General features: G+C 43.3%; 1 protein-coding gene across 1 annotated transcript; it reads left to right on the forward strand.

The window, feature by feature from the left end:
* The first annotated feature begins 6,756 nt into the window (after positions 1-6,756).
* LOC139582670 (E3 ubiquitin-protein ligase pellino homolog 2-like) lies at positions 6,757-34,802 on the forward strand. The gene is made up of 7 exons (XM_071412873.1): positions 6,757-7,082; positions 23,194-23,323; positions 23,461-23,562; positions 24,351-24,548; positions 24,863-25,048; positions 27,767-27,972; positions 30,807-34,802. The coding sequence occupies exons 1-7, from the start codon at positions 7,006-7,008 to the stop codon at positions 31,204-31,206; spliced, it is 1,299 nt and encodes a 432-aa protein (XP_071268974.1). The 5' UTR covers positions 6,757-7,005; the 3' UTR covers positions 31,207-34,802.
* The last annotated feature ends 37,287 nt before the right edge of the window (positions 34,803-72,089 follow it).

The raw sequence follows: 72,089 nt of genomic DNA on the forward strand, positions 1-72,089 counted from the left end.
GGATGTGATGCGAGCTGCTAGAGTGGAATCGTGCCCTGTTCATTTTTTATGCATCCTTCCTTTCTAAATTACTTGGAGTCACTGATCACGATTGGTTAGGTGAAAGCAAGGCTTATCCAATCATGCTGATTGCTTAGTGATTACTTCCAGGGAAGGGAGGAAGAATGGATGTGTTTTTGAAAAGTGCTGTAACAGGTCCCAAATATAAAAGGAATTATGTGTTTTAAATTCCTCTATGCAGATTCCAATCTTGAGTCTCCTCCTTCCTGATGTCTGCAGTTGTTCCCTCAACCTATAGGATACAGTTTAAAGCATTGGCCCTATCCAATGCTAACGAGAGAATGAGTGAAAAAGGCTGCTGTGAGGTCCAGAAACAGATGGTTATACTCAGGCAGAGGAGGCTGGTGGGGGGAGCTATTGGAGGACGGACTCATTGTAATGGCTGGAATGGAATAAATGGAACAGTATCAAACATAGAAACCACACGTTTGACTCCATTCTATTCCAGCCAGTCCTCCTATAACTCCTCCCACCGGCCTAGTGGGATAATAACCCTTCTACTACAGCACACAGACATTCTCTAATCCACTTGAGTACATCCGAAAATAAAACAATCAAAGACACATTACTTGATTCTGATCCAAGATATCAATCCTGTTGTTTGTTTGTTAATTGGCAAAGCGACTGCAATTATCTGGATTGAGTTTAAGAGGAATTCTGCAAGGTCAGCAAGACCATGTGGAACGGCGTAATCAGCTGACTCATATCCTCCACACACACACACACACACACACACACACACACACACACACACACACACACACACACACACACACACACACGCCGCAGACAGACCCTCACATTAACACTGCATCCTTAAATAGCCTGCCACTTCACTCTCTCTCAACAAGACACGTTATCCTTAAATAACCTGCCTCCCAAGAGCTCAAACACCTGCTATGTACACCTGCTGGACACACACACACACACACACACACACACACACACACACACCTTCCAAGGACTCCAAGAGTGTTAAAAGCTGTCATCAAGGCAAAGTGTGGCTACTTTGAAGAATCTCAAATATAAAATATATTTTGGTTTGTTTAACACTTTTTTGGTTACTACATGATTCCATATGTGTTATTTCATAGTGTTGATGTCTTCACTATTATTCTACCATTTAGAAAATAGTAAAAATAAAGAAAAACCTTGGAATGAGTAGGTGTGTCCAAACTGTTGACTGGTACTGTAAGTATAACCCTCCATATAACATCAACTGAACTACTAACATAAATGTGGGGTGGCAGGTAGCCTAGTGGTTAGAGCATTGGACTACTAACTGAAAGGTTGCTAGATCGAATCCTTGAGCTGACAAGGTAAAAATCTGTTGTTCTGCCCCTGAACAAGGCAGTTAACCCACTGTTCCTAGGCTGTCATTGAAAGTAATAATTTGTTCTTAACTGACTTGCCTAGTTAAATAAATAAATAAAATGTAAATAAATATAATCCTCTATATCATATCAACAGAACTACTGACACATATAACCCTCTATATCATATCAACTGAACTACTGACACATATAACCCTCTATATCATATCTACTGACACATATAATCCTCTATATCATATCTACTGACACATATAACCCTCTATATCATATCAACAGAACTACTGACACACATATAATCCTCTATATCATATCTACTGACACATATAACCCTCTATATCATATCAACTGAACTACTGACACACATATAATCCTCTATATCATATCTACTGACACATATAACCCTCTATATCATATCAACTGAACTACTGACAAATATAACCCTCTATCATATCAACAGAACTACTGACACATATAACCAGTGCTTGACCCAGGCAGGAACTCACCAGAACTGAGTACCAGCACCTCAAATGGTTCTACTGCGTAAGTGTCTGCACCTCTTACAGAATATTAGCTCAAAAGTGTTGTGGAGTTCCTGCACCTAAATATAGAGAGTACCGGCACTCAAAATGATTATCCCCACCTATTTCAGTCAGTTAAGCACTGCCTAGCATATAACCCTCATATCATGTAAAGTGTGAAGGAACACACACCTTCACCTTTTTTACCTTAGACAATGCCAAAAGCATCCAAAGCTTTACTAGACTAGTGAGCCCTCAGAAACAGGAGGTTAGATCACTTCACTGTTAAATATCTTTGCTTTGTTGGCACTTGTCAGTGGTGACCACCTGACACCATCTATATGGCAGGAGAGAGGGAGGGGGTGTTGAGCATTAGACACTATAAATTGAGAGTGTTCTCCCATAGTCTGCCAAATTAAGTCCCATTCATCATTGAGCTCAGACTTAGCAGCCGATAACTTAACCACAACCAGGAAATGTCTTGATGCTGCATGTGGAGCATGATCCACAGCCAAAATACTTCACCTCTCTCTCCAGAGCCATGACATAATTACTGTGTGTGTGTGCGGGCCTGCGTGTGTGCGGAGAGGGAGAGAGAGTATGAAAGAAAGAATGTTTCAGTGAGAGTGAGAATGAGGGGAACGTGTGCTTATGGAACGTATGACTGGTAGTTCAAACATTTAGTAGTAGTGAGTGTATGCTTTGTGTATGTGCATGTATGTGTCTGTATATCTGTGTATATAAATGTGTGTGTTTCCAAAAACAAACTCTGTACTGGCTGTTCTATGCTCTTGTTCTAGCACTGAAATAAATCTGCATCAATGGCTGGCTGCATAGTGATAGCAGAGAGTAATGCATTCCGCACTATCACGATAATTAGGCACCCAGTCAGATCTCAAATCAGCACACCAAATATGGTTCCTAGACAGTCTCTCTCTGTGACAGCGACTTGTAGATAAATAAAGTCAACTGGTTGTTTTTGCTTTATATAAACTATCCAGCCACAAAGTGAAACCACAAGAACCTTTTCAGTGACTCCAGCCTTTTATTCGGCTTACTATAGACATGGTGTACTACTACTTCACTAAATGAGGATGTGGTTAGGGTTACATAGAGTCAAGTTCATTCATAAGTCATACTGCTTGTTCTCTAAGGTATGCTAGAGGTAAGCGTTGTTGAGATTAGCTAATCTTTCCATAATAACGACCAGTCAACCCCCAGTTGTTTAGAAGTTTAAGTGATTTGTAGATCAGATCATCTGACCAGCACCTTGACTCAGGCTGGCCCTTGTAAACCAGCAGATTTAGACGTTTCACTCTGAATAGGGTTTCCAAGTCTCCTGGAAATTACCTTTACCCCTTTACCTCCCAGGGAGCAGTGGAGCTATTCTGGGAGATTTTTTCTAACGCCAGACTGAAATGAATACTGTCAAATGTACACAGTGTTAAAGCCTGAAGGACTTTGATGACATACCAGAAGGAGTTTGATGACATACCAGAAGGAGTTTGATGACATACCAGAAGGAGTTTGATGACATACCAGAAGGAGTTTGATCCCAGTTGGCAACCCAACCTAACCCTAGCATAGCCACAGGTGATGCCTCAGCCTTAGAGCCAGTCTCTGACCTTGTGGAGGCCAAACATATACCCTTACAGACATAGTGGCACACCATGGCCCGGTTGGCTGGGTCTCATCCAAAACCTGCAGCACACGGCTCACTTTCTGCCTGTTCATAGAGCGAAAAACAACACACAAGGAGAGATGAAGGACAGCATGGCTCATTGCAGTGATTAGACCCTACTGGACCTGTGACTGAATGGGTATCGAAACCAGGTAGTCAATTTTTATTTGACCTTTATTTAACTAGGCAAGTCAGTTAAGAACAAATTCTTATTTTCAATGACGGCCTAGGAACAGTGGGTTAAATGCCTTGTTCAGGGGCAGAACGACAGATTATTACCTTGCCAGCTCAGATTATTACCTTGCCATTCAATCTTGCAACCTTTCGGGTTACAAGTCCAACGCTCTAACCACAGTGAGGTGTATAGTGATTGTCAACACAGTCATTTATGGTGATAAATAGATACCATTTTAATTTCCTCACTTGTATTTGAAAACTTTAGGAACTTTGTGAAAAGCACTGCCCTCCTGTGGCAGGAAGCAGACATTGCTCTACCGAAGGGGAACAGTCCCTGAGTTGAAGCTATCAGTGAATTTCAATGTCTCTCTCTCCCTCTCTGTCTTTCTGTCTCTCTCTCACGCAAGCACCTGCGCGCGCGCGCGTGCGTGCATATACACACACACACACACACACACACACACACAGAGCGAGGGCAAGAGGGAGGAAGTGTGTCTAAAGTGTAGTAGTTAGCAGTAGTCAGCTAAAGTAAACACAATTGTATTGACCCAATGTGACTAAGATTCAGACATTACAGAAATGAGTGAGCACTTACAAATATTTCACAAAAAGTAAAATGTAGATGGAACTGACCAACAAAATGTATTACTTCATTGATTACTTGAATTTTAAATCAGAAATCTATTACATGTCCAATGCATGCTGCCTCCCATCCTGAGTGAATTGGACCAATATGCTGGAAATGGCTTTAGATTACCTGTAATTAAAGAATGGCTGACTGGCCCGCATCCAAGATGACATCCTGCAACTAGTGAGGTCTGGCTGCCTGACAAGCTACCTGCTCAACCCCATTCCCTCCTCTCTTCTCCAGACCTCCAGACCTGGAGACCTTTTCCCACTCCTCACTTTCCTAATCAACTCATCCCTGACCACTGGCTGGGTCGCCTCCGACTTCAAAATGGCCCGAGTTGCTCCCCTCCTCAAGAAACCAACACTCGACTTATCTGACGTCAAAAACTATAGACCTGTATCCCTTCTTTCTTTTCTTTCCAAAACACTTGAGTGTACTGTCTCTGATCAACTTTCCCGTTATGTCTCTCAGAACGATCTTCTTGACCCTAACTAGTCAGGCTTCAAGATGGGTCACTCAACCGAGACTGCTCGTCTGTGTCGCAGAGGCTCTCGACACTGCCAAAGCTGACTCTCTCTCCTTTGTTCTCCTCCTCTTTAATCTATCCACTGCCTTTGACACTTATCAAAGGCACTTATCAAAGCCTTTGACAATTATCAGATCCTCCTTTCCACCCTCTCAGGGCTGGACATCTCAGGCTCTGCACCCTCTTGGTTGCATCCTACCTGGCAGGCCGCTCCTACCAGGGGATGTGGAGATGATCAGACTCTGCACCACGTACTCTCAGTACTGGTGTCCGTCAGGACTCAGTTCTAGGCTCTCTCCTCTTCTCTCTACACACCAAGTCACTCGGCTCTACATGGTCTCTCCTATCATTGCTATGCGGATGATACTACTTTTCTCCTTCCCCCCCTTCTGACACCCAGGTGGCGACACGTATCTCTGCGTGCCTGACAGATATATCAACTTGGATGTCGGCCAACCACCTCAAGCTCAACCTCGACAAGACGGAGCTGCTCTTTCCCCTGGGGAGTGCCTGCACATTCAAAGACCTCTCCATCACGGTTGACACCTCCACAGTGTCGCCCTCCCTGAGTGCAAAGAACCTTGGCGTAACCCTGGACTACACCCTGTCATTCTCTGCAAACATCAAAGCAGTGACTCGCTCCTGCAGGTTCATGCTGTACAACATCCATAGAGTACGACCCTACATTACACAGTAAGCGGTGCAGGTCCTAATCCAGGCACTTGTCCTCTCCTGTCTGGACTACTGCAACTCGCTGTTGGCTGGGCTCCCCGCCTGTGCCATCAAACCCCTGCAACTTATCTAGAATGATGCAGCCCGCCTGGTTTTCAACCTTCCCAAGTTCTCTCATGTCACCCCGCTCCTCTGCACACTCCACTGGCTTCCAGTCGAAGTTCGCATCCACTACAAAACCATGGTGCTTATTACCTACAGAGCAGCAAGAGGAACTGCCCCTCCCTACCTTCAGGCTATGCTCAAACCCTACATCCCAACCAGAGCACTCCATTCTGCCACATCAGGTCTCATGGCCCTCCCGTTTAGCCCAGTCCAAGCAATTCCTTGTCCTGGCACCCCAATGGTGGAATCAGCTTCCCCCTGAAGCTAGGACAGCAGTCCCTGCCAATTTTGTGAAAACATCTGAAACCATACCTCTTCAAACAGTATCTTAAATAATCCATCCTCCTCCTCGCCTCGACCCCCCCCAGCTACTTTATTGAGGCAAAATGTACTTTCTATGCCTGTGATATGTTGTTGTCCCACTTAGCTATTTTAAGATGAATACACTAACTCTAAGTCGCTCTGGATAAGAGCATCCGCTAAATGACTAAAATGTAAATGTAATCCCAACGATATCGAAATAGTATATTAGAGAAGCAGGCAAACTGTTTCATTACGTCGTACTTTATAATGACTGGCACCAGAGACGTTGAACAGTTCTTCACGCTTTTCTGTAAATTTAGAAAAATTTGAAATCAAGAATGTCCCATAGTGTAAATTGGCTTAGGCTACAAAGCGAGTGTTTTTCCTCCAGAATTTGAAACTGCCTTTTTATTTTACATAACAGTCAGTAGCAAGCCTCTCATCAAGACCTCATCACTCTGAATGGTTTCAAAGGGAGATTGTGGTCACTGAATAATGTTCATAAAACACAAAATTGTATTTCAGTATTATTCCCACACAGTATTTCTTATTTAGAATAATACATATGAAAAATAAAAAATTGTGTGGTCGTATAGGGACTGTATTATATATATATTTTAATATAGAGATGTTTATTGTCCTTCCCTGTAAAAAAAAATGGGTCAGTCGACTCCCTGCCGCGAGATGTTTTTGTACTCTCTGCTACAGAACAGATTCGTGTCGCGCGGGCCTTTAATCGATAGCTTTGCAACAATCTTTCCGAAAGATGGTAGCTCACGGAATTAAAACAATTAAACGAAGAACAAGAACAATTGCCTCTATTCAAACTCGGATATACTAACATTCAAGTAACTTCCTCATAGTTTGAAAGGTGTAGCCTATTTCTTTTTTTCACTATTGCTCTCGAAGGTTTACAAGAGCAAGCTCGCGCCAGTCTGATGAATTCGCCAAACCAGGACGAAGATGATGTGCCCGTTAAAGACCCGGTAAAATACGGAGAGTTGGTCATATTGGGGTGAGTAACGGTAGGCTATACGGATAAATTGTAGTTCATATCACTGGATCGAAACTGAGCTAATAGTCGTAGTAGGGCACTTAGGCTACCAGTCTACTATGTTAGCCTACTACGAAAAAATGGAAAGGATGACGTGTGAGGCAGTTGAGTTCGGTTGGTTTTGTTCTACACAGAAAAACGTTATCATTTACTGTGCTGTACAGAAAATGATAACTTATTGTTATTTTGTAACATATTTACCCCACACATTGTGGGAGAATTATTGTGAAGTTTCAGGAGAACGAGCGCTAAGGACACGTTACAGTAACTTTGTAACACTTTAGGACAGATTTGATACACTGGTGGGTACATCAACAACATATTGTTACTTTGTAACTAATAGACACTTTCGCCCAAAGGCGCTGAGCACAATAGCCTGGGGACGAGGTTACTTTGTAACAGCGCCTGAAGATAATTGTTATAATAAGTTTATAATAAGTAGCCTACTAACGTTACATTGTATCATCATAAGCCCATACTGAAATGAGTAAGGAGGATGTAGCCTTTTTTCTTCAATAGACGTCTGAGTGGGTGTAAAATCAGTACTCGATTGCTTAGGCTGAAAATCTCTGATGTCATACTATTCTGGATCTGTGAAGATCGCAGAATGTGGGACACTGGATGAAACCAAACCAACCGATAAAACTCAGCCTAACATATGCCACCACCATTGATGTGTGTGTATATATATAGCTCACTTTCGTGCTTCACATAGGGGAATTCAATCAACAGACACACATTGGCCTATTGGAACATTCACAAATGGCTCCTGCGTGTAGGCTGAAAACATATTATCCCAACACATACCAGACAGGATGTGCATAAGAGAGAGACAGACATTCAGCGTTTCCACCTCTGCCCAGTCTATAGTCCAGAGGATCAGTGGGTTAACTACTCTCTCATGCGCTCTCTTATACCCACACTTCCGTCCTGCTTCCTGTATACACGCCTGTGATGTGGTGTCCCCATAATGACCCTCTCTTCCCCTCTGCAGCCCTCCTGGACTAGACCATTGCCCAATCCAAAATCAACCCCTAGCCCTGACCCTGGCACAGATCTGAAAGGATTGGATAGGTATGAACAGTATGGTTAATACAGCTCACTCTCTGTGGGGTGGCAGAAAGCGGATGTTTCCGTTTCTCAGGGATACATTATTTTCAACCTAACTTCCGTTTCCCTTGAAAAATTAGTGTGGGGACTCCGTTCAGGCGTCTTTTTACACCTGCTACGTTAGATGAATATATCTAGCCTACCACTTGTCTTCTGATAGGCCAGGGTGGAACTTCTGGCATATTGCATGTACCTCTCCAATGCTCTCAGACCTACACAGATAACACAACATAAGGGTAGGGGCTAGGGGTTGATACAGTCTTGTGTTAACTAACGCTCCCGGCTGTAACCACATTATACTTTCCCCCTCCAGAGACCGGGGTTCAATCCTTGCATCCTCCCTTCTCACACTGGACTCTCTTTCCCTCTCGTTTCAGTACTGTCTCAAAAAAAGTGCAAAAAATATGTAAGGAGATGGCAGTTCCACTCATTTGAAAATAAAATAAACTGACTGACTACTAGCTCTAGTAATTGTAGATTGTCTAGTAATTTTAGATAGGTGTTATGATCAAATCTCCACCTAGCTCCTGTGACAATGCTATACATACATATGCTGCTGACCATCATGGGAACTTGAATAATGATTAACTGGATGTAGCTAAAGGACAGACAGTGACAGAGAGAAAACAGCCATGGCTGACACAATGTACTCAGTCTTCTGCAGAAATGCTATCGGAATACTCCTCTCTTTTGTAGTGAGAATTGGCCTGTAATTACTCTGTAATGATTTAGGGAGAGGGAAAGGGGATACCTAGTCAGTTGCAAAACTGAATGCATTTAACCCAACCCCTCTGAATCAGAGAGGTGTGAGGGGTTATTTTAATCGACATCCACGTCATCGCCGTCCAGGGAGCAGTTGTTGGGCTTTAACTACTTTGTTCAATGGCAGAACGGCAGATTTTTCCACCTTGCTTGCTCGGGGATATGATCCAGCGACTGTTTTGTTACTGACCCAACACTCTTACAATATTCATCACACACCCCAGACCCAATGATGTTCTATGAAATGCTGATTGTTCTTCTCTGTTTTCTATATTGGATAACTAGCTACAGTATAATCTTGAGAGAACCCTCTCCTCGTCGCTATCAGACATCATGTGTACATTTTCACTAGCCTAGGTGCGTCCGTTTCTCTCTCAAGCTGATAACAGAGAGACATCCATGCTTTTATTACAACCAAGCTTGACTACTGTAATGCTCTACTGTCTGGTCTACCCAAGAAAGCCATTGGTAAACTGCAAAACATACAGAATGCAACAGCACGGGTACTGACCAAAACCAGATGGAGATCACACATTACACTGGTTTTAAGATGTTAAGTAGTATTGTCTCGAGTCCGGTCTCAAGACCACATATTGAGTGTCTCGGTCTTGTCTCAGTGTCGACAAGATGGCTCCGGAGAACAAGGCTGGCGTTTTACGTATTCCTAACCAATTGTGTTTTTTGTTCGTTTCTTTGCGTTGTTTGTAACTTATTTTTTAAACTTATTTTGTACATAATGTAGCTGCTACCGTCTCTTATGACCGAAAATAACTTCTGGACATAAGAACTGCGATTATTCACCACGGACTGTCAGAATCCTCTTTTTCGCTCCTAGTAGCCGGGGACTTTAACGCAGGGAAACTTAAATCTGTCTTACCAAATTTCTATCAGCATGTTAAATGTGCAACCAGAGGGGGAAAAAACTCTGAACCACCTTTACTTCACACACTGAGATGCATACAAAGCTCTCCCTCGCCCTCCATTTGGCAAATCTGACCATAATTCTATCCTCCTGATTCCTGCTTACAAGCAAAAATTAAAGCAGGAAGCACCAGTGACTCGATCAATAAAAAAAGTGGTCAGATGAAGCAGATGCTAAGCTACAGGACTGTTTTGCTAGCACAGACTGGAATATGTTCCGGGATTCCTTCGATGGCATTGAGGAGTACACCACATCAGTCATTGGCTTCATCAATAAGTGTATCGACGACGTCGTCCCCACAGTGACGGTACGTACATACCCCAACCAGAAGCCATGGATTACAGGCAACATCCGCACTGAGCTAAAGGCTAGAGCTGCCGCTTTCAAGGAGCGGGGCTCTATCCCGGAAGCTTATAAGAAATTCCGCTATGCCCTCCGACGAACCATCAAACAGGCAAAGCGTCAATACAGGGCTAAGATCGAATCGTACTACACCGGCTCCGACGCTCGTTGGGTGTGTCAGGGCTTGCAAACCATTACAGACTACAAAGGGAAGGACAGCCGAGAGCTGCCCAGTGACACGAGCCTACCAGACGAGCTAAAGTACTCCTATGCTCGCTTCGAGGCAAATAACACTGAAACAAGCATGAGAGCACCAGTTGTTCCGGACGACTGTGTGATCACGCTCTCCGCAGCCGATGTGAGTTAGACCTTTAACTTTTTAGGGATAGGGGGCAGCATTTTCACTTTGGATGAATAGCGTGCCCAAATTGAACTGCCTCCTACTCTGTCCCAGATGCTAATATATGCATATTATTATTACTATTGGATAGAAAACACTCTGAAGTTTCTAAAACTGTTTGAATTATGTCTGTGAGTAGTAACAGAACTCATATGGCAGGCAAACTTCCAAACAGGAAGTGGAAATTCTGAGGCTGGTCGATATTCAACTCATCGCCTGTTCAAATCCCAGTAAGATATGGATCTGTTTGCACTTCCTACGCCTTCCACTAGATGTCAACAGTCTGTAGAACGTTGAATGAAGCTTATACTGTGATGTGGGGCCGGATGAGAGGGGAATGCGTCAGTGGTCTGGCAGATTGCCAGCCTTGCGTTCCATTACTTCTACAGACACGAAGGAATTCTCCGGTTGGAACGTTATTGGATATACAGTGGGGAGAACAAGTATTTGATACACTGACAATTTTGCAGGTTTTCCTACTTACAAAGCATGTAGAGGTCTGTAATTTTTATCATAGGTACACTTCAACTGTGAGAGAAGGAATCTAAAACAAAAATCCAGAAAATCACATTGTATGATTTTTAAGTAATTAATTTGCATTTTATTGCATGACATAAGTATTTGATACATCAGAAAAGCAGAACTGAATATTTGGTACAGAAACCTTAGTTTGCAATTACAGAGATCATACGTTTCCTGTAGTTCTTGACCAGGTTTGCACACACTGCAGCAGGGATTTTGGCCCACTCCTCCATACAGACCTTCTCCAGATCCTTCAGGTTTCGGGGCTGTCGCTGGGCAATACGGACTTTCGGCTCCCTCCAAAGATTTTCTATTGGGTTCAGGTCTGGAGACTGGCTAGGCCACTCCAGGACCTTGAGATGCTTCTTACGGAGCCACTCCTTAGTTGCCCTGGCTGTGTGTTTCGGGTCGTTGTCATGCTGGAAGACCCAGCCACGACCCATCTTCAATGCTCTTACTGAGGGAAAGAGGTTGTTGGTCAAGATCTCGCGATACATGGCCCCATCCATCCTCCCCTCAATACGGTGCAGTCGTCCTGTCCCCTTTGCAGAAAAGCATCCCCAAAGAATGATGTTTCCACCTCCATGCTTCACGGTTGGGATGGTGTTCTTGGGGTTGTACTCATCCTTCTATTCCTCCAAACACGGCGAGTGGAGTTTAGAGCAAAAAGCTCTATTTTTGTCTCATCAGACCACATGACCTTCTCCCATTCCTCCTCTGGATCATCCAGATGGTCATTGGCAAACTTCAGACGGGCCTGGACATGCGCTGGCTTGAGCAGGGGGACCTTGCGTGCGCTGCAGGATTTTAATCCATGACGGCGTAGTGTGTTACTAATGGTTTTCTTTGAGACTGTGGTCCCAGCTCTCTTCAGGTCATTGACCAGGTCCTGCCGTGTAGTTCTGGGCTGATCCCTCACATTCCTCATGATCATTGATGCCCCACGAGGTGAGATCTTGCATGGAGCCCCAGACCGAGGGTGATTGACCGTCATCTTGAACTTCTTCCATTTTCTAATAATTGTGCCAACAGTTGTTGCCTTCTCACCAAGCTGCTTGGCTATTGTCCTGTAGCCCATCCCAGCCTTGTACAGGTCTACAATTTATCCCTGATGTCCTTACACAGCTCTCTGGTCTTGGCCATTGTGGAGAGGTTGGAGTCTGTTTGATTGAGTGTGTGGACAGGTGTCTTTTATACAGGTAACGAGTTCAAACAGGTGCAGTTAATACAGGTAATGAGTGGAGAACAGGAGGGCTTCTTAAAGGAAAACTAACAGGTCTGTGAGAGCCGGAATTCTTACTGGTTGGTAGGTGATCAAATACTTATGTCATGCAATAAAATGCAAATGAATTACTTAAAAATCATACAATGTGATTTTCTGGATTTTTGTTTTAGATTCCGTCTCTCACAGTTGAAGTGTACCTATGATAAAAATTACAGACCTCTACATGCTTTGTAAGTAGGAAAACCTGCAAAATCGGCAGTGTATCAAATACTTGTTCTCCCCACTGTATATAGCCCTTCTTACATCAGCTGATATATCAAAGTGGTGTACAGAAACCCAGCCTACAACACCAAACAGCAAGCAATGCAGGTGTAGAAGCACGGTGGCTAGGAAAAACTCCATAGAAAGGCCAAAACCTAGGAAGAAACCTAGAGAGGAACCAGGCTATGAGGGGTGGCCAGTCCTCTTCTGGCTGTGCCGGGTGGAGATTATAACAGAACATGGCCAAGATGTTCAAATGTTCATATATGACCAGCATGGTCAAATAATAATAATCACAGTAGTTGTCGAGGGTGCTACAAGTCAGCACCTCAGGAGTAAATGTCAGTTGGCTTTTCATAGCCGATCATTGAGAGCATCTCTACCGCTCCTGCTGTCTCTAGAGAATTGAAAACAGCAGGTCTTGGACAGGTAGCACGTCCGGTGAACAGGTCAGGGTTCCATAGTTGACAGTTGAAACTGGAGCAGCAGCACGGCTCGGTGAACTGGGGACAGCAAGGAGTCATCATGCCAGGTAGTCCTGAGGCATGGTCCTAGGGCTCAGGTCCTCCGAGAGAGAGAAAGAAAGAATTAGAGAGAGCATACTTAAATTCACACAGGACACCGGATAAGACAGGAGAAATACTCCAGATATAACAGACTGACCCTAGCCCCCCAACACACAAACTACTGCAGCATAAATACTTGAGTCTGAGACAGGAGGGGTCAGGAGACACTGTGGCCCCATCCGATGATACCCCCAGACAGGGCCAAACAGGCAGAATATAACCACACCCACTTTGCCAAAGCACAGCCCCCACACTACTAGAGGGCTATTTTCAACCACCAACTTACCATCCTGAGACAAGGCCGAGTATAGCCCACAAAGATCTCTGCCACGGCACAACCCAAGGGGGGGCGCCAACCCAGACAGGAAGGCCACATCAGTGACTCAACCCACTCAAGTGACACACCCCTCCCAGGGACGGCATGGAAGAGCACCAGTAAGCCAGTGACTCAGCCCCTGTAATAGGGTTAGGTAACCTGTCTAAATGACGACGACCCATAGCACTCATGTCAGTAGCCATGAAGTGCTTTGAAACGCTGGTCATAGCTCATATCAACACCATTATCCCAGAAACCCTAGACCCACTCCAATTTGCATACCGCCCCAACAGATCCACAGATGATGCAATCTCTATTGCACTCCACACTGCCCTTTCCCACCTGGACAAAAGGAACATCTATGTGACAATGCTGTTCATTGACTACAGCTCAGCGTTCAACACTTTAGTGCCCTCAAAGCTCATCAATAAGCTAAGGACCCTGGGACTAAACACCTCCCTCTGCAACTGGATCCTGAACTTCCTGACGGGCCGCCCCCAGGTGGTAAGGGTAGGTAACAACACATCCGCCACGCTGATCCTCAACACAGGGGCCGCTCAGGGGTGCGTGCTCAGTCCCTCCTGTACTCCCTGTTCACTCATGACTGCACGGGCAGGCACGACTCCAACACCATCATTAAGTTTGCCGATGACACAACAGTGGTAGGCCTGATCACCGACAACGACGAGACAGCCTATAGGGAGGAGGTCAAAGACCTGGCTGTGTGGTGCCAGGACAACAACCTCACCCTCAACGTGATCAAGACAAAGGAGATGATTGTGAAATACAGGAAAAAGAGGACAGAGCACGCCTCCATTTTCATCGACGGAGCTGTAGTGGAGCAGGTTCAAGTTCCTTGGTGTCATCACCAACAAACTAACATGGTCCAAGCACACCAAGACAGTCCTGAAGATGGCATGACAAAACCTATTCCCCCTCTAGAGACTGAAAAGATTTGGCATGGGTCCTCAGATCCTCAAAAGGTTCTACAGCTGCACCGTTGAAAGCATCCTGACTGGTTGCATCAATGCCTGGTATGGCAACTGCTCGGCCTCCGACCACAAGGCACTACAGAGGGTAGTGCGTACGGCCCAGAGCATCACTGGGGCCAAGCTTCCTGCCATCCAGGACCTCTATACCAGGGGGTGTCAGAGGAAGGCCCTAAAAATGATCAAGGACTCAAGCCACCCTAGTCATAGACTGTTCTCTCTGCTACCACGGCAAGCGGTACCGGAGTGCCAAGTCTAGGTCCAAAAGGCTTCTAAACAGCTTCTACCCCCAAGCCATAAGACTCCTGAACATCTACTCAAATGGCCACCCAGACTATTTGCATTGCCCCCTCCCCCCTATTTTACACCGCTGCTACTCTGTTGTTATCATCTATGCATAGTCACTTTAATAACTCTACCTACATGTACATATTACCTCAACTAACTGGTGCCCCCGCACATTGACTCTGTTCCGGTACCCCCCTGTATATAGTCTCGCTATTGTTTTACTGCTGCTCTTTAATTACTTGTTGCTTTTATTTCTTATTCATATATTTTTTAACTGCATTGTTGGTTAGGGACTCGTAAGTAATCATTTCACTGTATGGTCTACACCTCGGCGCATGTGACTAATAAAATTAGATATGATTTGAATTAGAGGTCGACCGATTATGATTTTTCAATACCGATACCGATTATTGGAGGACCCAAAAAAGTCGATGCCGATTAATTGGCCGATTAAAAAATAAAAAATAATGTATTTGTAATAATGACAATTACAACAATACTGAACGAACACTTATTTTAACTTAATATAATACATCAATAAAAACAACTTAGCCTCAAATAAATAATGAAACATGTTCAATTTGGTTTAAATAATGCAAAAACAAAGTGTTGGAGAAGAAAGTAAAAGTGCAATATGTGCCATGTAAAAAAGCTAACGTTTAAGTTCCTTGCTCAGAACATGAGAACATATGAAAGCTTGTGGTTCCTTTTAACATGAGTCTTCAATATTCCCAGGTAAGAAGTTTTAGGTTGTAGTTCTTATAGGAATTATAGGACTATTTCTCTCTATACCATTTGTATTTCATATACAGTAGTAGAGTACACCCCTCACATTTTTGTAAATATTTGAGTATATCTTTTCATGTGACAACACTGAAGAAATGATACTTTGCTACAATGTAAAGTAGTCAGTGTACAGCTTGTATAACAGTGTAAATTGCTGTCCCCTCAAAATAACTCAACACACAGCCATTAATGTCTAAACTGCTGGCAACAAAAGTGAAAATGTCCAAATTGGGCCCAAAGTGTCTATTTTGTGTGGCCACCATCATTTTCCAGCACTGCCTTAACCCTTTTGGGCATGGAGTTCACCAGAGCTTCACAGGTTGCCACTGGAGTCCTCTTCCACTCCTCCATGACGACATCACAGAGCTGGTGGATGTTAGAGACCTTGCACTCCTCCACCTTCTGTTTGAGGATGCCCCACAGATGCTCAATAGGGTTTAGGTCTGGAGACATGCTTGGCCAGTCCATCACCTTTACCCTCAGCTTCTTTAGCAAACGAGCCTGCTGCTGCCTACCATCGCTCAGTCAGACTGCTCTATCAAATATCAAATCATGGACTTAATTATAACACAATAACACACAGAAATACGAGCCTTTGGTCATTAATATGGTCGAATCCGGAAACGATCATTTCGAAAACAAAACGTTTATTCTTTCAGTGAAATACGGAACCGTTCCGTATTTTATCTAACGGGTGCCATCCATAAGTCTAAATATTCCTGTTACTTTGCACAACCTTCAATGTTATGTCATAATTACGTAAAATTCTGGCAAGTTAGTTTGCAACGAGCCAGGCGGCCCAAACTGTTGCATATACACTGACTCTGCGTGCAATGAACGCAAAAGAAGTGACACAATTTCACCTGGTTAATATTGCCTGCTAACCTGGATTTCTTTTAGCTAAATATGCAGGTTTAAAAATATATACTTCTGTGTATTGATTTTAAGAAAGGCATTGATGTTTATGGTTAGGTACAGTCGTGCAACGATTGTGCTTTTTTCTCAAATGCACTTTTGTTAAATCATCCCCTGTTTGGCGAAGTTGGCTGTCTTTGTTAGGAAGAAATAGTCTACACACAGTTCGCAACGAGCCAGGCGTCCCAAACTGCGGCATATAGCCTGACTCTGTTGCAAGAGAAGTGACACAATTACCCTAGTTAAAATAAATTAATGTTAGCAGGCAATATTAACTAAATATGCAGGTTTAAAAATATATACTTGTGTATTGATTTTAAGAAAGGCATTGGTGTTTATGGTTAGGTACACGTTGGAGCAACGACAGTCCTTTTTCGCGAATGCGCACCGCATCAATTATATGCAACGCAGGACACGCTAGATAAACTAGTAATATCGTCAACCATGTGTAGTCAACTAGTGATTATGATTGATTGATTTGTTTTTTATAAGATAAGTTTAATGCTAGCTAGCAACTTACCTTGGCTTCTTACTGCATTCGCGTAACAGGCAGGCTCCTCGTGGAGTGCAATGTAAGGCAAGTGGTTAGAGCGTTGGACTAGTTAACCGTAAGGTTGCAAGATTGAATCCCCGAGCTGACAAGGTAAAAATCTGTCGTTCTGCCCCTGAACAAGGCAGTTAACCCACCGTTCCTAGGCCATCATTGAAAATAAGAATGTGTTCTTAGTTAAATAAAGGTGTAAAAAATGGTATAATAAAATGAAAACTTGAAATCGGCCCTAATTAATCGGCCATTCTGATTAATCGGTCAACCTCATTTGAATACATTTGTACTAATTTCTTCCCGAGACCAGCAGACTAGAAATACTATCAGCTTCCGTTCTGTTAACGCATAAAACCGTGTCGCCAGGCCAAATATATACACTCCTTTCTTGAAACATTAATACAGTCTCTTAACAGCCTTAATATCTATTATAGACATGTTTGCTCAGTGGCAAACCTAATAGGCCTTCAGTGTGTGACAGGTTGGTGATTCTGAAAGGACAGCAACCATAATACCAGCGCACTCATGTAGGAGAGTGCACTTTTTGTAAAACACAAAGGGCCTGTGGTGTAGTGGAGCCTTATACCCACTTTTGTTTTCAATGGACATTGTGTATACTCACTTCTTAATCCCTACTGATGCGTAACAAAGTAGTGTAGTGGAGGTATACGACTTATCAAGTATGTAGTACAGTAGAGAAGTCATGCCCAACGTAGTTGTCACGATCGTTAGTATAGACGGATGAAGGCGCAGCGAATGTAGAGTTCCACATGCTTTATTAACAGTGAAACTTAACAATAAACGAACAAACCGTGACTACAGAGGTGCAAAGTGCACTAACTCCAAACAATATCCCATAACACACAGGTGGAAAAAAATGCTACTTAAGTATGATCCCCAATCAGAGACAATGATAGCCAGCTGCCTCTAATTGGGAATCATACTAAAACACCAACAAAGAAAAACAAACAAGAACCCCACATACAAAATATAAACTAGACTAAATCCCTAGTCACGCCCTGACCTACTCTACCATAGGAAAAAAAGGCTTTCTATGGTCAGGACGTGACAGTAGTCTACACAATCGCAAAGCATGTGAAATATATTCACATGCACGCCGCACACAGCCTAGTTTCAGCAGAATATCATCTGCAGGCAGCAAGAAAGTGCAGCGCTCAGCTGGTTTTGGCATGGAGCAACTCACAGAAGAATGACATTGGTAGCTGGTGGGGTCGGAAAGACGTTTAAAATTTAAGATATCTAACAGTAAATGTTAACTAAGGCAACAATGGGTATGTAAACCAGGTATTTAAGAAGTTTAGTCCAAAGTGTTGGTTAGTAGGCTATTTGTGATGTTCAATTGTCATCATGCACTGTTTGCATCAGGGGCGTAGACATGGATGGGCCTGGGTGGACAGAGGCCCATCCACTGGGGAGCCAGGCCCTAACAGGCCCACCAAATCAGATTGATGTGATTTAAGCATTGTTGTGGACTTAGACCATCGAATTTTTGCATTAAAAAAAATTTATCTGGAAAAACTCATATTAAAACATAAGAAAATATAGGATTTTCACACAGGGTGCCTTTCCTTCGCTGGGCGGGCCATTTGGGAACTTTTTGGCAAAATCTGAGTATACCCACTTCTCCAGCCTGGCAGGTAGGAGCGTTGGGAATGACAAGGTAAAAAATCTGTCATTCTTCCCCTGAGCAAGGCAAAGGCAGCCCCCCGCGCCTCTGATTCAGAGGGGTTGGGTTAAATGCGGAAGACACATTGCAGTTGAATGCATTCAGTTGTACAACTGACTAGGTATCCCCCTTTCCCTACACCACTGCATAGGGCCAATGGAAAGACAGCAGTAACATACAGCATGATGTTAAAGGATAAGCGGTCCATAAGCTCGGACATAATAAGCCACTAGGTGCCAATCATAAGAATGCAAAAACACAACCATTGAGCATTTCCCAAACGAAATGTACAACTATTACTTCCCATTACAAAAAAAGTAACCGGTGACCTAAAGTTTAAAGTGGAAGTGACAGCATTTTAACTAATTTACAGATATGAAACAAACAGACAATCATATCAGTAAAAAATATACAATTCCCAGTTTATGCTACAAAACCAACTTTATAAGAGGTTTTAAATAGATGGATGCAAAATAGATGGATGCAGTTCAATGCATGATTAATATAATTCACCAATACATTTCTTGGTAGTCCCAAAAATATTGCTATGAGGTTGTAAATCACAGCTGGGCTGGTACATTGTTTGCTGCCTCCATTCAGGTTGCACTTACTCAAAATTCTGGACAAAAACGGATGAATGTAACTAAGGCTGAGAATGTCAATATAATCAAACTAGCAAGGGCAATGATCATAAGTCAGTCATAACGTGGCTAATAGGCTAGGGTATCTATTTATGTAGCAACATAAAAACACAGAGCATAACGTTAGCTAGCTAGCTGCTAGGAGGATGTCATGCCATTGGAGGAGTGGGTTAGTGACTGACTTTTTCCCCTCATATCGTTTTTCGGTAGCTATACACAGCTAGAGATGCAGGTGTCATCTGGTTAGCTAGCAGGAACTTAAATGATTGTTATCCAGTTAGCCAGAGTGAATTTGCAAATGCAAAAGATATGCTATCTACTCTGATTCAGGGCACTCTCATCTGAGTGTGCCAGTGCGCAGAACAACTGATGAATTTACGAATGTGCAACACCCGCTGAATGTGACCGGTGTAAACGTAGACAAAAAAAAGTAATAGTGAGTCAGGAATGCTCTAGAAAACATGTTAACAGGCTAACCAGCTCTGCTACGGCGAGTAAAGTAAGGTGTTCTCTCATTTGTGTCTGGAAGTAGCTAGCTAACTTTAGCCAGTTGGCATGCATTGGCAGGCAAGTTGCAGAAGAAGTTTCAAAATGTAAGAGGACTCCCGTGGTGTTTACATATTTGCAGAAATTCATTCAGGTGGCTTTTGGTGAATACGTTCTAATGATCTAAAGTTGCGCTGTTGCAACTTCCTGTAAAGACCAGTTCAAAGTGAATGATGGCAGACCCATGTGGCAAATGGCTTGTTTGTATAAAGGCCTACTGTTGCTCTGATTGGCAATAGCGCACCAGTCTGTGTAGACTCCGGTCCTGGACAAGACAGATGTTTTTATTCTGATTTATTTACTGCAGTGTCTATTAATTGTCCAAACGCACGGACGCTTTCCCACTATATATTGTTAAAGAATTTTAACAAACATTCTAAGAATTTATGAATTCGTGAAAATGACCATATCTAAGTGGTTTTAAATCAATCCATGAATGTGCACCCCAATAAATGTCAGACATGCTATTAGGTTATGTACCCAATAGGTCCCTCCAGGTCCTACTCACTGGCCTTTTAACTATCCCATAGCCTAGGACCAAGAGGCATGGAGAGGCAGCCTTTAGTTATTATGTCCCCAGGCTCTGGAATTGCCTGCCCGAGAAGCGGAGGGGGGCTGAAACTGTGGACACATTTTCTTAGCTATGCTTTTCCTTAGTGTGCTTTTTAGTTGTTTATTTTTTTTTAAATTATATTATATTATATTATGTTTGCTCTGTAGTAAATATTTCAGCTTTTCTTTTCGTTGTTTTTTTGTTTTTTTCCTGTAAAGCACATTGCGTTGTATTCCATGTTTGAAATGTGCTGTATAAATAAAGATTGATTTGATTATATCCTGCTGCGATGGCATGATTTGCCAGGTCCACCTTAAGGATCACATGCTCTGCAGTCTCTGCCTGTCTATCTCAGTGCAGGGCATGTGAGGTGATGTGATGTCTGTTCTGCAGTGAGTCCCTGTCTGTCTGCTATCTCTCCTTCATTACCTTAGTTACACTGAGCTGAGTGGGCTCTGTGTGCTAGCCTGTGTTTTCTCTTTCTCTCTCACACTTAACGGTTAGGGTCTCACTGACGTCCCTTCTGGATGGTTAAGCATTGCACCTGTACTACCATTACTGTACCTCAATCTCATCTCATAAAGTTAACATTTTCTTCTCATTTAACTTCTCAAAGTATTACCATACAAGACTTTGCTGCTGTCGCTTGCCTTTCTCTCAGCAGAGGGAGTGAATATTTCACATTGTGTACAATGTGCTGCCGAGGTGCATATGCGTGAAGCTGTCGGACCAGAACTGGCCAGGTCAAATGTATCACATCGCATCTCGACCCTCTCATCTTTTTGGCTGCGGTCCAAACACTTAAAAGACACCCTATCCCTTCAGCCCTCAAATTAAGTGGACACTTCTGATGACGTATCATTACATTTGTCGAGTTTACATTTGCAGGGCGAGGGAGGAAGGAATGATTTTTAAATTGACCACCCTTAGCCGGAAATTTGTCACTGGTTCATCCCGTGATGATTGTGTTTTCAGCCACCAGTAGCTTGTGGGTGCTTTATATGCACAACAGTCAATTATGAGTGCATGTCTACTTATATTAAATATGTAATTATTAATATACGCCAACTGTATGATAGCTAGCAAATTAATTAGCTAACTGACGTTAGCCTGCCTAGCTGGAACATCTGAAGAAGGAAAATGTTTTATTTCCACATTTTCCAAACAATAACCTAACAAAAACATATTTACTTTTTCCAAGACGTGTTTGTGCAGTCATGTGCATTTAGTAGCACCATTTCTAACTTATTTACATTCGTTTTTACTTACACTCATATGTTGACTTCTCCATTCATGTTGTTTTTAAGTTTTCACTGACTTAGCGGATGTACAATCGTCGCAAAATGAATTATGGGGAGTTTCAGGCCCCGGAGTGAACATAATTGTACACTCGCAAAGCCGACTAAAAACGAGGACTGAGGGGCTTACGTTCAAAACTTCCCTTGCTTGGCTAGTCATTTGGACCGCCTTCCAAGATGGCGACGGGGATTCCCCCAAGGGCATAAGGCGAAAGTAAGTGGACGAGGGTGTGTCTTTTTAAGTGTTTGGACCGCAGTCTTTCTGTATCCCTCTTCATGACCTTTGCCCTGCTCTCCTCCTGCCCCCCCTCTCTCTCCCTCATGTCCACCCCCTTTCTCTCTGCCCTCTGTCCCTGTATTTCTCTGCCCTCTCTTCCCGCTCTGTCTCTTTCTGTTCTATTTCTCCTCTTTCTGCCCTCTCCCTGCCCTCTTCCTCCTCTCCCTTCTCCCTCAGCTCTGTCCTAATGTGACACAGGGTAATTGTACAGGTAGCAGTGTGTTCCCTTCAGCTTTCCTCTCCTCAGATCTCATGACAGGGCCTGTGTCTATTCCATGACAGGGCCTGTGTCTATAACACTGGGAAATGGAAAGATATTGGTTTGTCTGGTCTGGGCTAACACTGTTGAAGGGAAAGATCTTGGCTTGTCTGGTCTAACACTGGGAAAGGGAACGATCTTGGCTTTTCTAGTCAGGTCTGGTTTAGAACTTAAATTATTCTAATCATCCAGGAAGAGCAGCTACAGCTTAGGGATGGAGGGAGAGAGAGCGGGAGAGTTGATTTGGAAGCAGAGTTGATGTCCCCCCACAAAGGGCTTTGTGCCCACTGGGCATTATCCGAATAGTCTTTAATAGGTACAATACCGCTGATTAGCTGAAAGCTAAAACCAGCATGCGGCCCTGTCTGTGAACTCCTAGCATGACAGCGCAGCTCCACTCTGTTGCCCAGGAAGCTAGAGACGAGACACAAAAGAGTTTAGGTTTGAACAATCAGCAGAGATGACAGCACTGTTCCACTTAGGCTAACGCTTACTCATCCGCTCTTTCTCGTTCCATCTCTTGCTCACACACACACACACACACACACACACACACACACACACACACACACACACACACACACACACACACACACACACACACACACACACACATACACTCTCTGAATACAGTTTAATTGGTATTTCAGTGTAAAGAGGGTTCACACAGTAAGCACACTATTCTAAGCGGCCTGTCAGTGAATTGGGCTCATGTGGTACTTACCCTTTGGATGAGCAGGGCCAAATGATCAGTATTGATTTGCGATATCAACTGTCTTCAATGATCACATGAGATGAATGGGATACATGGGGTATTCCCTTTCGCTAATAATGTAGTGTGTTTGTTTTTGTGTTCTCTGTAGGTACAATGGTTCTCTGCCCAGTGGAGACCGGGGGAGGAGGAAGAGCCGCTTCGCTCTGTACCGGAGGACCAAGGCCAACGGAGTCAAACCCAGCACTGTTCACATCCTCAACACACCACACGACAGCAAGGTGTGTGTGTGATAGTCCATAGTGATAGTACCATAGTCTTCCTATGGTGGGAAATTCTGTCCTCATGGTAACCTACAGTAAGAGTGGACAGGGTAAAAGGATTATTGCTGTGTGTCTGTGTCCGTGTGTGATTGCAGGCAGTCCACAGCAGAGGGCAGCACAGCATCTCCTTCACGCTGTCCCGCAACCAGACAGTGGTGGTGGAGTACTGCCATGACAACGACACTGACATGTTCCAGGTAAACACCACAACAAGGGTTTTATTTAGGCTAAATACCAGAATGATGCCAGCTTATCAAGAGAACACTGAGTTATTTGTCTTCCATACCCAGGAAGAACAGAAAGAGGTGTTGCTACCACTTTCCCTTTTTGAATAGACCAAGGACTTGGTTATTATTTATTGCTTCTGCTATGTGTATACCACGTCCTCCAGAGTTTGTGTATTGGATGCTTAATTGACTCGGATGCTGGGTATACTCTGAACCATCAATGGGCTTGGCACGGGTGCTTGAGACACTGAAATACAGAATTAATTAATCAGCCAATCCCACACCAAACCCCTTACTGTACTGAAAGAACCACATTACAAGATTCAGTTCTGAAAAGATGTCTGTTGGTGGCCAGCTGAGAACAGGGACCCAGATACATTCAAAACATGGAGAGGGGTGTAGAACTATAAATACATGTACTTGTATCTTAAGTGTTTTAACACAGGTGGTTTATTTAATATGAGTAACTACACACAGCTTGAAAATAAATGGTGCTGGATGTTATTGCTATTTTTGTGTGAAAGATAAAGTATTGGTAAGTCATAAGCACAACAGGATCCTTCAAGTCCTGGCCTAATTAACAAGCTAAAGAAAAGCTCAAATCATCAATAAAACCAAAATCATGACTTGACATAAAATATTACTTTTAGCTACTAGTAGAGCATAGGGCCTTAAAATTGCTTTCCAATCAAACCCTGTTCAGAACACAATAAAGATCCCATGTAATGTTTCTCTCCGTCTCACTCGTTTCCCTGCAGATTGGGCGCTCCACAGAAAGTCCAATAGACTTTGTTGTGACGGATACTTCAGGAGAGGGGAAGGAGGGCGAGGACCCCTCGGTGGCCCCCAGCACCATCTCCCGCTTCGCCTGCAGGGTGGTGTGTGAACGCAACCCCCCCTACACTGCACGCATCTACGCCGCTGGCTTCGACTCCTCCAAAAACATCTTCCTAGGGGTTAGTGTGTAGCACAGGCTCGGTAGAGAGACCAAATGGAGAGATGTATGGGTACAAACCCACCATCGCTGGACCAGACAGTTGAATGTCAGTTGGATGTCAGTTGAAAATGAGTTGGAGAAGAATCACACTTCGTTATGGCCACATTCAATAGGCACAAACGAGTGTGTTCCTATTGGACAGGTGCCGGCAGTACCTACCTACGTTTTCTCCCTCTGGGTGCCTACTGAATGCAATAGATACAAATAACCAAGCTTCTGTTCTCTCTCGGTTTTCTTCCTTTTCTTCTTCTTCATCATCTCCTCCTCCTTCAGGAGAAAGCCACTAAGTGGAAGAACCCGGACGGCCACATGGATGGTTTGACCACCAACGGGGTGCTGGTGATGCACCCTGAGGGCTTCCCTGAGGACAGCAGACAGGGTCTATGGAGGGAGATCTCTGTATGTGGGGACGTCTATGCCCTCCGAGAGACACGCTCCGGACCCAGCCGAGGAAAACTGGTCAGTACTTAAGCTACAAGAGGCACAACCAGAACTCTGCCCCAAATGGCACCCTATTCCATATATGTGACCCACCGGCTCGATTCGGTCTCATGTAGCAACATTTGAAATTGTGTTTTTTACATTGGATAAAAGTTTAGAGCTACAAAATGGTATATCATACACTACAGTTGAGAAACAATGGGAAAGTCATTCTGCTTTGAAAGTTGATAAACTTGTAACATCACTTTTGAGAAAATGGCCCTTGAGTATTTTTGGTACCTACTGGCGAGCTCTTCTTTGTCTACACCCATTTAGCATCGTTAACACACTCTTAAGCTTTAGCCCCACCCATCTCTGACCATTTTACTCGCCCTAGCAGAGCTGGTTAAGCTGTTTTTATGTTATCCAGAGTGTTGGTGACTGCAACTGTGCTGCTGGCAACAATTTACTTACGCTTTTTTTGCCACCGTTTACTGACACCGGCCATATTCAATGGGTGTTGAGCGTTCGTAAATTCATCAATTATTCTGCACTCTGGCACACTCAGACGAGAGTGCTCTGAAATCGGAGTAGATGGCCAGAACGAATTTACCAGCTACGTCTATCGACAATTGTCGCAGTGACATCATAAACATTCTATTGAAATAGTTACTTGCATAGTGGAGTCTTTAGACATGTAGCTAGATAGCTAAACAATGGACCATAATTCCAACTCGTGACGTCACTACCCGACATGAATCTGCAGGTAGCTAACCAACCAGGTTCGACTTTCTGACTAAATTTGAAAGTTGTAATATCTGAAAAGGTAGCTAGCTAGACTCTTTAAAAAAAAAAGTAACCTTTAATTAACTAGGCAAGTCAGTTAAGAACAAATTCTTATTTACAATGATGGCCTAGCAAAAGGCAAAAGGCCTCCTGTGTGGACGTGGGCCTGGGATAAAAAAAATAAAAAATACAATATAAATATAGGACAAAACACACATCACGACAAGAGAGACAACACTACATAAAGAGAGACCTAAGACGACAACATAGCAAGGCAGCAACACATGACAACACAGCATGGTAGCCACACAACATAACAACAACATGGTAGCAACACAACATGGTAGCAGCATAAAACATGGTACAAACATTATTGGGCACAGACAATAGCACAAAGGGCAAGAAGGTAGAGACAACAATAGAACTGTCAGTAAGAGTGTCCATGATTGAGTCTTTGAATGAAGAGATTGAGACAATACTGTCCAGTTTGAGTGTTTGTTGCAGCTCGTTCCAGTTGCTAGCTGCAGCGAACTGAAAAGAGGAGCGACCCAGGGATGTGTGTGCTTTTGGGACCTTTAACAGAATGTGACTGGCAGAACGGGTGTTGTATGTGGAGGATGAGGGCTGCAGTAGATATTTCAGATGGGGGGAGTGAGGCCTAAGAGGGTTTTATAAATAAGCATCAACCAGTAGGTCTTGCGACGGGTATACAGAGATGACCAGTTTACAGAGAAGTATAGAGTGCAGTGATGTGTCCTATAAGGAGCATTGGTGGCAAGTCTGATGGCCGAATGGTTTAGAACATCTAGCCACTCGAGAGCACCCTTACCTGCCGATCTATAAATTATGTATCCGTAATCTAGCATAGGTAGAATGGTCATCTGAATCACAGTTAGTTTGGCAGCTGGGGTGAAAGAGGAGCGATTACGATAGAGGAAACCAAGTCTCGATTTAACTTAATCCTGCAGCTTTGATATGTGCTGAGAGAAGGACAGTGTACTGTCTAGCCATACTCCCAGGTACTTGTATGAGGTGACTACCGCAAGCTCTAAACCCTCAGAGGTAGTAATAACACCTGTGGGAAGAGGGGCATTCTTCTTTACCAAACCACATGACCTTTGTTTTGGATGTGTTCAGAACAAGGTTAAGGATAGAGAAAGCTTGTTGGATGCTAAGAAAGCTTTGTTGTAGAGCATTTAACACAAAATATCTTACCCTTATACATGGATGGACGCTTCTCCCTCTGTCACAGATGCCATGGTTGCCCTTAGTTTGAAGATGTAATCCAGAGACAGGTGTTCTCTTTTCAAATGGCAGAATTTTCTCCATCTCCTTAGCTAACGTACTCTAATTTCACTGATTTCATAACTCGGTCCTCCAGAAAGTGTAGAGCAACACTTATGCAGTTCTACTACATGATAGCTGTCCAAAAAGCCGTGTTAGAAAGGATTACCTACACATACTGACAAGCTCATGTTATAGACAGAAGGGTGCTACATGGCAGACCAATCCGAACTCATCTCTTAGCATGTCCAGCCCACTCATTATCTCAGCCAATCATGGCTAAAAAAGAAGGTTGCTGTCTTTTTCTGTGGCTAAACCAACTAGGCTCATAATTTAACAATTTTATTAGTCTTTACAGATGGCATACACGTTTGTTATTAAAGCACATGAAAGTTCACATGTTCCAGAAGGCATTTCTGCCCCAAAAAACGCATTTTGATAAAATAAAAAAAGTTTATGTTCAAATGGTGCTCCTGTGAACTAGTGAAGCGCGACATACGCCCAGTTTCCTGAAACAAGACACATATAGTGGTCTACTAGCCCTATAGGCCCTTGTCAAAAGTAGTGCACTATGTAGGGAATAGACGCCTGTATCTGTGAACGTGTCATTTTCTATGATTCTTATATGTTCTAGTGTGTATTAGTAGTAATCATATGTTCTCCCTGTGTGTGTCTGCTGGCCCTCAGGCGGAGGGAGAAAGCAGTGCCCTTCGTGATGGTTCTCTGGTGGACCTGTGTGGAGCCACTCTGCTGTGGCGTACTGGAGAGGGCCTGCTCCGCGCTCCCACCCTCCGCCACCTGGAGGCACTGCGACAGGAGCTCAACGCTGCCCGGCCACAGTGTCCTGTAGGCCTCAGTACCCTGGCCTTCCCCAGCTTGCCACGCAGCCATAGGTTAGTACAGTGATGTAGTGGAGGTTAAATGGAGTTCAAACACCTTTTTTTTGTCGCGGTGGTTTACCCACCATTTGTGGGAAAATACATTGAAAGTATAGGGAGTGTTTATTTATTTCAATTTAGGGGGTAGATTCCCCCATATATTTTCTTTTGTATATAGAGTACCAGTAAAAAGTTTGGACACACCTACTCGTTCAAGGGTTTTTCTTTCTTTTTACTATTTTCTACATTGTAGAATAATAGTGAAGACATCAAAACTTTGAAATAACACATATGGAATCATGTAGTAACCAAGAAAGTTTTAAACAATTCAAAATATATTTTAGATTACTCAAAGTAGCCACCCTTTGCCTAGATGACAGCTTTGCACACTCTTGGCATTCTCTCAGCCAGCTTCATGAGGTGGAATCACCTGGAATCCATTTAAATTAATACGTGTGCCTAGTTAAAAGTTAATTTGTGGAATTTCTTTCCTTAATGTGTTTGAGCCAATCAGTTATGTTGTGACAAGGTGGTATAGAGAAGATAGCCCTATTTGGTTAAATACCAAGTCCATACCATCATTACTTTAAAACATGAAGGTCAGTCAAATAAAAGCTTCACAGAGTTCAAGTAACAGACACATCAACATCAACTGTTCAGAGGAGACTGCGTGAATCAGGCCTTCAGTCCATCATTTCTTTAAGACATGAAGGTCAGTCAATCTGGAAAATTTCAAGAACTTTGAAAGTTTCTTCGAGTGCAGTCGCAAAAACCATCAAGTGCTATGAGGAAACTGGCTCTCATGAGGACCGCCACAGAAAAGCAAGACCCAGGGCTATCTCTGCTGCAGAGGATAAGTTCATTGGAGTTAACTGCACCTCAGATTTCAGCCCAAATAAATGCTTCACAGAGTTCAAGTAACAGACACATCTCAACATCAACTGTTCAGAGGAGACTGTGTGAATCAGGCCTTCGTGGTCCAATTTGCTGCAAAGAAACCACTACTAAAGGACACCAATAATAAGAAGAGACTTGCTTGGGCCAAGAAACACGAGCAATGGACATTAGACCGGTGGAAATCTGTCCTTTGGTCTGATGAGTCCAAATGTGAGATTTTTGGTTCCAACCACCGTGTCTTTGTGAGACACAGAGTAGGTGAACGGATGATCTCTGCATGTGTGGTTCCCACCGTGAAGCATGGAGGAGGAGGTGTGGGGGTGCTTTGCTGGTGACGCTGTCAGTGATATATTTAGAATTCACTTAACCGGCATGGCTACCGCAGCATTCTGCAGCGATACGCCATCCCATCTTAGTGGGACTGTAATTTGTTTTTCAACAGGACAATGACCCAAAATACACCTCCAGGCTGTGTAAGGCCTATTTGACCAAGAAGGAGAGTAATTGAGTGGTGCATCAGATGATCTGGCCTCCACAATCACCTGACCTCAACCCAATTGAGATGCTCTGTGATGAGTTGGATTGCAGAATGAAGGAAAAGCAGCCAACAAGTGCTCAGCATATATGGGAACTCCTTCAAGACAGTTGGAAAAGCATTCCTCATGAAGCTGGTTGAGAGAATGCCAAGAGTGTGCAAAGCTGTCATCAAGGCAAGGGTGGCTACTTTGAAGAATCTCAAATATAAAATATATTTTGATTTGTTTAACACTTTTGGTTACCACATGATTCCATATGTTATTTCATAGTTTTGATGTCTTCACTATTATTCTACAATGTAGAAAATTGTAAAAAATAAAGAAAAACCCTTGAATGAGTAAGTGTGTCAACTTTTGACTGGTACTGTAGGTCAGGATATTTAAGCCTCCATATATCCACTAGTTCCAACATATCCATGGTATTTTGTGATTTCCTTAAGTACATGAGGGTAATCATTTGTAGTGTGATTTCCTTTACAGCCCATTAAAGTATTTAAAACCGTATTATAGTCTCCCACCATAATAACAGACGCTTGTATTGCATGTAGGCTTGATAAATACATTTTTAAGAAGCTTCGATCATCATTATTTGGACTGTATAGATTAATGAGCCAAATCTGTTTATGGTCCAATAACATATTTAAAAGAATCCTTCTACCTTTTGGATCTGTTTTGTACAGTTTGCTCAATCGGATCAAAATGATTGTTAATTAATATCATCACCAAGTATAGGGAGTGTTAGTTGATTCACCCTGTACGGTGATCAGAGTTAACCCACCTACTTTTTTTTTTACCACTACATTACAACACCAACACACACACACAGTGGTTATAGCCTAGCGGTCAAAGTGTTGGGTCTGTAACCGAAAGGTTTGAATCCCTGAGCCGACAAGGTGAAAAATCTGTGTATGTGCCCTTGAGCAAGGCACTTAACCCTATTTGCGCCATGGTGTCCGTTGATAATGGCAGATACCCCACTCCAAGGGGATATGCAAAAATAATAATTAAAAATATATATATCTAAGTCACACATGCGTATTAATAAACACTTGTACTTGTGTGAAATAGGACAAATATAAGCACCCACAATTATTATTATTATTACTACACACTGCTACACTAGGAGCTCAACACTTCCTGGCCAGTAGGCCTCAGTAAGCAGACACAGATGGGTAGCTACTAAACAGTGGTACACTAGGAGCTATACCTATTCATAAGTTGCCCTATCTACTGTTACAGTGATCAGGGGCAAATTCAACCTTGAGCACGACACAACCCGATTCCAAATCTGTTTTTATCCCATGTAATCTATTTATAGCTATTTTACAATATAATATAACTACTACCAAAAACAAATAAAAATGATGCTTTGAGTTTGATGAAAGCTAAAACCAAGTCGTTTTCATTTCCCCCCAGTCTGGAGGAGCGCCAGCCCTGGGTCTACCTCACCTGTGGACATGTGCATGGCCACCATGACTGGGGCCAGCGTCCGGAGCGCCGGGAGGAGGGAGGAGGAGAGGGGGAGGAAGGGATCACAATGGTCCGCCGGGAGTGCCCTCTATGCAGGAGCGTAGGGCCCTACGTGCCCCTGTGGCTGGGGTGTGAGCCCGCCGTGTACGTGGATGCTGGAGCTCCCACATATGCGTTTGTACCCTGCGGCCACGTGTGTTCGGAGAGGACAGCCAAGTACTGGGCGGATACCCCACTGCCTCATGGGACACACGCCTTCCGGCCCACCTGTCCCTTCTGCTCTGCTCCTCTCAGCAGCACCCCACAGGGCTGGACACGCCTCATCTTCCAGGGCCCTATCGACTAGCTCGGGCCCCCGGGAATCGAGACCACAACTACTACGCAAACGTGGAACCAACCACGTCACTAAGCCAAGGGCCCAATCCTAACTTGAGAGAATAGTGCGGAACTAATATTTCTTCCATTTACACTGCATCCTTGATGTATGATTTTAGACAAATGCGTGTAACTCAAACATCTTTGTAAATCATGCGTCGATGTCAGTTTAGGATCTGTGTGGAAGTTTAAATTAGACGCATGTTTCTCTCAAGGTAAGATTTTGTCCATAACAGAACCTCACTTCAAAAGCAATAAGAACTCCACTATAGCAAAGCATTACACTCATAGATAAGCTAGTTGTTCCGTTAGTCATCCATGTTTCCAGTTGTTTCTTCAGACATGGCTGAATGTTATCTGCAGCTCAAGGGCTAAACCTGGGGTATGTTGAAGTCACTGGATGTTCATATTTAATGGTTTCCTGAAAATAATGGTTAATGGTTTCCCTCTCAGCCTAATTTTGAACCAATAATGTAATGATGCTTCCAAAGTTCTTGATTGAATATTCCATTTGACAAAATATGAATTTTTCAGAAAACAAAACTTTGTAATATTGCGAAGCGGTTCACCTCGAAATTACCAATAACTTACTCTATAGTAGCAAAGATAAGTGATGTTTGTGAACATTCTGCAGTTTGACCACACCTCAGGTTGGGAACCAATCAGACAGACAAGGTCTTTGTCATGTGACAATATAGCAGAAAGGTCAAAGGGCGTGACAGGTAACCTCATAAGACAACAGATTTTCAATTAAAATGTAACTATTTTATTAAAAATGGGGATGTTTGGGGTGGGATGGGTTAGGATTTTATTTAGATGTTAAGATACAACTATTTTTTTATCTTGAGTATTGTTTTTAGTTAAATGTGATTTGTCAATGTAAGCGTTTTGTGTATGAATATTATTATTATTATGTGTGTTCGATGAAACTGGGAGAGCTTGTGAGTGTGAGAAAATTGCCAACACTGTGTCACACAACCATAAAAAATTGCCCAGACAATGAATGTAGCCAAATACTCAGGCTATACTAGCTTAGCCTTCCAATGTGCTCGTATTGAATTGTTCTATATTATGCTACTATTTTTTTATCTAAACGTTGTGATATAGCTGGAACATTTCAAATTGCTTCAAGAAGATGAACCCGTTAAATAACATACCTACACTACTTCTCGTTTATCTTGCATGAACACACACACACACACACATCTTGCACTGTGGATTGCCAAATCTTGCATTTATGCTAAATTGTACACAGTGTTACATGTTAATTATACACAGTACTAAATGCCTCAAGTGAAAAGAAATGCTGGTGAAGTGAGCAGTCCAACAGAAATCTATAATTTAAACATGTTCTTTCCCATATAAGAAATGTACACGCCTACTCAGCTGCTATTCAGGGACAGAGAACATGCAGCAGAACCGACATGATGCTGTTATGTAGAATAGAGATAATCGTGTCAGCTCTATATTACCTTTCTATGATGTATTAACTGTTTCAGGTTTACAGCCGTCAGTCCTCCGCACACTACCATGCTGTATTTGACATACACTATATATACAAAAGTATGTGGACACACCTTGAAATTAGTGGATTTGGGGGCCGCTGAGTGCTGAAGCGCGTAAAAATCGCCTGTCCTCGGTTGGAACACTCAATACCGATTGCCAAACTGCCTCTGGAAGCAATGTCAGCACAAGAACTGTCTTCGTCTGGAGCTTCATGAAATGGGTTTCCATGGCCAAGCAGCCGCACACAAGCCTAAGATCACCATGAGCAATGCCAAGCGTTGGCTGGAGTGGTGTAAAGCTTGCCACCATTGGACTCTGGAGCAGTGGAAACGCGTTCTCTGGAGCATCTGGCAGTCTGATGGACGAATCTGCGTTTGGCGGATGCCAGGAAAACGCTACCTGCCCGAATGCATCGTGCCAACTGTAAAGTTTGGTGGAGGAGGAATAATATTCTGGGGCTGTTTTTCATGCTTTGGGCTAGGCCCCTTAGTTCCAGTGAAGGGGAATTTGAACGCTACCGCATACAATGACATTCTAGATGAATATGTGCTTCCAACCTTGTTGCAATAGTTTGGGAAGGCCCTTTCCTGTTTCAGCATGAAAAAGAGAGGTCCATACAGAAATGGTTTGTTGAGATAGGTGTGGAAGAACTTGACTGGCCTGCACAGAGCCCTGACCTCAACCCCATCGAACACCTTTGTGATGAATTGGAACACCGACTGCGAGCCTGAACACCGACTGCGAGCCTGATCAGTGCCTGACCTCACTAATGCTCTTGTGGCTGAATGGAATTCCCTGCAGCAATGTTCCAACATCTTGTGGAAAGCCTTCCCAGAAGAGTGGAGGCTGTTATAGCCGCAAAGGAGGGACCAACTCCATATTAATGCCCATGTTTGTTTTTAGGATGAGTTGTTCGATGAGCAGGTGTCCACATACTTTTGGTAGTGTAGTGTGTAATGGGTAATATTACCAATGGGTAAAGAAGCACTTCAGGATGTTACAACCAATCAGGACGTCTTCCGAGTTCAGTTGTTAAAAGAACAATCTTCTCTTCCTCAGTGCCAGTGTTTTCACCAAACCGATTGTCTATTAACTCAGGTTTAGAATACCCAGAGTTTGCCCCCGGGGCAGCACAGGACACTCGGCTACAGTAAGCTAGTAGTAGACAAGATTTTGGATGGTCATTTATTTTATGGCCACATTGAAAGAGTTGCAACGTTAGAGAACATTCCGATAAGAATACATTGTTTAGAAATACATGAATAGTGAGTCATGCCAGTCGGTAAAGTCCATTTCTGTTTGCAACATTCGGTAAAACATTATTACCTTTTTTAATAGGCCCCAGTTACTGCACCTTTCAATATTTCTCAAGTCCTCAGTAGTCTGATGACTTCCATATCCGGGTCATAATACAGTTACCCAGTCCCTCAGGGGTTGTGGTGGAACTAGTCAGGTTGAAACACAGTACAGGTTGTTTTTAAAAAAAAATGTCAGTTACATTTCTGTTACCTACCCCATTAAAATATCCTAAATATCCATTTGCCCCAGTCCACGGGATATTCTGCTATTGAACGTGCCAATTCTTAAATGTAGGCCTATTATAATGATATAGCAGGTGAATGAAATAATGTTTGCCCAGCCTTTTGTCTTATTTTATTGTTTTATATCCTTTTTGTTCTGGGTTATTTTATCCATTTGTTTTTTCTCCTCTGATTTATTCTCCCATTGCGCCCCAGAGTCTGTATAAGTCACTCCTAACGACGGGTCCATGGTCAGATATTGTTTCAGTCCCTCTAATGCTTCATTCTGGAATTGGGGTGAGCATAATCTGATCCTAGATCTGTTAAGAGGAACTTCTACTACATTAAACCATTTTTCTTTCCGTTTATCCCCACCTCGCAGATGACCTTTGACTTGTAAGGTCCTGATAACCTCACAACTATTACTCTGGAGCGACCAAAACTCTAAATGCTTATGAAGTGCTTTGCCTCTTACTTTACTGTAATCCTGGGGTGCACAGACAATCACTGTACACACGTCAATAAACCTGTTTTAAAACTAGACTGTCTGTCTGTTTACTGGCTGGAAGAGGATGAGATTAAGGTTTGGGGGGTCATGAATGTCAAAAGGAATAGCTGTTATCCCCTTAACATCAGAAGCCTCCTCCCTAAGTTTGTTTTACTCATTGTTTTAGCACACTCCGCCAACCCTGATGTCCTTGCTGTGTCTGAATCCTGGTTTAGGAAAGCCACCAAAAATTCTGAGATTTCCATACCCAACTACAACATTTCCCGTCAAGATAGAACTGCCAAAGGGGGAGGAGTTGCAATCTACTGCAGAGATAGCCTGCAAAGTTCTGTCATACTTTCAAGGTCTATGCCCAAACAGTTCGAACTTCTAATTTTAAAAATGAATCTCTCCAGAAATAAGTCTCTCACTGACCAACTTGCCCTCCATATCCTCTGCTATCGACCCCCCCCCCCCCCCCCCCGCTCCGAGCTGTGCCCTGGACACCATATGTGAATTGATCGCCCCCATCTAGCTTCAGAGTTTGTTCTGTTAGGTGACCTAAACTGGGATATGCTTAACACCCCGGCAGTTCTACAATCTAAGCTAGATGCCCTCAATCTCACACAAGTCATCAAGGAACCCACCAGGTACAAACCTAAATCTGTAAACATGGGCACCCTCATAGACATTATCCTGACCAACTTGCCCTCCATATACACCTCTGCTGTTTTCAATCAGGATCTCAGCGATCACTGCCTCATTGCCTGTATCCGCTATGGGTCCGTGGTCAAACAACCACCCCTCATCACTGTCAAACGCTCCCTAGAACACTTCTGCGAGCAGGCCTTTCTAATCGACCTAGCCTGAGTATCCTGGAAGGATATTGACCTCATCCCGTCAGTCGAGGATGCCTGGTCGTTCTTTAAAAGGAATTTCCTCACCATCTTAGATAAGCATGCCCCTTTCAAAAAATGCAGAACTAAGAACAGATATAGCCCTTGGTTCACTCCAGACTTGACTGCCCTTGACCAGCACAAAAACATCCTGTCGCGGACTGCAATAGCATTGAATAGTCCCCGCGATATGCAACTGTTCAGGGAAGTCAGGAACCAATAAACGCAGTCAGACAGGAAAGCAAAGGATAGCTTTTTCAAGCAGAAATTTGCATCTTGTAGCTCTAACTCCAAAAACTTTTGGAACACTGTAAAGTCCATGGAGAACAAGAGCACCTCCTCCCAGCTGCCCACTGCACTGAGGCTAGGTAACACGGTCACCACCGATAAATCCATGATAATCGAAAATTTCAATAAGCATTTCTCTACGGCTGGCCATGCCTTCCTACTGGCTACTCCAACCCCGGGTAACAGCTCCGCCCCCCCTCCCGCAGCTACTCGCCCGAGCCTCCCCAGCTTCTCCTTCACCCAAATCCAGATAGCAGATGTTCTGAAAGAGCTGCAAAACCTGGACCCGTACAAATCAGCTGGGCTAGACAATCTGGACCCTCTCTTTCTAAAACTATCCGCCGCCATTGTTGCAACTCCTATTACCAGCCTGTTCAACCTCTCTTTCGTATCGTCCGAGATCCCTAAAGATTGGAAAGCTGCCGCGGTTATCCCCCTCTTCAAAGAGGGTGACACTGTAGACCCAAACTGCTATAGACCTATATCTATCCTACCCTGCCTTTCTAAGGTCTTCGAAAGGCAAGTTAATAAACAGATCACTGACCATTTCGAATCCCACCGTACCTTCTCCGCTGTGCAATCCGGTTTCCGAGCCGGTCACGGGTGCACCTCAGCCACGCTCAAGGTCCTAAACGATATCATAACCGCCATCGATAAAAGACAGTACTGTGCAGCCGTCTTCATCGACCTGGCCAAGGCTTTCGACTCTGTCAATCACCGTATTCTTATCGGCAGACTCAATAGCCTTGGTTTCTCTAATGACTGCCTCGCCTGGTTCACCAACTACTTTGCAGACAGAGTTCAGTGTGTCAAATCGGAGGGCAGTTGTCCGGACCTCTGGCAGTCTCTATGGGGGTACCACAGGGTTCAATTATCGGGCGACTCTTTTCTCTGTATATATCAATGATGTCGCTCTTGCTGCGGGTGATTCCCTGATCCACCTCTACGCAGACGACACCATTCTGTATACTTCTGGCCCTTCCTTGGACACTGTGCTAACTAACCTCCAAACGAGCTTCAATGCCATACAACACTCCTTCCGTGGCCTCCAACTGCTCTTAAACGCTAGTAAATCCAAATGCATGCTTTTCAACCGTTTGCTGCCCGCACCCGCCCGCCCGACTAGCATCACCACCCTGGACGGTTCTGACCTAGAATATGTGGACACCTTTAAATACCTAGGTGTCTGGCTAGACTGTAAACTCTCCTTCCAGACTCATATTAAACATCTCCAATCCAAAATCAAATCTAGAATCTGTTTTCTATTTCTCAACAAAGCCTCCTTCACTCACGCCGCCAAACTTACCCTAGTAAAACTGACTATCCTACCGATCCTCGACTTCGGCGATGTCATCTTCAAAATAGCTTCCAATACTCTACTCACTGCAGTCTATCACAGTGCCATCCGTTTTGTTACCAAATCACCTTATACCAACCACCACTGCGACCTGTATGCTCTAGTCAGCTGGCCCTATCTACATATTCGTCGCCAGACCCACTGGCTCCAGGTCATCTATAAGTCTATGCTAGGTAAAGCTCCGCCTTATCTTAGCTCACTGGTCACGATAACAACACCCACCCGTAGCACAAGTTCCTGCAGGTATATCTCACTGATCATCCCCAAAGCCAACACCTCATTTTGCTGCCTTTCCTTCCAGTTCTCTGCTGCCAGTGACTGGAACAAATTGCAAGAATCGCTGAAGCTGGAGACTTATATTTCCCTCACCAACTTTAAATATCAGCTATCTGAGCAACTAACCGATCGCTGCAGCTGAACACAGTCCATCTGTAAATAGCCCAGCCAATCTACCTACCTCATCCCCATACTGTTTTTATTGACGTTTCTGCTCTTTTGCACACCAGTATCTCTACTTGCACATCATCATCTGCTCATTTATCACTTCAGTGTTAATCTGATAAATTGTAATTCTTCACTACTATGGCCTATTTATTGGCTACCTCCTCATGCCTTTTGCACACACTGTATATACACTTTCTTTTTTTCTACTGTGTCATTGACTTGTTTATTGTATTATTGGCTTGTTTATTGTTTATTCCATGTTATTCCATGTGTAACTCTCTGTTGTTGTCTGTGTCACACTGCTTTGCTTTATCTTGGCCAGGGTGCAGTTGTAAATGAGAACTTGTTCTCAACTAGCCTACCTGGTTAAATAAAGGTGAAATAAAAAAATAAAAAAATAATTTGAATATTATTATTTTACTCTTCTATCACGTGGAGTAGAGCTCCCAGATTCTGGTGAGCGAGACTGTCTTTGTCTGCACTAATTATATTGATAGTGGAAATGGGATGATATCTAGAGAATATTCCTATATGAGTTGACTATTAAGAAAATATTTGAGGATGACTTGACTGAAGTTTGTGCCTGAGACATCAAATGGTGACCCTAGATGTGTTTTCCACCCAGACCACCAGGGGGCAGCCTCTGCTAACTCCGACTGAGGCCATCAGCTCATCGGTTGGGTTCATCTGCTTAGCGGTTGTATGCATCAACCAATGGCTGCATGCGTGTCATCGACTGACAAATTGCTATAACATATGATGTGGTTAGCTGATATGTAAAATACCTATCCAGGCGTTGTAAGATCTGACAGGCGTCAGCAACGCTTGGGTAGAGGAATGCATCCACAATCTCCATCATATAAGGGTTGCTCTTGCGTTGCATCACCTCTTCAACTCATCTCACTGATTAGAATGAGTCATTCTGACTGCCTTAAGTATACAACCCTAACCCAGATAAGACACTATGCTACTTTACTCGTAATAATAGAACTACCTCGATATGAAGATAAAGGTTTAGGAAGAGTTGAAACAGTTTGTTCTCTGGATGTCTGTAAACTCAGAAAGAAAAGCTGCTGACTGTTACGTAAAACTTTGTTCAGAAATTATTTCACTCTTCAACTGAAGAGGAGAGACAGTTTTTTTCCCCTTAAAAAGATTATGTAGCCTATTTAATGGGTATCTTAGTGACACAGAGTATTTCACCTCATCCGCCGGAGAGAGAGAAAGAGAGAGGAGGGAGATAAGAGGAGAGTGATGAGAGGAGGGAGAGGAGATGGAGAGAGAGAAAGAGAGAGGAGGGAGAGGAGATGGAGAGAGGGAGAGGAGAGAGAGAAAGAGAGAGGAGGGAGAGGAGATGGAGAGAGGGAGAGGAGAGAGAGAAAGAGAGAGGAGGGAGAGGAGATGGAGAGAGGGAGAGGAGATGGAGAGAGGGAGAGGAGATTGAGAGAGGGAGAGGAGAGAGAGAAAGAGAGAGGAGGGAGAGGAGAGAGAAAGAGAGTTTCTGTGAGAACCGAAGAGCTAGCTGTTCAGAGTTTGTTGGTGGGTCATTTCCTGGGAAGCAGCTTGAGTACCCATTCATATTGACTATAGCCTATTTTGGTGTGGTGGGGGGGGGGGGGCGCAAACTCATTATTAGGAAGGTGTTCTAAATGTTTTATACACTCAGTATATATTACAAATATGAACTGGTTTGCCAAAATTCTCCAGGAGAGGGCCCTCTTCTCTTGTCACTGTGTCAGCAAACTTTTTTCATTAGAACTGATCTGAGAGAGCACAAACCTTAATACTGTTCTATAATACAGTGCAGATACAAGCTGAACTCAATTATTTTATTGTATAACAGTAACATATATAACTGCACAGTAATTACCTTTATTTTCATGTACAATACTGATGGCCAGACTGTGTGTGTGTGACTGGGTATGTGTGTGTGTGTGTGTGTGTGTGTGTGTGTGTGTGTGTGTGTGTGTGTGTGTGTGTGTGTGTGTGTGTGTGTGTGTGTGTGTGTGTGTGTGTGTGTGTGTGTGTGTGTGTGTGTGTGTCTCATCCACCACAATTTAGGCTACTTTACTTGCCCACGGGCCAAGATTTTCTCCACTTGTGTTGAATATTTAAACTCTTCTCTTTAACTCTCCTTGTGTGTGTCAGAAAATCAGGGGTGATGGAGATGATGGAGGCAGGGTTTAGTGACACAGTTTCAACTCTATGAGGAGGGATTTACAGGTTTTGATCCTGGCTAATTAACTTGGAGCCCTCGATGGCACAACTGGGTATTTGTGACAGGGAAGTTTGAAGGGTGTGTGTCTCAGTGGTAATCACTGGGTTCTATAATCATCTCTTCCTCTCTGTGTGCCCCTATGGAGCGATGATCAGAGCAGCAGAGGCCATCTTCTCTATTGTTCAATCAATTCACTCATTAACGCACTACAACTTTAATTAAGCATGGGGCCTGCCGCAATTAATTCACTTTAAGACTTGACTTCCTCTTTTCTTTCCTTTACACTTTGCTAAGTCAGGGATGCTACAGAATGCACCAATTTAGCCACACAATTTACAAATCCAATTAAAGTCAATAGTAAGGCTTCACAAGCTGTCCCGTGCATAGTCTTAGCTATAATAATATCCTATTATGTGGGTAGAACAACCAGTGTGTGTATGTGTAAGCCGGAGAATAATGTATTAAATAGGGTTAGCAGTTATAAGTTTGGTTATTGAAAGGAGTTTATTATGCTGTGTTATCCTATTAGGGAGGTGGTGTTGTGGTAATCCTGAGTGTCTCCCATCGCTCTGAGTGGTCTCTTTAAAAACCCAGCCTGTTGCCGGTGTCTGTCTGCTTTTCCTTTTACAGGTCCAATGAAGCCTGTCAAATACCTTATTGTGATATTTTTCCATTAAAATGGTCAAAAAGAAACACAAATACCTTCTTAGCAAAGAGCAATTTCCCATGCAAGAATTTTGCCAGGACGGTATGGGAGTGGTCTAAGTGGGGAAGGAAAAACTGAAAACTAGCAGCTATTGGCAGAGAGGTTTGGAACTCTCTTTCTTATTGGCCCGTTAACTAATTTGCCACCTGGTGATGTCACTCCATCCCACCTAAACAGGCTGAAATTTCAGGTGGTCTTTTCAAACAGCTCTTACACTAAAAGGACATTACCATAATTTTCACAATTTCAAAGTATTATTCCAACCTTAGAGTGTGGAAATATATGTATAAAACATAGGGAAATCACAATTTTGACTGCCCTTGGTGTCACGATCATCTTTCGGTGAGAGAGTGGACCAAGGCGCAGCGTGAAGTGAATACATCTTCTTTTATTTTAACGAAGACGAAACGAAGAACACTGACAAACTATACAAAACAACAAATGACCGTGAAGCTACAAAACGAAACTGCAGACACAAGCTACTAACGTTTAGACATAGACAATTACCCACAATAGCCTAATGCCTATGGCTGCCTTAAATATGGCTCCCAATCAGAGACAACAATAAACAGCTGTCTCTGATTGAGAACCAAACCAGGCAACCATAGACTTTCCTAAACATCTATACTGAACACAACCCCATACACTCTACAAAACCCCCTATACAATACAACCACCCAAGACGAGACAAATACACACAAACATCCCCCATGTCACACCCTGACCTAACTAAAATAATACAGAAAACAAAGATAACTAAGGCCAGGGCGTGACACTTGGCCTTTAAGAAAATATCTGTGTCCTGTCCTCTGTAGACCTAACTGACTCTAGGCATATGTGACTGTTCAGACCAGACTGTTTATGTCTAACTGTTTTTGTTGATTTTCATACCATGACGAAAGTAGGACTAAACAGTTGTCCACATATTACTTTCAATAATACAGAATTGAGTATCGACATAACCACTTGAACACCGCTCTCTCAAGCTTGGTAACAATTATAAGACTATGTGAGATTATACTCAAAATAGAGGACAAATGAAGATGGCGGATACAAGCATAAGATACAGCCCTCAGGGACCACACCATAATACACTGTAAATGATGCCTAATGAACATGTTTTATTTCCTCATTACAGTGTGTGTGTGTGTGTGTTTGTGTGTGTGTGTGTGTGTGTGTGTGTGTGTGTGTGTGTGTGTGTGTGTGTGTGTGTGTGTGTGTGTGTGTGTGTGTGTGTGTGTGTGTGTGTGTGTGTGTGTGTGTGTGTGTGTGTGTGTGTGTGTGTGTGTGTGTGTGTGTGTGTGTGTGTGTGTGTGCCTCATCCACCACAATTTAGGCTACTTTACTTGCCCACGGGCCAAGATTTTCTCCACTTGTGTTGAATATTTAAACTCTTCTCTTTAACTCTCCTTCCTTGTTGATCCTGGCTCCAGAACAGTGTGTAATATAGTGGAGTCCCCAGAGTAGACATTGGCACTCTTGATATGAAGTAGCCAGCAGTGAGGTTGGGCATCAGTTACAGGCTCAATTAGCCTATTAAACAGGTCGGCGTCCTATGCCTATGAGTCATTTGAAAACATTTCTCATTACTCCTTATCGTAGCAGCACTGGAGGGCTACAAGATGGAAATGAGGGTGTGTTCAAGAGACAGAAGGGAGGAGAGACATCAAAGTGGTGGTCTATTTAAATTGAGTGATCTTGTGTGAAAGAGCTACCTACATAAAAGATGACCCCCCCCCACCTCCATACCTAATATCGCATACCGCATACCCTGGGATTACGTGTCAAGGGTTAATAACTATAAGGATGAGTATATTGGGGAGGAGGGGGGGTTCAAGTGGTGTGTGTGAGAGAGAGAGTGAGAGGGAGAGAGATAGAGAGGAGAGACTCCCAACCTCTTGACTAACACATTACAAGTCCCCTGACAAGAGGATTGAAAGAAATAAGAGACAAATGGAGTGTGTGTGTGAGAGAGAAAGAGTTGATCTCTTCCCTCTTTTCCTCAGTTTCATCACTATTTCCTTCATATGGCATTTGTTCTCAACATTTTCTCTCCATTAATGTCTCAGTCTCAACACGGCTCCTTTTGTCTCAACAAGAGCGGGAAACGCGAGGTTGTTCGATTTCGTTGTGTGCGTTCTTCCATCCCACCCGCCAGATTAATGAGGTCGTCGGTTACAACTCGAGCGCTCTCTTTCCTTCTCTGATAACCGGCCTCTTGCGCTGCCGCCTGCCTGCTCCTCACACTCAATTTCAGATAGCGCTAATGGAATCTGTCCCGCGCGATTGTAATACGAGCGAGACTCATTTGCCACGGAGCTTGGAGCTGTCAGCTTGGTGGGCTGTGGGGGGCGAGGAGAGGAAAGGGAGAAGGAAAGAAAGCGAGGAGATGGGGGGAGGAGATGAGGACTGAGGAAGAGAGGGAGAGGGGTTGAAGTAAGAAGAAGATGACAGGAGGGAGAGGAAGAAGAGGAGAAGGAAAGAAAGGGAAGGTGAAGAGCAGGAGTGAAATTCAGGAGATGGGGGAGGAGATGGTGGCTGAGGAGGAGATGGAGAGGGGTTGAAGAGAGGAGTGTATTGTGGGGTCATGAGGGAGCTGGCACAAGTGTTGTTTTGGCCCATAGTGTGTATCAGTAGTGTGTGAATAGAGCAGGCCTTCTCTCCTCCTTGTCTGTCAGTGAACTGATAGTCTGCAGAGAGCTCTCTAAGCTGCATCACACAATAGAGAAAGAGAGTTCTCTGCCTTGGCACACACAGCATAGACAGTTACAATGTTCAAACACACACTCACACACACTGCACGCAGCCACGCAAAACAAAAAACAAAGGCTTTGGGAAACTCACCCTGTGTGTGACATGAAAAGACTAAATAAGGGAACAGGATCATACTTTAGTGTTGTTAAGATGATATACTCTTGAGGTCAATTTGGACCAACCCTGTAGGCCATATACCAGTGTCCTGCAGAGGGCAGTATCTGCTTGGAGAACTCTCCACTGCACCCAGAGGACCCCACTGAACCAAGACAACCACACTACCTACCACACAGGGATTACAGTTTGGGGTGCATGCATGTGGGGGTGAATATGTCCTGGGGGGGTTGAGGGGTTAGTTGAGAATGAACATGGGAATTAAATGGAAAGTAACAGAGTAACCCAAGGCATTTGAGCTGAGTTGAGAACACATCTCGTCGCTCTCTCTCTTTCTGACTAATCCCCCTCTACCCCTCTTTATTTTTGTCTATATATCTGCATGTCTGTTTCTTTGATTTTCCTCTCTCTCTTTCTTTCTTTCTTTCTGTCTCTCTCTGTCTCTCTCTCTCTCTCTCTCTCTCCCTCCTCTCTCTCTTTCTCTCCGAGGGTAAAGGAAAGCTTATATTTTGGCTGAGGGACAGGCCAGGGATTACAGTGGTGCTAGTATTTAATCTGGCACAGACTGTCCCGGTCTGTGTGTATCTGCACTTAAAAACAGCCCCACTGACTACCCCCTGTGTGTGTGGTGTGTGTGTCTGTTGTGTGTGTGTTTGTTGGGTGTGTGTGCCTTGCCCCAGCCTAGTCCTGTTAGTGCACTAAACACTGCTAGGGCTGATCAGGCTTTTTTAAACTGGGGGCTTTATGGTCAGCCAGACACCCCATTAACACCACTCTACCCCCTGGTGAGTGTTCGGCCTGCACACTGTACCCTCTTAGGGTATAGCCAAAACCCTAGGCCAATCACGTGATGTGGCACACTGCATCATATCTAGCTATCTGTTTCTGGATGGTGATAGCCAAATACAGTTGGCCACATTGGGATGCTTGGACAGGTAATCATGCAGACAGACAGTTGAACAAACACTGGCCTGGCAGAGCAGCTTGACTTCACTGTCACATACACAGCAGTAAAAGTACAGTCGAAACAAATGGCTCATATTTACACACTTACAAGCACACACGCACACACAAAAAAAGAGAGAGAGAGAGAGAAAGAGAGAGAAAGAGAGGGAGAGAGAGAGAGAGAGAGAGATAAATCTAGTGCATGTGCTTAATCACCACTGGAGTCTCCCAGGAACTCAAAAAGCCTCTGTGGATTAAAACCCTCAGAGCAGAACATTAGAGAAGTGCACAGTTCAGCTCCCACTGAAAAGGCAAATGATTATATTTCCTCAGAGAGAGAGAGAGAAAGAGCTAGAGAGAGCGAGTGATAGCGTTAGAGAGCAAGTAAAGGAGGGAGAGAGCGACAGATGTTGAGGGAGACATAGAAGGATACGGAGGGGGAGAACAACGACAAATAGAACAGCAGAGGGGGAGACAGATAGAGAGAGAAACAGAGAGAAAGAGAGTGATACACAGAAATGGAGAGAAAGAGAGTGATACACATATTCAAACTCTCCCCCTTTCTCTTTAAGAGAGAAAGAAGAAGGGGGCCACAAATTGGCGAAGGAAAAGTCAGCCTCACTCTGCTTTGCATTTAATTTACATGCCTGGCTGTATCGACCAATCGGATTGCAGAGCAGAACCTGCGGCTTAGAACCGAGAATAAAGACTCCAAATGCCTTCACTGCTCTCATCCCTCTCTCTCATAATACCCTGTCTGCCTTTCTTTTCTCTTTCTCTCTCTCTCCCTCTCTTTCTCTCCCCACTGTCATAATACCCATTCTCTACCTATTCTCTGTGGTGGCGCACTGCTCTAAGTAGACCTTGGCCGATGTGATAGAGGCTGGAGTGGAGGGAGGGATGCAAGGAGGGAGCGGGGGAAGGAGGGAAAAGGGGAGAGGGGCAGTAAGAGAGGGAGCTGCAAATATGACTTTACTTGCCACCCGCCGAGTGTGAAAAGGAAGAGTGTGTGTGTGTGTGTGTGTGTGTGTGTGTGTGTGTGTGTGTGTGTGTGTGTGTGTGTGTGTGTGTGTGTGTGTGCGCGCGCTTCACTCTGTAAGTGTATGTGTGTGAATGAACAAGTGAATGAAATCCTCTAAAATCCTCTTACCTGTCTTGGGTCCCAGTGGTGTTCACCTTCAAGCATGGCATATTTGTAACACCATAGGTCCATCTGTTAAGATGAGAAAACCCTCACATGTAGCAGGAAGACTGGTACCTATGCTAGTCTTTGGCCTACTGTGAGGCTGTGCCACAACTCAAGGGCAGGACTTTGAAACCTTCAAACGAAGATGAAGCTAAATTACCTTTTACCTCTCCTTCCATCTTTTTTCCCTGTTCCTCTCTTCCTCCCGCCTACTCATCCTTCTCCTCCTCCCTCTTCTCTCATCTTTATCCTCCTGCCTTACTTCAGTAGTCTGCTCAGTGTTCACCCTCCAACAACACTATAGACTCTGATGCACCCGAACATTCAACTAGCTCTCCAGTCTCACATCAGAATTAGATGTTTGTCCATGTTCATCCAATTTTGAAGTTGTTGCAAAACGACACATTTGTTTAAGGTTTTTATGGCTAAGTTTAGGCATTAACTCAGAAATCTTAAGGCTAGGCATTAACTCCAAATGGATAAGGTAAGGGTTAAGGTTTGTTAAAATAAAAATCTCCCAAAAACATTCTATCACTGGATTCTAACTAGCAACCTTTGGAATCCGAGGCAGATCCCATCTGCCGTTCCCATCCACAATGCCCTAGCAAAACTAAAACCTACTTGAAGGTAACAGCGCTCACTGTTGTGGCCGATTTCCATGTAATCTCCCTTCGTCCTCACACAGTGATGGACGTCGAATACTGACTTGTATCAGGTGTGACCTGACTGGAACATTTGCAGTCTTGCATCACATGCATTATGATCATATCTGACATGTTATGTGGAGCACCTATATTGAATATGTGTGAAAAGGCTACTCAGTTCATGTGTGCACACACACAAACACAAACACAGACACAGACACAGCCACACACACACAATCTTTCTGATAGGCGATAACCACTGCGGGACTTTCTGAAGTCATGGGTGGCACATTTCCTTGCAGACACACAGACACACACACACACACACACACACTATCTCTCCCTCTCTTTCTCTCTCTCTCCCGTCTCTCGTACACACACACCCTAGACCCATTTGAGTAATGGAGTGTAAACAGACACATGGCCATGGACGGCCATGGGCGTTTCTAACAATAATATTTCTGCCTGCTTTCAGAGGAAGATGGGCTATAAGGGGAATGTTCCTGGTTGCCAGATTATAAAAATGATACGGGTTGGACATTTCTCCTGGTCAAGGTGGAGCTCCTCTCAACACTTCAGGAGGGTAATTTTGTGCCACATTAGATGACATATAGTGCTGTGAAAAAGTACTTGCCTTTTTCAAACAGGGGCATTGGGTGTTGCATAACTTTCTTTAGGAAATAAATGAAATAAGTATGTAATTGTTGTGTTATTTGTTTTCTCAGGTTCCCTTTATCTATTATTAGATTTTGGTTAAAGATCTATAACATTCGCTATAAAAAAAATATGCAAAAGCAGAGAAAATGAATTGCCCCCTTACACTGTAACTGGTTGTGCCACCTTTAGCTGCAATGGCTCCAACCAAACACTTCCTGTAGTTGTTGATCAGTCTCTCACGTCGCTGTGGGGAAATTTTAGAATTTCTTCCACAGCGACGTGAGAGACTGATAGAAGTAGGCCCTCCTGGAGGACAACATCGTGTCAGTGTGCCACCAATTAACAGAGGTAATGCCATGCCATTAACAAAATAAACCCCGGAGGAGGAGGTGGGTAGGGGTGGCAGGGGACAGTAGAGTTACCTCCAATTCCGCCAATCTCCCCTCTCTCACACACTCCCCCCACTCCCCCAAACTTTGCTCTCGCCGACCCCAATACCACACAACAAGCCCCAAAAGGGGGGAGAAATAATCACTACTGAGTGAGATTCCCAATCTAATTAGTAGGATAGAAATGTGTGACATCACTATAAAGAATGCCCTTCTCCGATTTCTAAGAAAATCTCTAAACTAAACTAAGCTAATGTACTGTACTTGTCACCTTTTATGTCAATTCCTTTCCATGTACTACATCCTCAAACCTCTTGGTGGCACTGTGATGGACCATAATGGTGGGTTTATTGTTCAGTATTAGGACAAAATATTGACTTCCATGTAATAAGTGCTGCTCTAGGATCAGTTTCTCTACCTTAAACGCAACATTATTTAACCATTAACTGACCCTGGACCAGAGTTAAAGGAATAGTTATCTTCCACCTCTACCACTAACATATTAACAGATGATGTCTGTCTACCAAGTGTGCCTTCCTGTCATCTCTGGTCTCAAGACCTCTCATATCCACAAAGAGACCCTTGGAGGAGACCCTGGATGGGCTTGGGGACTTGGGATGACCCTTGTCATTACATAGTAGTGGAGCATGAGGGACACTATGGGAGATGTACATTTGGGCAAAATACCGTCCTCTCCTCGACTTGTTCGTACTCCGTCATCTCTCCTCCGTGACCCGGAAACCGATAAGTGATCGAGTGGTCAAGGAGAGTGTCAATTAGTTAGTAGGAGGAGTGTCCTCGCCTCCTCGATAGCCTCTCCCCGCCAAATCGTTTTGATATCTGCCACACCTTCTTTGAAGCAGCTGTTGTTTACTCGGAGGAGAAAAGCATGCATAAAACAATATGCTACTTAACCTTTTATCTATAAAATGTCTAGCACAACTATCGAAATTTATTTTTACAAACAGAATTTGCTTGATGACACGTGAGTGGAGAGTCTCATTTCATACAAGCGAATTTGTTTCCACATTTCCTCTCCTCCCTCCTCCTCGTATGAAAAAATACTATAGGATACTATAAGGGCACAAGACAAGACCCATATGCAGACACAAGAGGCAGATGGCTGAGCTCCGTTATTTATTATAACACAAAGGGTAGGCAAAAAGCAGGTCGGGTACAGGCGAGAGTTCATGAACCAGGTCAGAGTCCAAACAGTACAGGGCGTTAGACAGTCTCGAGGTCAGGACGGGAAGAATCGTCAGGCAGGTGGGTTCGGTGTCAGGACAGGCAAGGGTCAAAACAAGGAGGACTAGGAAAAACAGAGACTGGGAAAAATATGAGCTAGGAGATAAATGCTGGTTGGCAAACAAGACGAACTGGCACAGAGAGACAGAAAACACAAGTATAAATACACCGGGGATGATGAGCGACACCTGGAGGGGGTGGAGACAAGCACAAGGACAGATGAAACCGATCAGGGCGTGACATACCATGGTTAAATACTATTGCAGACTTTACTGTAGTATTCACTGTAGTGAATACAGTAAAAAACTATAGTTTTGCAGACATGACTGTAGTATACTCTAGTATTTACAGTTTACTATAGTATATAAAAAACAGTAGTATATACTATAGAAATTACTGTAGTGTTTTTGCAGATGTAGTATACTGTAGTATTTACTGGTGTTTTTGGGGACATTACTGTAGTTTTCAAATAGGCACAAAAAATGATCCCTAATCGATTTCGTGCTATTATCTACTCCTTTATTTTCTTTAATAATCAAGAAGATATACATTTGACATATGAGCATATCTGATCATCATGCTTATTATTGCCAGATGCAACTTTCAGAATATTCTAAAAGAACCTCAAGGTGGCGCTTTAATATTTCCTTGCTACAAAATCCTACTTTCTGTGAACAATTTGAAACTGAATTGAATGAATCCATATTGACTAACAAAAATGTATTTGATGATCATCAGATTTGATGGGGGCCATTAAAGGTTTTATTAAAAACAATGCAACTGCATGTGCATCTGGGCTAAATAAATAACAATTAAAGAAGATATCAGAATTGGAAAAGTTGTTAACAACGTTAGAGCGTTCTGAACTAACACTTTTTTCAGACCAGGTAGCGACTACTCTTTTCAAAGTCAAGACAGAACTATATCTATTGATAAGACAAAGAGCAGAATTTGCCATCCATCGACTTAGACTCGGCTATTACTTCCATGGCAATCGACCCAGTCGTCGACTGGCTATCAAGCTTCGCTGTAATTATCAATTAGCGGATGTTGCGACTATTGAATCTGAATCAGGTCATTTGATATCAGAGCCAAAATTAATCAACCAAAGATTCTCCCGTTTCTAAAAAGAATTGTACACCACTGATCGTAAATCCACACCAAGTCAGATTAAGTCATTTTTTAAAGATATAAGATCTCTTCTCTCAACTGAAGAAGTCGGCTTGCTGTGTTTTTCTGTGATTTTGCGGTGACCTAACATAATCGTTTGTGGTGCTTTCGCTGTAAAGCCTTTTTGAAATCGGACACTGTGGTGGGATTAACAAGAAGTGTATCTTTAAAATGGTGTGAAATACTTGTATGCTTGAGGAATTTTAATTATGAGATTTCTGTTGTTTGAATTTGGCGCCCTGCACTTTCACTGGCTGTTGTCGTATCGATCCCGTTAACGGGATTGCAGCCATAAGAAGTTGAAAGACGATTATCTTCAGATGATCTCCGTCATCTGTTACATATCTTAGATGCTTCATCCGAAACTAAAGCTCCTTGGGTAGTTCTATATTTCGATGCAGATAAAGCTTTTGATAGACTAAAATGTTCATATCTTTGGTCAGTTTTGGAACATATTGGACTTGGCTCCAATTTCATTAATATGATTAAAATACTATATACCAATACCTCAGCCATAGTAATAGCAGAAAATACATGCTCTGTTCCGTACAGAATAACTAGAAGTAGCAGGCAAGGTGATTCCATCTCACCTCTTCTATTTTTATTGTCTATGAAGCCCCTGGCCCAGGCCCAATTACACCAATATCTCTCAATTCTACAGATCATGTCATCTCATTATAGGCCAACGATATCATACTTTATCTAGACAATGTATCTCAATCCCTCCCAAAAGCTTTGAAGATCATAGACAAATTCAGCTCTATCTCAAGTTATAAAATAAATCTAACCAAATCTGCCCTACTGCATCTCAAGACCCCGATGGAGGACTCCGTCTTTACTTATGCAATCCCAATAATTTCCCATTTCAAATATTTGGAAATATATATATTTCCTTCCTTTGATAAAACCATTGTCAGAAGCTTTAACAGAACACTCAAATCAATTCAATTTGACCTCAGTAGATGGGCAGAAATTTGCTTCCTGCAACACAAACTCAAAAAAGTTCTGGAACACTGTAAAGTCCATGGAGAATAAGAACACCTCCTCCCAGCTGCCCACTGCACTGAGGATATGAAACTCTGTCACCACCGATAAATCCACTATAATTGAGAATTTCAATAAGCATTTTTCTACGGCTGGCCATGCTTTCCACCTGGCTACCCCTACCCCGGTCAACAGCACTGCACCCCCCACAGCAACTCGCCCAAGCCTTCCCCATTTCTCCTTCTCCCAAATCCAGTAAGCTGATGTTCTGAAAGAGCTGTAGAATCTGGACCCCTAGAAATCAGCCGGGCTAGACAATCTGGACCCTTTCTTTCTAAAATGATCTGCCGAAATTGTTGCAACCCCTAATACTAGCCTGTTCAACCTCTCTTTTGTGTCGTCTGAGATTCCCAAAGATTGCAAAGCAGCTGCGGTCATCCACCTTTTCAAAGGGGGGGACACTCTTGACCCAAACTGCTACAGACCTATATCTATCCTACCCCGCCTTTCTAAGGTCTTCGAAAGCCAAGTCAACAGACAGATTACCGACCATTTAGAATCCAACCGCACCTTCTCCGTTATGCAATCTGGTTTCAGAGCTGGTCATGGGTGCACCTCAGCCACGCTCAAGGTCCTAAACGATATCTTAACCACCATCGATAAGAAACAATACTGTGCAGCCGTATTCATTGACCTGGCCAAGGCTTTCGACTCTGTCAATCACCGCATCCTCATCGGCAGACTCGATAGCCTTGGTTTCTCAAATGATTGCCTTGCCTGGTTCACCAACTACTTCTCTGATAGAGTTCAGTGTGTCAAATCGGAGGGCCTGTTGTCCGGGCCTCTGGCAGTCTCTATGGGGGTGCCACAGGGTTCAATTCTCAGGCCGACTCTCTTCTCTGTATACATCAATGATGTCGCTCTTGCTGCTGGTGAGTCTTTGATCCACCTCTACGCAGACGACACCATTCTGTATACTTCTGGCCCTTCTTTGGACACTGTGTTAACAACCCTCCAGACGAGCTTCAATGCCATACAACTCTCCTTCCGTGGCCTCCAACTGCTCTTAAATACAAGTAAAACTAAATGCATGCTATTCAACCGATCGCTGCCTGCACCTGCCCGCCCGTCCAGCATCACTACTCTGGACAACTACAAATACCTAGGTGTCTGGTTAGACTGTAAACTCTCCTTCCAGACTCACATTAAACATCTCCAATCCAAAGTTAAATCTAGAATTGGCTTCCTATTTCGCAACAAAGCATCCTTCACCCATGCTGCCAAACATACCCCCGTAAAACTGACCATCCTACCGATCCTCGACTTCGGCGATGTCATTTACAAAATAGCCTCCAATACCCTACTCAACAAATTGGATGCAGTCTATCACAGTGCCATCCGTTTTGTCACCAAAGCCCCATATACTACCCACCACTGTGACCTGTACACTCTCGTTGGCTGGCCCTCGCTTCATACTCGTCGCCAAACCCACTGGCTCCAGGTCATCTACAAGACCCTGCTAGGTAAAGCCCCGCCTTTATCTCAGCTCGCTGGTCACCATAGCAGCACCCACGTGCTCCAGCAGGTATATCTCTCTGGTCACCCCCAAAACCAATTCCTCCTTTGGCCGCTTCTCCTTCCAGTTCTCTGCTGCCAATGACTGAAACGAACTACAAAAATCTCTGAAACTGGAAACACTTATCTCCCTCACTAGCTTTAAGCACCAGCTGTCAGAGCAGCTCACAGATTACTGCACCTGTACATAGTCCATCTATATTTAGCCGAAACAACTACCTCTTCCCCTACTGTATTTATTTATTTATTTATTTATTTTGCTCCTTTGCACCACATTATTTCTATTTCTACTTTGCACATTCTTCCACTGCAAATCTACCATTCCAGTGTTTTACTTGCTATATTGTATTTACTTCGCCACCATGGCCTTTTTTTGCCTTTACCTCCCTCATTTGCTCACATTGTATATAGACTTATTTTTCTACAGTATTATTGACTGTATGTTTGTTTTACTCCATGTGTAACTCTGTGTTGATGTATGTGTTGAACTGCTTTGCTTTATCTTGGCCAGGTCGCAATTGTAAATGAGAACTTGTTCTCAACTTGCCTACCTGGTTAAATAAAGGTGAAATAAAAATAAAATAAAGTCCCACTTGCTTTCGCCGGCCAAATATCTACTGTCAAATTGAATACATTTCCACGGCTGAATTTTGGTAGGTCAATGCTTCACTTGTCGCCCCCTTCTGGCTATTGGGATAAAATCCATAGTGCGGTTTCAAAATGTATATGGCAAGGTATGTACAGTGCATTCGGAAAGTATTCAGACCCCTTTGCTTTGTCCACATTTTGTTACGTTACAGCCTTATTCTAAAACGGATTTAATAATTGTTTCCCCTCAACAATCTACACACAATACACCATAATGGCAAAGCAAAACAGGTTTTTAGAATTTTTTTAAAATTTATAAAAAAATTAAAATATCACATTTACATGAGTATTCAGACCGTTTACTCAGTACTTTGTTGAAGCACCTTTGGCAGCAATTACAACCTCAAGTCTTCTTGGGTATGACGCTACAAGCTCGGCACACCTGTATTTGAGGAGTTTCTCCCATTCTTCTCTGCAGATCCTCTCAAGCTCTGTCAGGTTGGATGGGGGGGCATTGCTGCACAGCTATTTTCAGGTCCCTCCAGAGATGTTCGATCGGGTTCAAGACCGGGCTCTGTCTGGGCCACTCAAAGACATTCCTAGACTTGTCCTAGTCTGAGGTCCTCAGGGCTCTGGAGCAGGTTTTCACCAAGGATCTCTCTGTACTTTGGTCCGTTCATCTTTCCCCCGATCCTGACGGGTCTTCCATGCCACTGAAAAATATCCCCACAGCATGATGCTGCCAATAACCATGCTTCACCGTAGGGATGGTGCCAGGTTTCCTCCAGATGTGACGCTTGGCATTCAGACTAAAGAGTTCAATCTTGGTTTCATCAGACCAGAGAATCTTGTTTCTCATTGTCTGAGACTCCTATAGGTGCCTTTCAGCAAACTCCAAACGGGCTGTCATGTGCCTTTTACTGACGAGTGCCTTCAGTCTGGCCACTCTACCATACAGTCCTGCAGAGATGGTTGTCCTTCTGGAAGGTTCTCCCATCTCCACAGAGGAACTCTGAAACTCTATCAGTGACCATCAGGTTCTTGGTCACCTCCTTGACCAAGGCCCTTCTCCCCCGATTGCACAGTTTGGCCGGGCGGCCAACTCTAGGAAGAGTCTTGGTGGTTCCAAACTTCTTCCATTTAAGAGTGATGGAGGTCACTGTGTTCTTGGGGACCTTCAATGCTGCAAAAAGTTTTTGGTACCCTTCCCCAGATCTGTGCCTCAACACAATCCTGTCTCGAAGCTCTACGGAAATTTCCTTCGATCTCATGGCTTGGTTTTTGCTCTGACATACACTGTCAACTGTGGGACCTTATATAGACAGGTGTGTGCCTTTTCAAATCTTGTCCAATCAATTGAATTGACCGCAGGTGGACTCCAATCAAGTTTTAGAAATAGCTCAAGGATGATCAATGGAAACATAGCAAAGGGTCTGACTACTTATGTAAATAAGGTATTATTATTTTTAATACATTCACAAACATTTCTAAAAACCTGTTTTCGCTTTGTCATGATGGGGTATTGTGTGTAGATTTATGAGGAAAAACATACATTTAATACATTTTTGTAACTTAAAAAAATATGGAAAAGGTGAAGGGTTCTGAGTACTTTCCAAATGCACCTAACTGGCCTTGCCTAGTTAAATAAAGATTAAATAAAACATTTAAATAAATTGCTCCCGCAATTTCTGTTTGACGCAAATTTGAAAAACAATGTATTTGTAACGAAAGTCGTCGGGAGAAGGAGAGGAGGACCAAAGTGCAGCGTGGTACGTATCCATAATACTTTTAATCAAAAATGAATACACAAACAAAAACAACAAAACGACCAACGAACAGTTCTGACAGGTGCAACAAACACAAACCAGAAAATAACCACCCACAAACACAAGTGGGAAAACAGGCTACTTAAGTATGGCTCTCAATCAGAGACAACGATAGACAGCTGCCTCTGATTGGGAACCATACCACGCCAAACACATAGAAACAGAAAACCTAGACCTACAACATAGAATACCGACCCACATCACACCCTGACCAAACTAAAAATAGAAACATACAAAGCAATCTACGGTCAGGGCGTGACAGTATTGGGAATCAAAATGGCATGCCCATAGTCCAATATTTCACAATAATGCCTTGCGATCTGAAAGGCGGCCTTTTGTAGTATAGAAAAATGTGGATTGACACATGTTGGCTGTTTGGGGTTGGTGGAATGGGATGGGATGGGATGCAAGGGTGGAGGTCCACTTCTTTTTTTTATCCTCCTGGTTTTATTATTTATTATTAAACTCTGTATGTATTTCTTACTGTTTTTTTTATTTCATTTGAGTGGCAGCCTACAGGCACATAAACATATTACAATTTTAAATGAATAATATACCTGTAACCCTCCAAACAAAAAAATAACTAAACTAAATTTGGTCACAAAAGAATCTCCCCATGTCACAGTAGGCTAGCTAGGCCTACTCATTGTCCATAACAAGTGCTTTTTATGGAAGGACATGCATGGCATATCAAAGGTGTTGTTGTTTTGAATGGTCATTGTTGCTTACTGTATGTTGTTGTCTTTTGGATTATTGTTGTTGTGTTTATTTCTTCACTTGACCCTCTTTTCCCGGGTTGTGCCAGCTTGCTGGATCTAGGATGGTGACATCACAGTGTTGTTGTTGGTTAAACTAGGCCAGTGGGGCTGTAGTGGGTCAGAGTGCGTCATCTCGTCCCTCCCTGCGTGGAAAACACACTCCCTGAAACAACAACACACTCCCACAAACACAATCCCACTCTTTCCCAGATAACACACCAGATCGTATAGGATAAACACATGACACAAGTGAAAACACAGGAATACACAAACACAAAAACACAATACATAGAAAACCTTCACACTCTTGTTAACCACATCTCCCATGGTTACTATGAACTGTAAACATTTACACCATCATAATATTGAATATAATCCACAACTATCCTTACACAAAGACATTTGGTCAACACATACATACAGTATCGAATGTCAAACATTGGCACTATATGCTATGGATTTGAGAATCCTCTCTCCAGTTCAATACAATAGACCAATGAAATGTCTCCTTATTTAAAACTAATGAAAATGCCAAAAGCTATAGTTGTTGTGGGGTCATGTTGACAGGCGATGCTGTGTATCCTTTGTTGTGGGGGTGGTGTGTGGTGTTTGGTGAACTTGTGTTAGTGTGTCTCCATTGTGACGTGTGTAATCCGCATGCTCCCTAATCCACGAGCAGGTGGCCAGGCGTGTGGTGTCCGTGGGGGTGCAGAGAAGGCACACTCCTCCTGCCTCGCCTAACACACGTACTCACACACACACACACACACACACACACACACACACACACACACACACACACACACACACACACACACACACACACACACACACACACACACACACACACACACACACACACACCACACATCACACACACACACACACACAAACACAAACACAAACACACACACAAACACATACATACACACGCACAAACACACGTACGCACACACAAACACATACACGCACACACACACACACAAATGCTCCACTTTGTGTCCGAGACTTGAGAGAGGGGCTGGACACACAAAAAACACACATTCATACAAACACACACACACACACACAAATAGATATACACACTATTCCAAAGACTCGCACGTGCCAGAATTGATATACCCCAGCTCCCCTTCCACCTCTCCTTGCGTGTATCCACACAGCCGTGCACGCTTTCAGGGCCTATCTGCTGGCCTAAACAGGTGGGCCAGGCCCATGACTCAGGGCAGGGTGGGGGAGGGAGGTAGGGAGGGCATCTGTCAAATAACTAGCATCCTCCTCGACCACCTCGCCATCTGGTACTTCATACAGCCTATATCATCCAGACTGGTCAGGTGTCATAATACAGCCAGTATGACTGGTCGGTATCTAAATACAGCTTACAGTATATCATCCAGGCTGGTCAGGTGTCCTTCATACAGCCTATATCATCCAGACTGGTTACGTGTCATAATACAGCCAGTATGACTGGTCGGGTGTCTAAATACAGCCTACAGTATATCATCCAGACTGGTCAGGTGTCCTTCATACAGCCTATATCATCTAGACTGGTCAGGTGTCTTCATACAGCCTATATTATCCAGACTGGTCAGGTGTCTTCATACAGCCTATATCATCCAGACTGGTCAGGTGTCTTAATTAATACAGCCTATATCATCCAGACTGGTCAGGTGTCTTCATACAGCCTATATCATCCAGACTGGTCAGGTGTCTTAATTAATACAGCCTATATCATCCAGACTGGTCAGGTGTCTTAATTAATACAGCCTATATCATCCAGACTGGTCAGGTGTCTTAATTAATACAGCCTATATCATAAACGTTCTCAAGCCACCCTCTGCCATCGGCGCCATAGTGGTGCCCAAAAGTCGTGTTAAGCCCAGTCATTCTGGACGGAGGCTAATGACTGTTTATTCTAAATTACACTATAGTGTCCTGGAAATAGGATTACGTTGCTAAAGTAGGCAACTATTTAGTAGAAACAACTTTGCCATCATTATCATGTCGTCAAATTCTTACTTTAGACAGATGTCAATGTTGTCATTACCTAGAAAAGTTTGTAAAAAAATTGCTAGCAATAATAACATTAGCTAGCTAAATCTGGTGGTCTCCCCTCAATCTTAGCTAGCTAGCTAAAGGTATACTGCATCTAAAGTAAATTTGGCGACACCAAAATGATGACAAAAGGCTTACCTACTAATTATTTGCCTCCTTTTGAAATGGCATTGTATTTCCAAGCCAATGTAATGGACTTTTGATGAAATCTTCATCAGCTCTCAATGACAATGCGTTGAGTAGAATGCTCAGTTGGGCATCAGTCCAATGTTCAAAACAATGTTGTGACAAAACGTGCAATCCATGAATAGTGTTCTAGTAGGGTGTTCTAGACACATTGTCCAAGAGTCTAGAGTCAGATGAGAGATTGTGTACAGGTCATTAGTGTGAGCAACTAGGTTTGAAATGAGCCGTTCCTTTGTGTCCCTTTGCGGACTCAGGGTGAGATTGTCCCAGTTGTCCCTCATAGAGATGGATGCCATGTAAACAGAGGTTGATTGTACCACATCTAGTTTATGGGGGACATTACAGTGCTGGTGTGGATGATACCCCATGTCCCTGCTCTGCCTGATCCAGTCTTACAGTAGTTAGCTGATGGCAGAAGACGACTGGCAGCTGACAGCTGGGATGGCCCTCTGACCTTTGATCTCTAACCCTAACCCTTACTCTGGAGAATGATTAAAACAGAGTCTGTTTCCCCTAGACACTGATCTACCATAAATCCGACCCAGAATGATAACAAACACTAGTTAAAGTAAAGAGACTTCAGACTTTAGTCACTGTCCCTCAGGACTAATTGTAGTTGTTTGAACAAATAAACTGCTGTGTGAACAAAGAAACTGTTTTCTATTCTCTCCCTTTCCATCTCTTCCTGTCTCTTTCTCTCTGTCTGGGCCCCAAAAAGCTTGTTATTCCTTATATAGTCCACTTTAAATAAGGTGCCTTTTGAGACACAGCTTTGAATTGGATGCCTTTAAAAACACAGCCCACTCTATAAGGTGCCTTTTGAGACATAGCTTTGAATAGGGTGCCTTTAAAAACACAGCCCACTCTATAATGTGCCTTTTTAGACACAGCTTTGAATCGGGTGCCTTTAAAAACACAGCCCACTCTTAACTGGGTCAGGTGAGAGCCTGTTGGATATTCACTGACATCATCAGACTCAAACACCTGAGCAGTGAGCCAATGAGTCTCCATCATATGTCCCAGAGACCATATAGAGATGTTCTGTGTACCCTTCTAGGGACAGTGTGCCTGACAACACACCACCAGTCTATCAGCCTTTTCAGATTCCGTTCCAAATGCTTTTAGCCTCACAACAAGCTTATGAACTAATTCAAATTGTGCCATTAGATGTATGTAATCTGTTATTAGAGCATCTACATTTTGCTCTTAAGGAGATTTGTGTTTTTTCATGCTAATGGTGCGTTGGTATAAAGACTGGAGTGTTTTGTTGGCTGGTTGTCCTGTAGTCTGTCTATATAATCCAGGTTGAAAGGTCTCCAAGCTAAATGGAAGCTGCATGAGGAACAATAAATAGCCATTAACATCACCCGAAAGCCATTCTGATACTCAAATGGTATTTTATTTGTATTTATTTTTTTACATATGTCCGAACATTAAAAACCTGTAATAAGCTTTCAGCTTTGTGTCTTTTATCTCTGGAATAAAGAAGACGATGTTGATATATTTGTCTCACATGTGTAACCCCATCAATATGGTTCAAAACGCCACACAGACTAAATCCTAAACTAAAGTCATTCCAATTTACAGTCAGAATTCTCTATACTTATACACTATTTACTTATATGTATATAAAATGAATAATTATTGGCGAAATGTATGTACAGAATATGATATAAAACATAGTTGTCTAAGCATTGAAAGAGTATACAGTATATTATATGTCCAAGAAAATCAATGGACTAAGAGGATTCCTTTTTGTCATGTAAAAAGTGTAACCAAAATCATCACAGACAAACGCAAAGGGCAATGAAAACAACAAGCATCAGTTTAACATGATAGTAGTAGAGGTGTTTTTATTTTTTACACCCAACATGGTACATATTTACAATTTAGTTAGCCGGCACTCTTATCCAGAGCCGCTAACAGTTAGCGTCCTTGGTGTGCGCTGCTATCTTTGGAAGTGCACTGAGGAGGTCCATGTTGGAAGCCTGGGACCCTTATAGAATGGGCAGCATTATTGCATTAATTGTAATTGATCAGAACCAAGTCACAGTCAAGGGGAGAAAACGTGACTAAGTAACACCCCTGTATCACCAATCAACCCAAACTATGGGTCGGTTTTGTGTGTAGCCTATCAGACCTGTTGGTTGAATATTGTTTGAAATGTAGTTTCAGTCATGTCACACCATAATATGACAATAAATCTGCCTCTTATACTATATATAATCTATGGTATCTTGTTTTATGTCACTCATATGTACAAAGATACTTACTTGGTGAATGTGTAATGTAGAAGGCATTTCCTTCACCATCAATGATAACCAACCTAATCAAGCATTCTTCTTTGTTTTTTGCAATTGCTGTTTAGGTCCTCATTTTCACTAAGCACTTGGTCTAATTAATACATCAGGACACATTCTGCATCATTAAAACACCATATTAAAGTGTACATTTAATCTCATAAAATCATGCAATCCATTGGATGAAATCACACTAAACATGAAATGGTTTGACTCGTATATGGTGTGTGTGTGTGTGTGTGTGTGTGTGTGTGTGTGTGTGTGTGTGTGTGTGTGTGTGTGTGTGTGTGTGTGTGTGTGTGTGTGTGTGTGTGTGTGTGTGTGTGTGTGTGTGTGTGTGTGTGTGTGTGTGTGTGTGTGTGTGTGTGTGTGTGTGTGTGGGTGTGTGTGTGTGTGTGTGTGTGTGTGTGTGTGGGTGTGGGTGTGTGTGTGTGTGTGTGTGTGTGTGTGTGTGTGTGTGTGTGTCAGTGTGGGTGGGTGTCAGTGTGTGTGTGTGTGTGTGTGTGTGTGTGTGTGTGTGTGTGTGTGTGTGTGTGTGTGTGTGTGTGTGTGTGTGGGTGTGTGTGTGTGTGTGGGTGGGTGTGCAGTGTGTGTGTGTGTGTGTGTGTGTGTGTGTGTGTGTGTGTGTGTGTGTGTGTGTGTGTGTGTGTGTGTGTGTGTGTGTGTGTGTGTGTGTGTCAGTGTGTGTGGGTGTGGGTGGGTGTCAGTGTGTGTGTGTGTGTGTGTGTGTGTGTGTGTGTGTGTGTGTGGGTGGGTGGGTGTGGGTGGGTGGGTGGGTGTCAGTGTGTGTGTGTGTGTGTGTGTGTGTGTGTGTGTGTGTGTGTGTGTGTGTGTGTGTGTGTGTGTGTGTGTGTGTGTGTGTGTGTGTGTGTGTGTGGGTGTCAGTGTGTGTGTGTGTGTGTGTGTGTGTGTGTGTGTGTGTGTGTGTGTGTGTGTGTGTGTGTGTGTGTGTGTGTGTGTGTGTGTGTGTGTGTGTGTGTGTGTGTGTGTGTGTGTGTGTGTGTTGTGTGTGTGTGTGTGTGTGTGTGTGTGTGTGTGTGTGTGTGTGTGTGTGTGTGTGTGTGTGTGTGTGTGTGTGTGTGTGTGTGTGTGTGTGTGTGGGTGTGGGTGGGTGGGTGGGTGTCAGTGTGTGTGTACCATGGTTATTAACCATTTACCATATTCCCCAACCGTCAGAAACTACGTCCTTTATTTAACACAGAAAAACTATTGTTTCATCAAGTCAAATGAGATTCCATGTTTGGTGATGTAGATTAATTATGTATGTGTTGTTGTGTTGATATGTGATAGAGACACTGCTGTCACTGCCTGTATCCCTGGGAATGTAGGACAGCAGCCTTTTGCATAACAATACACAGTAGTCTTTAGTTTAGTTCTCACAAACAACATGGCCGTTGGTTTATTTTATAAAGAGGTTCTATTCTTTATAAAAGAACACTTGTATATTTTTAACGGTGTTCTTGTAGACACCTGCGTTTGCTTGGAACTGGTCAATTTCAAATGACAAAAGATGCTACAGTATTATGGCTTATAGGGGAGGTGATGATATTGACATTAATTCATATATACCAACCCTGGTTGTGCAAGTTGAGCATAAGAAATAGCTGGATGAGTACCAAATTATAGTACCATTTTTATTTGTTCTCTTTTTTAGATTTCCAGTGTGGGACATTTTAAATAACAATGCTTTTGTCTACCAATAGCCCCATATACAAACTAAATTCTGAAGAGTTCATTGATAAAATATTGATAGCTCACAGGGGAGAAATTAGGCTACTTTTCCCAATTCTGATATTCCTAAACCATAGTAGGCCTAGCCTATATTTACTGGATGAATATATCACTGCAGCAGAAAATCGATAAAATATAAGAACTTTGAGATTTTGCTTTATTTTGAAAACCATTAACAAATTCTCTAAGTCACAAAACCCATAAAAGTTGACTGAGTCATATTGACATTTCCTAGTAATTCTCTACGGATGTTTGGGGCTTGGGGCGCTTTGCGAGAGCTGGATCATAGCCTAATTTCGCTAATGGCAATGCGTGGAATTCGCTGGGCGCGCGACAAAGTGCCTGTCTGATGTGCTTGGGAAAGCCCTATTTTGCCTCTCTGGGCCCGGTTTCCCGATAGCTATGGAATTTAGTCTTACGAGTGTTTTAAGATGCCTCTTTCCTACAACCGCTGAAGATGAAACATGCATTTCCCAAAACACCAGGCAAAAATAATGGTCGCTAAGTGCGTCATTGGAACATAGATACTGATAGGATCGAAAGAAAGGGAGCGCTGCTCTCGGATCAGCTTTCTCCATTGAAATCTTACCTTAACATTAGAAATATTTCACAATACTGATAAGCTCCTATTACCACCTATGGCTACACATTATGAGGCGACTTATTCTAATGATTTCCCAATAAAAACACTAAATCACCAATTTGTCACATGATTGCGCACATGTCAGGCTATATATACATCATTAAATATATTGAGACACATTACAGACAGTAGCCTAGAAGTATCAAAATATAAATTAATTGATTGAACATTAAATGTATTTCAGTATGATTGAAATAGGCTTATAGCCTACTGTTTATATTTTAATGCAGTCATCTCTGTTTACAATTGAAGTCTATTTGTATACGTCGCTTGTTCGTGTCAATTGCAAAGACATTGGCAACTTTGTATTTGTAGTCAACTTTGTTCTAAAGTTATCAGTGGTCACAAAAATAAGGATAAGCCATGTGATTCTATGTTTAACGGAGATCTTCTGTGTATTAAGTGACGCGGGAGGGCAAACAAGCATCTGAAGCCCCACTTAGCTGTTCTACGAGTGGTCTGAGGCAGGAGTTAGATTACGAGCGTTTTCAAGTGCAACGTTAATAAAGACGTTTTTCAGAAACAGCTTGGAGATTGAACGATATTCCTACGAAGGTTCTAACGAATTTAGCCTTAAGATGCTTTTGAGAAACCGGGCCCTGGTCCGCACCCCGCAGCAGTGACCAGGGCCAAGGCTGGGTTTTAAAACTCCAAGCTCAAGGCTTTTTATTGTTTAACATCCACAAATGCGATGAAGGGATTAATGAAGCGTCTGCCGGACCCATATGTCCCTTCGTGCAGAGTGGCGCTTAATTAAAACCAAAAGCCTAGGAATGGAATCTTGCACAAATAGGTCCCTCTGGCCTGCTCCGCTCAAGTCTTGCTATCTTAGCTACATGTATTTATTTCACCTTTATTTAACTAATAGCCAAATTGAATATATAGCATGGTAACGACAAAAATGATATTTATAATTCTATTAGAATAATCATTCTAGAATAATAATGATGATAATGATAAATTATAGCACTGACAATTATTTAGATTCTTGTTGCATTATACACTGCATGACCAGAAGTATGTGGACACCTGATCATTGAACACCTCATTCCAAAATCATGGGCATTAATATGGAGTTGGTTCCCACTTTATTGCTATAACAGCCTCCAGTCTTCTGGGAAGGCTTTCCACTAGATGTTGGAACATTGCTTCCATTCAGCCATAAGAGCATTAGTGAGGGAGGGCACTGATGTTGTGTGATTAGGCCTGGCTCGCAGTCGGCGTTCCAATTCATTCCAAAGGTGTTCGATGGGGTTGAGGTCAGGGCTTTGTGCAGGCCAGTCAAGTTCTTCCACACTGATCTTGACAAACCATTTCTGTATGGACCTCGCTTTGTGCACAGGGTATTGTCATACTGAAACAGGAAAGGGCCTTCCCCAAACTGTTTCCGCAAAGTTGGAAGTACAGAATCATCTAGAATGTCATTGTATGTTGTAGCATTAAGATTTCCCTTCACTGGAAATAAGTGGCCTAGTCCGAACGATGAAAAACAGCCCCAGACCATTATTCCTCCTCCAACAAACTTAACAGTTGGCACTATGCATTCGGGCAGGTAGCGTTCTCCTGGCATCCACCAAACCCACATTCATCCTTCGGACTGGCAGATGGTGAAGCGTGATTCATCTCTCCAGAGAACGCGTTTCCACTGCTCCAGAGTCCAATGGCCACTCCAGCCGATGCTTGGCATTGCGCATGGTGATCTTAGGACCAAGCCTGGCCTGCTGAGGAGTGACGGACTCCATCCTAGCTGGAGGGGTGCTCTCATCTTATCTACGAACATAGACAGGGCTCTAACTCCTCTAGCTCCACAATGAGATAGGGTGCAGGCCAGGCAGCAGGCTGTTGGCCAGCCTGCCAGCTTAGTGGAGTTTGCCACTAGCACAGTCAGTGTAGTCAGCTCAGCTATCCCCATTGAGACCGTGTCTGTGCCTCAATCTAGGTTGGGCAAAACTAAACATGGTGGTGTTCGCTTTACCAATCTCACTGGAATAAAGACCTCCTCCGTTCCTGCCATTATTGAAAGAGAGTGTGATATCACACATCTCAAAATAGGGCCACATAATGTTAGATCCCTCACTTCCAAGGCAGTCATAGTCAATGAACTAATCACTGATTATAATCTTGATGTGATTGGCCTGACATGGCTTAAGCCTGATGAATTTACTGTGATAATGAGGGCTCACCTCCTGGTTACACTAGTGACCATATCCCTCGCGCATCCCGCAAAGGCGGGGGTGTTGCTAACATTCACAATAGCAAATTTCAATTTACAAAAAAAAAGCGACTGCGTTTTCGTCTTTTGGGCTTCTAGTCATGAAATCAATTTTTTTTTTTTTTTTTTTTTTCACCTTTATTTAACCAGGTAGGCAAGTTGAGAACAAGTTCTCATTTACAATTGCGACCTGGCCAAGATAAAGCAAAGCAGTTCGACACATACAACAACACAGAGTTACACATGGAGTAAAACAAACATACAGTCAATAATACAGTAGGGGGAAAAAAGTATATACAATGTGAGCAAATGAGGTGAGATAAGGGAGGTAAAGGCAAAAAAAAGGCCATGGTGGCGAAGTAAATCCAATATAGAAAGTAAAACACTGGAATGGTAGATTTGCAGTGGAAGAATGTGCAAAATAAAGCTAGAAATAATGGGGTGCAAAGGAGCAAAATAAATAAATAAATACAGTAGGGGGAGAGGTAGTTGTTTGGGTTAAATTATAGATGGGCTATGTACAGGTGCAGTAATCTGTGAGCTGCTCTGACAGCTGGTGCTTAAAGCTAGTGAGGGAGATAAGTGTTTCCAGTTTCAGAGATTTTTGTAGTTCATTCCAGTCATTGGCAGCAGAGAACTGGAAGGAGAGGCGGCCAAAGGAGGAATTGGTTTTGGGGGTGACCGGAGAGATATACCTGCTGGAGAGTGTGCTACAGGTGGGTGCTGCTATGGTGACCAGCGAGCTGAGATAAGGGGGGACTTTACCTAGCAGGGTCTTGTAGATGACCTGGAGCCAGTGGGTTTGGCGACGAGTATGAAGCGAGGGCCAGCCAACGAGAGCGTACAGGTCGCAGTGGTGGGTAGTATATGGGGCTTTGGTGACAAAACGGATGGCACTGTGATAGACTGCATCCAATTTGTTGAGTAGGGTATTGGAGGCTATTTTGTAAATGACATCGCCGAAGTCAAGGATCGGTAGGATGGTCAGTTTTACAAGGGTATGTTTGGCAGCATCAGTGAAGGATGCTTTGTTGCGAAATAGGAAGCCAATTCTAGATTTAACTTTGGATTGGAGATGTTTGATGTGAGTCTGGAAGGAGAGTTTACAGTCTAACCAGACACCTAGGTATTTGTAGTTCTCCACATATTCTAAGTCAGAACCGTCCAGAGTAGTGATGTTGGACGGGCGGGCAGGTGCAGGCAGCGATCGGTTGAAGAGCATGCATTTAGTTTTACTTGTATTTAAGAGCAATTTGAGGCCACGGAAGGAGAGTTGTATGGCATTGAAGCTCGTCTGGAGGGTTGTTAAAACTTCTCTGCGCTACGGATCCCTTTTACGGGATCATTTTCCTAAACAATCGCTGAATTGCAGGGCGCAAAATATTACAAAAAATATTTATAATCATGCAATCACAAGTGAAATATACCAAAACTCAGCTTAGATTGTTGTTATTCCACCTATCGTGTCAGATTTTGAAAATATGCTTTACAGCAAAAGAAATCCAAGCTTTTGTGAGTGTATCAATCAATGCTAGAACAGCTAGCCCCAAATTAGCATGGTCACGAAAGTCAGAAAAGCAATAAAATTAATCGCTTACCTTTGATAATCTTCGGATGTTTGCACTCACGAGACTCCAAGTTACACAATAAATGTTATTTTTGTTCGATAAATATTACTTTTATAACAAAAAAAACGCCATTTGGGTTGGCCGTTATGTTCAGTAAACCAAAGCCTCGTTCCGTTCGACGAAAATTCCCCAAAGTATCCGTAATGGTCGTAGAAACATGTCAAATGTTTTTTATAATGAATCGTCAAGTTGTTTTTAAAAAACAAAATCGATAATATATCAACCGGACCGTAACCTATTCAATAAGAGAGAAAAATAATATGGGGAGCTACCTCTCTCGCACGCAGGAACTATTCAGAGGATACCTGACTAGTTTTGAAAAATCTCGCTCATTTTTCAAAATAAAAGCCTGAAACTATGTCTAAAGCCTGGTCACACCCTGAGGCAGCCATCACAGACAATATTTTGACAGTTTTGGAAACTTTGGAGTGTTTTCTATCCTAATCTGTAAATTATATGCATATTCTACGATCTGGACCTGAGAAATAGTCCGTTTACCTTGGGAACGTTATTTAAAAAATTAAAAAATCTGACCCCTAGCGTCAAGAGGTTAACACAGTGTCCAAAGAAGGGCCAGAAGTATACAGAATGGTGTCGTCTGCGTAGAGGTGGATCAGAGACTCACCAGCAGCAAGAGCGACATCATTGATATATACAGAGAAGAGAGTCGGTCCAAGAATTGAACCCTGTGGCACCCCCCATAGTGACTGCCAGAGGCCCGGACAACAGGCCCTCCGATTTGACACACTGAACTCTATCAGAGAAGTAGTTGGTGAACCAGGCGAGGCAATCATTTGAGAAACCAAGGCTATCGAGTCTGCCGATGAGGATGTGGTGACTGACAGAGTCGAAAGCCTTGGCCAGGTCAATGAATACGGCTGCACACTATTGTTTCTTATCGATGGCGGTTAGGATATCGTTTAGGACCTTGAGCGTGGCTGAGGTGCACCCATGACCAGCTCTGAAACCAGATTGCTTAGCGGAGAAGGTATGGTGGGATTCGAAATGGTCGGTGATCTGTTTGTTGACTTGGCTTTCGAAGACCTTAGAAAGGCAGGGTAGGATAGATATAGGTCTGTAGCAGTTTGGGTCAAGAGTGTCCCCCACTTTGAAGAGCTGCTTTCCAATCTTTGGGAATCTCAGACACGAAAGAGAGGTTGAACAGGCTAGTAATAGGGGTTGCAACAATTTCGGCAGATCATTTTAGAAAGAAAGGGTCCAGATTGTCTAGCCCGGCTGATTTCTAGGGGTCCAGATTTTGCAGCTCTTTCAGAACATCAGCTTACTGGATTTGGGAGAAGGAGAAATGGGGAAGGTTTGGGCGAGTTGCTGTGGGGGGTGCAGTGCTGTTGACCGGGGTAGGGGTAGCCAGGTGGAAAGCATGGCCAGCCGTAGAAAAATGCTTATTGAAATTCTCAATTATAGTGGATTTATCGGTGGTGACAGTGTTTCCTGTCCTCAGTGCAGTGGGCAGCTGGGAGAAGGTGTTCTTATTCTCCATGGACTTTACAGTGTCCCAGAACCTTTTTGAGTTTGTGTTGCAGGAAGCAAATTTCTGCTTGAAAAAGCTAGCCTTGGCTTTTCTAACTGCCTGTGTATATTGGTTTCTAGCTTCCCTGAAAAGTTGCATATCACGGGGGCTGTTCGATGCTAATGCAGAACGCCATAGGATGTTTTTGTGTTGGTTAAGGGCAGTCAGGTCTGGAGAGAACCAAGGGCTATATCTGTTCCTGGTTCTACATTTCTTGAATGGGGCATGCTTATTTAAGATGGTGAGGAAGGCATTTTTTTTAAATAACCAGGCATCCTCTACTGACGGGATGAGATCAATATCCTTCCAGGATACCCCGGCCAGGTCGATTAGAAAGGCCTGCTCGCTGATGTGTTTCAGAGAGCGTTTGACAGTGATGAGTGGAGGTCGTTTGACCGCTGACCCATTACGGATGCAGGCAATGAGGCAGTGATCGGTGAGATCTTGGTTAAAAACAGCAGAGGTGTATTTAGAGGGCAAGTTGGTTAGGATGATATCTATGAGGGTGCCTGTGTTTACGGCTTTGGGGTGGTACCTGGTAGGTTCATTGATAATTTGTGTGAGATTGAGGCCTAGCAGCACGAGCTCTGAAGATAGATGGGGGGAATCAGTTCACATATGGTGTCCAGAGCACAGCTGGGGGCAGAGGGTGGTCTATAGCAGGCGGCAACGGTGAGAGACTTGTTTTTAGAGAGGTGGATTTTTAAAAGTAGAAGTTCAAATTGCTTGGGTACAGACCTGGATAGTAGTAGGACAGAACTCTGCAGGCTATCTTTGCAGTAGATTGCAACACCGCCCCCTTTGGCCGTTCTATCTTGTCTGAAAATGTTGTAGTTAGGAATGGAGATTTCAGAATTGTTGGTGGTCTTCCTAAGCCAGGATTTAGACACGGCTAGAACATCCAGGTTGGCAGTGTGTGCTAAAGCAGTGAATAAAACAAACTTAGGGAGGAGGCTTCTAATGTTAACATGCATGAAACCAAGGCTATTACGGTTACAGAAGTCATCAAAAGAGAGCGCCTGGGGAATAGGAGTGGAGCTAGGCACTGCAGGGCCTGGAACAGAGAGTAAAAGGAGGTTTCTGGGGGCGATAAAATAGCTTCAAGGTATAATGTACAGACAAAGGTATGGTAGGATGTGAATACAGTGGAGGTATGATGAGAGATATATTGTCTCTATAAACTTAATTGAAACCAGGTGATGTCATCGCATGTGTGGGTGGTGGAACTGAAATGTTGGATAAGGTATAATGAGCAGGGCTAGAGGCTCTACAGTGAAATAAGCCAATAAACACTAACCAGAACAGCGATGGACAAGGCATATTGACATTAAGGAGAGGCATGCTTAGTCGAGTGATCATAAGGGTCCAGTGAGTAGTGAGGTTGGTTGGGGTAACGGCGATTCAGACAGCTAGCTGAGCCATCGGTAGCAAGCTAGCATAGGATGGAAGTCTGATTTTAGCCACCTCGTGTCTTTCTGATGGTAGATTAGTGGGTTTCCGTGTGGTAGAGGGGATCAATCCAATTGGCAAAATAGATATAGTTATAGTGACCCAAGAACAATTGTCCGATAGATAGACCTATTCAGATAGCAGCCGATAAGACAGCTAACGATTAGCGGGCCGCAGATGGGCGTTCAGGTAACGTCGCGACGGAGGGGCCAGTTGGATAACTCCCTCGGGCAGATAACGTCGGTAGTCCAGTCGTGAAGGCCCGGTGGGGCTCCGCATCGGCAGTAAAACGGGTCCGGATAGGTTATTGTAGCCCAGGAGTGTCTGATGGAACTCTTCAGCTGGCTAGCTCTGGAATAATTTATGTTTGCTCCGGGACTGACGTAAGCCAATAGTCACATGGATAGCAGCTAGCTAGCTACGAGATCCAGGTGTAAATGTCCAGAGCTTGCGTTTGAAATCCGGGGATATGGAGAGAAAAATAGGTCCAGTATGTTCTGGTCTGAGTCGCGTTGTACAAAACTGGCGATAGCTTTTCGAGCTAAAGGATAGCTGATGACCACAAACCGTGGTTAGCTGAATGCTAACGTTAGCCAATAAACTGGCTAGCTTCTGGCTAGCTTCTGGTTAGCTTCTGGTTAGCTTCTGGCTAGCTTCTGGTTAGCTTCTGGCTAGCTTCTTGCTAGCTTCTATTGTGGATTTCAGATTTGAGGTAAATAATACTTTTTTAAATAATTGGTGAGGCGGGTTGCAGGAGAGTGTTTTGAAGTTTAGTTTTTGGAAAATAAAATATATAAAAGATATGCGAAGAAAGATATAAATATATATATACACGGGACACGACAAGACGAGGACAAAGGACGTCTGACTGCTATGCCATCTTGGGGCATCAAAATGCAGCCTACTCAATCACATTTTATAGCTACTGTTTACAGGCCTCCTGGGCCATATACAGCGTTCCTCACTGAGTGCCCTCAATTCCTATCGGACCTTGTTGTCATGGCAGATAATATTCCATTTTTGGTGACTTTAATATTCACATGGAAAAGTTCACAGACCCACTCCAAAGGGCTTTCGGAGCCATCATCGACTCAGTGGGTTTTGTCCAACATGTCTCCAGACCTACTCACTGCCACAGTCATACTCTGGACCTAGTTTTGTCCCGTGGAATTAATGTTGTGGATCTTAATGTTTTTCCTCATAATCCTGGAGTATCGGACCACCATTTTATTACGTTTGCAATCGCAACAAATAATCTGCTCAGACCCCAACCAAGGATAATCAAAAGCCATGCTTTAAATTCTCGGACAATCCAAAGATTCTTAGATGCCCTTCCAGACTCCCTCCACCTACCCAAGGACGTCAGAGTACAAAATTCAGTTAACCACCTAACTGAGGAACTCAATTTAACCTTGCGTAATACCCTAGATGCAGTCGCACCCCTAAAAACAAAAAGCATTTGTCATAAGAAACTAGCTCCCTGGTGTACAGAAAATACCCAAGCTCTGAAGCAAGCTTCCAGAAAATTGGAACGGAAATGGCGCTACACCAAACTGGAAGTCTTCCGACTAGCTTGGAAAGACAGTACCGTGCAGTATCGAAGAGCCCTCACTGCTGCTCGATCATCCTATTTTTCCAACATAATTGAGGAAAATAAGAACAATCCAAAATGTATTTTTGATACTGTCGCAAAGTTAACATTCTCCAAGAGAGGATGGCTTTCACTTCAGCAGTGATAAATTCATGAACTTCTTTGATGAAAAGATCATGATCATTAGAAAGCAAATTACGAACTTTTCTTTAAATCTGCGTATTCCTCCAAAGCTCTCTGCAGAGTCTGCACAACACTGCCAGGACGTAGGATCAAGGGAGACACTCACGTTTTTTAATACTATATCTCTTGACACATTGATGAAAATAATAATGGCCTCTAAACCTTCAAGCTGCATACTGGACCCTATTCCAACTAAACTACTGAAAGAGCTGCTTCCTGTGCTTGGCCCTCCTATGTTGAACATAATAAATGGCTCTCTATCCACCGGATGTGTACCAAACTCAGTAAAAGTGGCAGTAATAAAGCCTCTCTTGAAAATGCCAAACCTTGACCCAGAAAATATAAAAAAACTATCTGCCTATATCGAATCTCCCATTCCTCTCAAAACATTTTGAAAAAGCTGTTGCACAGCAACTCACTGCATTCCTGAAGACAAGCAATGTATATGAAACGCTTCAGTCTGGTTTTAGACCCCATCATAGCACTGAGACTGCACTTGTGAAGGTGGTAAATTACCTTTTATTGGCATCAGACCGAGGCTTTGCATCTGTCCTCGTGCTACTAGACCTTAGTGCTGCTTTTGATAGCATCGATCACCACATTCTTTTGGAGAAGTTGGAAACCCAAACTAATTGTTCTACACGGACGAGTTCGGGCCTGGTTTAGATCTTCTCTGTTGGAAAGATATCAGTTTGTCTTTGTAGATGGTTTGTCCTCTAACAAATCAACTGTAAATGTCAGTGTTCCTCAAGGCTCTGTTTTAGGACCACTATTGTTTCACTATATATTTTACCTCTTGGTGATGTCATTCGTAAACATAATGTTAACTTTACTGTTATGTGGACGACACAGCTGTACATTTCAATGAAACATAGTGAAGCCCCAAAATTTCCCTACCTGGAAGCCTGTGTTTTAGACATAAGGAAGTGGATGGAGGCAAATGTTCTACTTATAAACAGACAAAACAGAGATGCTAGTTCTAGGTCCCAAGAAACAAAGAGATCTTCTGTTGGATCTGACAATTAATCTTGATGGTTGTGCAGTCGTCTCAAATAAAACTGTGAAGGACCTCGGCCTTACTCTAGACC

The sequence above is a fragment of the Salvelinus alpinus genome, chromosome 8 (assembly GCF_045679555.1).
Source record: "Salvelinus alpinus chromosome 8, SLU_Salpinus.1, whole genome shotgun sequence".
In the NCBI taxonomy this organism is placed as follows: Eukaryota; Metazoa; Chordata; class Actinopteri; order Salmoniformes; family Salmonidae; genus Salvelinus; species Salvelinus alpinus.

Bases quoted from the DNA above. Each gene is read 5' to 3' on its own strand.
- LOC139582670 (XM_071412873.1), top strand. From the start codon at position 7,006: ATGAATTCGCCAAACCAGGACGAAGATGATGTGCCCGTTAAAGACCCG. The intron at 7,083-23,193 runs GTGAGTAACGGT...TGTTCTCTGTAG, and splicing joins GGAGAGTTGGTCATATTGGG to GTACAATGGTTCTCTGCCCA. The intron at 23,563-24,350 runs GTAAACACCACA...GTTTCCCTGCAG, and splicing joins ACGACACTGACATGTTCCAG to ATTGGGCGCTCCACAGAAAG.